The sequence below is a fragment of the Channa argus genome, chromosome 17 (genome assembly GCF_033026475.1).
Source record: "Channa argus isolate prfri chromosome 17, Channa argus male v1.0, whole genome shotgun sequence".
Classification (NCBI taxonomy): domain Eukaryota; kingdom Metazoa; phylum Chordata; class Actinopteri; order Anabantiformes; family Channidae; genus Channa; species Channa argus.
The window spans coordinates 13,022,819-13,094,907 of record NC_090213.1 but is presented as its reverse complement, the minus strand read 5'-3'; the positions used below and the strand labels follow the sequence as shown (position 1 = coordinate 13,094,907).

Here is a 72,089-nt window from a genome sequence, read left to right as displayed (position 1 = left end):
TCATATATATCTGCGATGAAACGATGACAGCAATACTCCTTAGCACCACACGTTGCGGTCACTGTCACTGCCTTTACATTGACATGCTAACTAAGCTAACGTTAGCTCTTTTAACGTGCACTGCAATCAGAGTCTCACCTTGGCGGATCCCTCTGCTCTGAATGCTTAAAGCAGGAAGCTGGGAAACATTTATCCTGTGAAGGGAACTCAAGGCGTTTGTCACACCTAAATTTAAGCCTCTAAATAAGGTCCAAACAGACCTCGATATACCGCGAGCGGCCATGTCTGGTGCTCGACCTTCTCATCAGTGGCTTCCTGTCTGATAATCTCGCGAGAACAATAACCGCGACACCTTTGGGGAAGTGCTCTTATTACGACCCTAAAAACCGCTCACAAAACCTCCGTTGTAAACACCCATAGTCTCGAAAAATCTCAAAGCAGTTTACACAAGAATGCATATCAAATTACACTGCCACCATGTCTATGCAGTCAATGATATTTATGTGTGTTTTATAAAGTGGTTAATAAAAGTTGCATAGCCAAGAGGAAATTCCTTTTTGTGACCACATAAATATATCCATAGAGTTTATGAACTTTGATCAAAACGTTTGCTTGAAAGGACATTATTAGTCAAGATTTGATTGCATTTGAGGTCAAGCAAAATTAAACTCAAGAGGGAAAAACTATGCACAAGAAGGCATGTTGAGAAGGCTTTGAACCTCTTTCACTGACCTACAAGGGAGTGCTTAAGTGAAAATGTTGTACAGATAGAGCAAAATATTTTTTTAAATTTTATTATCTACAGTATATGTCTGCAAGTAAAATGTGCCAATATAGGGAAAATAATTCCTGCAGTGTATCTTTGGCTCTTCAAGACTGTTTCATCTTAGTTTGCTGTTTTTATAGTTTATTTTGAAGCCACTCTTCATACTTCTGCTCAAACCATGTTAATCATATGAAACCAAGAGAGGCACCTAAAGGAACAATGTAGAAACATGCCACACCTTTGTTGCAGATAGCAGAACGTACAGGTAGATTCTTCATGCACAGATAAAGCAGCTCAGAAAACATTGAGATTTGATAGTGTTATCATAGAAAAACTATGCAGTTGCTATGTTTTTTGTTGCTGTTTTACTTTAAGTTTATGTCATGACTTTTTAATTAGATACGTTTATAGAACATTTTGGTGAAAATGTATTCTGTAAAAATGTATAAAAGCTTTATGGTTTTGCAGAATTAACTACAATTAAAGAAATGATTGGTAAACATTAATGCCTCATTGTAACAGTAGTCTAAATTAGAATTTATGTATGTATGAATATACAATTTTAGTTGATTCATGGAGTTACTCTTTCAGGAAAGTCTACATAACACAAGAGGTGACTGATTGATAATAGAAGGTTGCATGGGTGCATATGCATCAGGAACTTATTTCACATGGATACAAACAATGTGTTTTGGTGAGTAGCAATGGATGTAAGCTGAAATGCATGTGTAGGAACATTTATGGAATACTTCATTTTTAGAAGAAGAGGTATTTTGTTCTTGCACATGCAGTTGCCACAAGAATGTACAAAGAAATGGACAGATTCAGACACAAAGCCAGGAATGAATTAACCTATATTTGTTTGCTAGAAAATGCCACATGGCAGCTTTAGATTTGCCACTGTCTTTTGTGCCTGTGTCTTGGTTCAGCATAGGTAATTGGAAATGTAGCATGATAATAACAAGCAGGACATAACAGAATGGTCACAAATAAGGTTCCTCGGGATCATGGTCAAACAATGTAAACAATTTCTTAAACGCCACCTAAACTGTGGAGTCTAAAAGAGACGCACACTATGATGCAAATGGCCTTCTTCTGTGATTGTCTAGTCTACAAACTAGAGAGTAGATAGATGGAGATTACTGTCACCCTGCCGCCACAAAGGAAGCATTGTCTCAGTGATCAGGTCTCTTCGACAAGAACACTTAAGCAGTCACATTCCTCGAGAGAAGCCTAAAAAATGGCATTTAAAGTGTCTCACCACCTCCTCACAGGCTTTTATATTCAAATGAAACATGGCCCTGTACAAACAGTGCCTTAGCTGAGGTAGAGGGGGGGAGTTTAAATCAGATAGGATTTCCCTCAGATGAAAAGAGCTTGTCTGACATTTTCACAGCAAGTGCTTAGGGGCACTGATGCAATGTTGGGTCAGTGTCATGGTGGGAAGTTATTACTGTGTAGAAAAGGTTAGAGTTTTCACCCCTCCTTTCCTGGATAAACTGGTAAAACACAGCATGGAGTGGGCAGCGAAGAGAAGAGCTGAGACTGGAGTGAAGATCAGTGGGTATCATCACATTACACACACAAAAGAGATTTAACTCACCCCACTATTTTCCCATTGTACTGTCACACGGGTCAGTTTGTTGTACCATTAATGTTTTGGTGAGCAATGACAGGCTCCTTGTGTTAGTTGTTGGTAAGTATGAGTCATACTGCAATAGCAAAACTGTGGGGTCTGCTCAGGTAATCAAAATCACACAGTCTGAGCATTGTGACATGTCTCTCGAAACTTTCTCTCTGTGTTTCCTTAGTTGAACCTTTGTATCTGGGAGGAGCTAAAGTTTTCGACAGAATATTTCATTCCCATGCAGATGGAATGTGTGGATTTGCTGCCATCCAAATTGATGGGCACAGTCTGGTATGCAATTAAGGCATAGCTGTCACTAAGAGGCTTTCCTGCGTGATTAACTTGTAAGGGCCGTTGCATCCAAGGAAGTCAACTGAACACAATTAGCCTATTTCAGTGGAATGAGTTTGGTTAAAGGCCCCCACTGCTTGTAAAATGAGGTGAGAAGAAAGAAGCTTTCCAAAGCAGACAACTGGAAACATCTACCAGAGAAGGGAGATCAACATCCAGGGTGGCATTTGGTGCAAATTCATTGCTCTTCTTTTTTGTAGAAGTTGGGTAAAACTTTCATGGAAGTGACATAAATCTTTCTCCATCCAAGTATCAACACTGCCCCAACCCCCAGCTCTTTCACTCACAACCCTACTCTCACTTATTTAGCGGTATACGTGCTAAACAGCACTGCCTTCTCCAACAAACTCACTGCTACTTAAAGAGGCTCTCTCATGCCCTCTTTCCTTCACTTGGCCCTCTGTGACTGCAACCTCTATCCTCTCTGTTACACACATACCCACACATACGCAGCCTGTTCATAAATACAAGTACACATGCACTCACAAGCTCTGCCTTTCTCATATGTGCACCTTATGTAGAATCGTCTACTGAGGCTGCTCACTTTCCATGCAGGTTGCATTGCCTGTGATACAATAGCTGCTTGGCTCCTAAGGGGCCCTCTTCAAATGTTTGAAAACATTTTGTGCTCTCTCTTTGCATTTTTATTCCTGCTGGGTTGTAGTTTTTGTTTTAGTTTGGAACTGGTGCGGCACCTCCTGAAGTCCAGTCTCCTTTTGTTGAGCTGTGTTTGTCTGACCCTTGAAGGGGTCACCCCCAGTGGCTAGCAACAAGGAAGTCAATTAAAGCACGGAGGGAATAGAAGGGTGGGGGGTAAAGAGACAACCAGTGATTTTCCACCAAAATTGTTTCTCTAACATACAATTTTCCTACCATCTGTTTCAAATAAATGAATTGAGTTTCACCTGTAGGAACAACCATCAAACGTGTAACTGGTGACTAATACAAGCACTAAAGGATGTTTTAATGTGATACAGGGCTGTCTCCCGCTGTGCCCATTTGTGCGGTACTGCCTAGATTAGTTTCCCACCACGGTTCCCCCTGCTCTTAACTTCCTCCTTGTGCATGTTGCCATGACGCCTGCAGCGGCATTCTCTCATCGACCACATGGTTCCCAGTCAACCACAATCCAAATTCTGTCAGGTGATCATGTGACTTAAGAGATGACCAATGCTATTAAAGCTGAAACATTGTAAGCTCAACATTTATATATCACTTATATATAATAATATATAAATTACATTACATAAATTACAGTAAAAACTTTAAAAAAAAAACCTTAATAAAAGCAGCTTCAAGACAATCAGTTCCTGCAATCAGAATGTATTTGTATACACATACACTATGTCATGTATTTGTATACACACACTCACTATGTCATGTATTTGTATACACACACACACACACTATGTCATGTTGTCTCCAAAGCTTTCTTCTATATTTAAACCATTTTTATTTGTGAGGTGTGTTGCCCTGGTGCTTTTGAACAAACAGTGGTAGGTGCTGTCACTAACTACTTCTGACCAGGTATCACTTTATTTTTGTCCATTCATCCACACAAAGAATGGATTGTTGTCATGTGCTTTTTCACCACTGTGCATTTCATCACAGTCTTACTTATCTTGACATAGTCTCATAATGGACCATTCTTTCCCTCTTTGTTTAGAGAGCAATTTACGTCAGGCTCCATGGTGAAATATTTCAGTTCATTTTACTGTTACTATCTAGAGCAAAACACATAATGTACCACTTCTGTATTTCAGGAAATGTGAACTGGTTTACTTGCGTTGATTGCAATCATCATAAACCACAATACATATGTAGGGTTTGTAGCACTTTTTTTAAGCGCCATTATTGTGTCCTCTATCTAACTTATATAGTGATTTAAACAAAAGTAAAAAGTAAAAGTATGGAATGGAATGGTATGGAATGAACATGAGCAGGCTGCATTGCAGACAGGTGGGGCCCAGCAGGGGGCAGTGGTGATTATCGGGTGGAGCTTCAGTCAGCTTTAGCTGGTTGACTGTCTCCCGAGGTTGTAGACTGTTGCTTGCAAAAGCTAGACAGTAAGACCTTCAGGATTAAATAATAAAACACAAAAAAATTAAGATTATCATGGACACAAGACCCAGATTTCAACTGTGTGTGTGTGTGTGTGTGTGTGTGTGTGTGTGTGTGTGTGTGTGTGTGTGTGTGTGTGTGCGTGCGTGCGTGTGTGTGCGTGCGTGCGTGTGTGTGCGTGTGTGTGTTATACATATGTGATGGCTTAGTGAATAATTATACCATGTTTCATTTACAACTGTAATAAAAACAGAGAGAGTGATGTGTTTTCAGACCTAAGAAACCCCCTCTTCCACTACCAAGACAAGTTACGTGGGCTCCCTGATGGGGAACATGATCTTTGTCCCTTGTTCTCTTCCTTTCCCAATTGGGGTTCATTCATGGAAACAACTTGAGACCTTCTTTTTTCCCTTATTTTTACTGCCTTCTTTTTTGTTGTATTTTTCACACCATGTCCAATACATCTTATTCCCTGAATAAGAATGTAAAAAACTCTACTTCCTTACTGATGTGTGTCCAGTGTCCCTTGTGTTAGTGAGAAGAAGTTAGAAGTGAACGGCAATCAGTCAAGAGTTTCTCCAGTCTATGCATCAGGCTTAATTAGAAGACATTCACTCGCACAAAGAGACATGATGCAACAAAAGAGTGGACGTTGAAAAGAAGCAAACCTGAAGTCCTTCCATCTCCCATTCACTTGTATACATAATGACTGGGCAGTCAAACACAAGGCAAACTCTCCAGTAAAATTCCATTGCTGGCAAAAACAGGAATAAGAACAGCATTAAAGGAAGAGCTACTTTTTCCAGGAATGGCTTTGTGGGCACTCACTCCCCCGTTTAATTCTTACAGTTTGCTTTGGTTTTACTTCAGTAGTAACCCACTGCATGCATTATGTTACAAGTTACTACAGTTACTGTTAAAGATGACACATTTCAGATCACAACACACACACACACGCACACAAACATACAAAGTGATTGTACATTGAATTTCCCCTAATTCTCTAGAGGAGGATGCTTTAAAAACATTATTCTTCAACCTCAGAGCACTTTTAGAAAATGTCATGAGTTAGCAAAGTCAGTGTTCATGAGTGTCTAACCACACAAGCTACTTTTAAAAAGCTATCAAACACCAGGTAAGGCTGGGTGTAAAATTGATAAAACTTTTTTCTTTTGTAAAAATGTTTCAGTCAGACATTAAAAACAGGTACTTCCTAATGACTATTACATTAAGATTCTCTCTTCATCATCTGATATTTCCCCAGCAGAGATGACGGAAATCAAAGTCACTTATATGAAGGGATCCTTAAATGTGCATTTCAAAGTCAGTTAGCATAAATACTTTCAATACTATTATAAGTCAGAGAGAGTTGCTTACTGTATGTTATCAGTATGTTTCTCTTATTATGTCATTCGTTTAGAGTTTTTTTTCTTTTGGAGTACAAGTAGTACTTCAAATGATAACAGTTAGGGGATGGGGGAACCATCATATGGGAAATGCAGTCAGTCTGCTACAGTAGATAAGCTACCTGCCTACTTTTTGTTTTGCTTGTTTTGGCTCTGCACATCACATCAGCCTACACAACCTGGGTTCTTCTTTTGAAGAACAAATTTAATGCTAATCCATTTGAGAAATAGCAAAGGTGTCAAATATGGTTTTTCATTACATTGTAGTTTTCCATATTTTCTATATAATATCTTGTGATTGTCTGCGTCACAAAAAGTCTGAGTTAAACATCTGGCTGACTTTGATTAATTCCCATAAAGGAAAGACAAACAACAAATCGTGTCCAATCGGATAGCTTTGATAGCAAAGCTCTGATTAATAAATCCCATACAGTTTAGATGGATTGCAGTGATAATAAAATAAATCTTTGGGATCTCACTCAGCGGTCAACTTCTGTAAATAGACACAGTGGACTTGCATCAGACCTGCATTAGAGGAAGATGTTAACTGTGCAAAACATTATTAAAGTCAGATCAAATGTGATTGGATCAGATATTTTAGCTTTAGCCCATGTTGTTGGCTGCAGATATGCAAAGGAGCAGACCTCCTTTCCCTAACTGAAAAGTGTGTTTAAGAGAACTGTCCAACTGGCAGGCCCCCTTTTACAAATGTAGGGTGTTTTCTTTTGGTTGTGGTACTTACAGTGAACCGATGCAATGGAAGCCGACAAGGGACCTTCATGGGTCGTGATGCTGGAAACAAAGAAAAGGATTAAAGAGAAGTGTAAACAGGGAGGAAGCAGAGATACGCAGTAAAGTGCTGCAAAGAACAAACAGAATGTCCTCCCAGCTGATTTAAGACTCTCTATGCGTGATAAACACCCTGTTGTTAAGGAGTCCCCATATGGCCATACAGGAAAAAAAATAATCACAAAAGCTTCAAAGACTCTCGTCCCTCATATCCCTCAGCGCTTCATGTGCTCTTTCAAGCTTTTGACCCTACAGCTGTTGTGAGACCTTTTACCTGGGTTTCTTCTCTCAGAGAGGGTAATCAGGGTAATCTTTCCTTTATCAGCATTACATTATATAGGCAACTGACAGTGTCTGAGCTACAGTACATGACCTCCTATGCAACCAAGAGGACTCTGAGGCAAGACCTCAGACCTCAACCAAGAGGCAAGACCCAAGCAACCCATTCACACAGAGGAGAAAAATACAAGGACAAAGAGTACACACTGGAAAGAGATAAGGAAGTGGCTGAGACTCCTGAGGCCATGTATACAAAGATTCCCAAGTCCTGAGAGCAGCTCCGAGTGACAAATTTGAATAGTGACGTGTCTCTCTCACAGACTAGACTATTATTAAAGGTTATTCAGAAAGCACCTTAGCAATGAAAAGAGCTTCTGAGGTGAAACACTATGAAAAGGTCTTAAGCAGAGTTTTTAAGCAAAAGGGCAAAAACAAACAGGTGAAGAAATATTCTATGAACACTGAATGACCATGAAACGTTATAGATTGTGTTACACAATAAATAGCAAGTAAAGGACCAAGGTTAAGGTAGGATGCCGAAGTTCGGCTGTCTGCTAACACCAGGCTGCCAGTGAGCGTCCATCAGCCTAGTTTTTGCAATGTGTCCCAGCATTAGTGACCCCAGCCAGCGACTTTTCAATCAATTTAACATGTTGAATCTGTGTCTGTCCTGTCAGTGGGAGAGGCCTCTTGGATTTGCTGTTCAGCTTTACTGTATCACTGTATTAGAAGAGACCAACGGGAGTACACCTAAGTTAGGAGCTCTCGGAGAGTATTCTAAGAATGTTTGTGAATATGGCCCATGGATGACGAACAAGCAGATCAAAAACATCTGGAACAAGGCAATGACAGCCAAGGGTGACAGAGAGGTCCCAGGATGGCTGAAGGCCCTGCACAGAGAGCCTGAGTGAAAGGAGTTGACAGAGAGGAGAAAAGAGAGAGAGGCACCCAGACTGGTCACTCATGCACTTCAGGAAACAAACAGGGGCTTAGAGAGATAAAGTGGTTTTCAGAAATTTTAATTAAATTGATCTAGTCTGGACAAGGTGGCTATATTGAATGTACTAGGTTTAATAGTTTCATTAAGACTGAAATCAGCTGACTGTTCATTATTAAACAGGTACAAGGGCAGAAGTATTCAGAGTTTAAGCCAACAACTGAAATTTAAGATGTAAAGGTGAATTTTAAGTTTGGATTTAAAGGCCGCAACACAGTCACACTGCTACATTTGGTGATGTCTTCAGTGAGTGTTGATCATGAGAGAAGATTTTTGCCTGGCTTTAATCAGATCAAACGCGTCTGTTTTACGCCAGGCCAATGACCGGAACCTCAGGCTTATCTTAAGTGTGGTACTGGGAATATTGTAACATTTAGCTGTTAAAAGTAGACCTTAAATTTAATAATTGCAGAAGGGGTATTTACAGGAATATGCAGCTGAGTACTATCAACAAAGCACCGAAAATTATTTCCATAATTGCGTAGGCCAAGAGGTGATCGAGCACCGGGCCAAGAACAGGACCACCGGGCCAAGAACAGAACTCCGTATTTCACAACAAAAAATAATGATGTAGTGTTAAAGAAAAAACATTGTGTTCTTTCAGATAAGTAGCACAGTTCAATGTATCCATTACAGACTCAAGGGTTTCTGTAGAAAATCAATTTCATGGCATCACGAGAGTTACTACATTTGATTCTTTAAAAAAAAAACATTTCATTCAAGGTCCTTATCCTCTAAAGACCTTGAATGACGTGGTCAGCAGTCCAAGTAATTTGTACTTTGCCTTTTGTCCAAGGGCAGCTGGCATCCACCCCAGCCCCCATGATCCTTAGGAGGATAATTAAAGAATAGATGGATATGTGTCTGGGTTTGAATGATGGCCTGCTAGCATCATTTAAATCAGGTTGACATCATGTTATGTGTTTAAGTGGTAAATCCTTTTCTAAAAATGTCTGTTTGGCTGCATCTGGATCATGTCAGTGCTTTCCTCCCTACAGGAACATTGAGAAATGTTCTTTCATATATATATAGATCTTTGTAGCATTACACTCATCTCAAGATAGAATTGTATTATGACAAATTCCTAGATCATAACCAAAAGTGTGTTATATTTTAAAAAAAGTTATTGTTTGCTTTTGTCATTACTGTAAAACCTGTTTTCATCTCCCTGGAGCTAATGACATTGGGTTATCTAACTTACATATATACAGTATAAACAATAAACTCTCCATTACGCTGATAGAAGCAATATTATTTGCACTGTCTACTTCTATTATGTTTTAAAAATATCTAGCTGTTGTTTGTGTTAGTGCTCTGTGGGATTCATTCACTACTGGAGTCCAACTACTACTACTTATCCCCAGGAAATCTCCAGATATTTGATCTGAGGACAATCTCTTTGAGAGTTAAAATAACTTGTGTGTCTGCTCCATGCAGAGCCAAAAATTAAAGAAAAGCTGGGTAAAATCTATGCCACTAATAGCTAAAGGGGGCTGTAACTAGACACTTGTATGTAATTTGGTGGGTCCATGGATTTTTTACGTTTACATCCTTTGTACTACTTGGTCTGTTTCTATAGTTTTCATGAGAACAATATAGTATGTTTAAGTTAATTAAATGTTTGATTAACCTTAACCTTTTCTGGATTAGAAGCTTGATACTACTTGTCTTAGATAGTAAATCTGAAGGTACCGCCAGCTTAAGCAATATGCAGTGCTAAGCAAAACAAAACAAAACAAATAAAATAAAAATAAAAATAAAAATTGAAATTGCTTTTCAGTAAACCTGATATGTGAATTACAGAGCATCAGAACTGTTGGCACCTTCAGAAGAACTGTTTGAACCCTTCATGTTAAGATAGGCTGGCAGGCTACTGGCTCCAACTACATCTATACCATACAAACATAGAAGTGGTGCTGCATTGTTTCATTTTTTTTATCAATTTGTTTTCAGCAAAAGGGAAAATATACATATTTCGCTAAATCACAGGCCCTATTTCCAACAAAAAAACTATAGAGCATTTACATTTATGACCCTATTCTGGACTTACTGCATATGCTTGCTCCTGGAGACTCTTTGATAAGGACAGGATACTGTACTTGTCCACGGCAATTTGACATAAAGAACGCTACCTAGACTTCATATATTGCAGTCCAAAATGTGTCCTCCCCGCACCAGAAATGTGGCTCTGATTACTAGATCTGTGTGCTGAATGAGTTGCAGGGTAAACCTTGGGAGGCACACTATAATGTGAAACAGATATACTATATCTTCAACACAATATGCCACCCTTACAGGGAAGACATGCCTTTGTCATCATCCAGAAAATGATGTTAAAGTCTTGTGCTTTGGGCGTCGAAAGCCACTTTTCATATCCAGATAGGAGATAACAGTCTCTGAGGACAGAGGCTGTATTACCCACTTGAATGAGATTTTTTTCCCTGGAGTAATACCTGCATTGCCTGAGGGGTATATACTGATAGGAAGTTGAGTTTGCATGCCACTAGTAATAGCTTAGTCCACTGGCATTAAACTCATGCAATGTCAAATTAGTTGAATCTCTATTGCAAAGAGGGAAATGCTCTTGTGCACTGCTATTATTTGGGTAGCTTAATTTGCCATCTATAGCTGGTCCTGCTTAAAAAGAAGTTTTAATCTGCATGCTCTACTTTATTCTAAACTTCCCAAGTTAGAAAAGAAAGGGGAATTATACTACTGTAAAAATCAGGACCCCAGCCCTGCATGTTTCTAAATACCTATGCTCTACCCATTGCTGGTTACTTGGATCAGATGTGTTCAATCAATCTGAAGCTGGAAGATGCCATCTCAAATGAGAGTGGAACAGAGGAAGACTATGTGAATTAGTATCTTCCAGCTTCTGACCGACTAAACACACCTTGTCCAGGTAATCAGCAGTGGGTAGAGCAGGGTTAGTTGGAAAACAAGCAGGGCAGAGGTCCTTGAGGATTTAAAACCACTGGCAAATAGTGTTTGTAGAACATACTGTATATTTTGACCTTTCTTTGACATTCAAAACTTTCAGTGTGCATTTCTGTGTTTCTTATCACACTGAAACCATGGTTCATAATTAGCTAACTGAACTGATCTGGGAATATTTGTTTTCCTATTTTATCATTTTAATTAAACACTGATTTGTTTCATATACAGTAGATTGAATTGATTGTAGTTTTTATTGGTGCTGTTTATAGTCTTTGACAAAGAGCGTGCCCTTTAATCTTTTTCATCTTCTGAAACACTTTGAGACAGGAATTGTCATAACAGTGACAAATTAATAACAAGAAAATGGTCTGACTTGTCCTCCTACATCACTCCTACACTGAGCAAAGTTAATGAGTATGAGCCCAGATTTAAAACATCTGCCTTTCATGTGTTTTTTTCAGTCTCGTTTGGTCAAATCTGACAGACAGAAGTGCATGATTCTGCAAAGACTTCATCAGAAACCTGTCTATCCAGACACTAACTCTGTTAAACAAGATACAGACAAGCTCTAACCTGACTATATACAGAATATGAAACTGCTCTCTGACCAGTTCCCTGAGATTTCATCCAGATTGCAATCACCCTCGATGCCAATCAAGCCAAAGACCCCAGAGGTCTGCTTTTTGAAAGGAGTTTATTTCTGTTATCTTCGAATACATATTCTTCAGACACACTGAAACAGAACAGCTTACTTTATCAGTCTGAACTTTTACAGTTGCCAAAAGTCTTGTAATATGTTTACGTAACTCATACAATGACCTGCTGGAAGCACTACAACCACAGTTGTCGTAAATCCCACAAGGGGTATAATTTCTTACCTCATTCACAAGATATGGCCGAATAATGAAAATTCCAATAACCTATATCCCTAATGACTTGTTAAGACATGCACCTAAGAATGTTTATGTTGTATCAATATGAAACCAGAGTGGGACAGAGTTAAAGTTTAGCAGGACCTCAAGGCCGGTGACGACTGGCTCAGCCTTCACATCCATCCTTTCATCATTTAAGTACAATTACCTTTGTCATCCTCTGCAGGTATAATAAAGACATGTATGTCAGCACTATCGACATGTACAAAATGTGAGGGTTATGAGGTGCACCCAGCAGACAGCCTGTGTTGGCCAGTCATCTCTACATCCCGGCAAGGGATCCTGGTGGTTCTGCTCCAGGTGGTAAATCTCTGTGGACTGGGGCCCTGCTAGACATTAAATTATCCCTTTCATCATAGAAGTGTGGTGGTCAAGTTTTTAAAAAAAATCTGAAAGAATAACATTGCTTTTCAGATCACTAAAGATAAAGTTGATGAATAGACACGCGCTCTTTTTGGCTCCTGTAGTTTTTTGTTAAATGTCCGCTCAATGAAACAAACCGTGTGGGATAGAACGGAAAATATATATTTCACGTCTGTTGCTCTAACGTCATGCCTATTGCACAGCAGTCACTGTTTGACCCCTTTAAATTAAAAAACCCATTCTTTTCCCAAAGCACACACATACTGTGTAATATACGTGCAGTCATGCGTCAGGTTTGTATTTGTTATCTTAATTAACATTGTCAAACTTGATTTGCTTTGGTGCTAGTAAAAATCCTATGTAATGTCCTTTTTAATGGTTAGCATGTTTTTAATCACACTAGCAGTGCGACTGGCTCTCAAGAGTCAGTCTGTTGGTCCAATAATACCGTTTATGTTGTGATTGTCATCTTTTTGATAACAACCACATTTAGGATGAAGATTACAATATTTTCATCTTAATCCTGTCTATAAAACTCTGTCAGTGAGTACATCACTGGAATCACATGAACTGGGGAAAAAACGCAGAGATCTGGGCAGAGAAGTCAAGGTTTGGAAGCAGGATAGTCTTTGCATAAACAGTGAAATGTCTTCAAACAAATCATTTAATGGTACAGTTATTTGGATTCGTTTTTCTCAGACCAGCCTTCTAGGAAACTGGCTATTCAAATAAAATAGCAATGCAGATGAATCTAGTTTAATAAATATTTATATATTTTTACAAACATTTGTCTTTTGAGAATCCTCTCCAATTTTCAGTTTTTTTATATTCGTGTTTCACAAGCAGCTCTCAGAAGGGCTTCTGCCTCCTGTGTGTTTAGTAGTGAGCAAGCATTACAAATTGTATGAGCGATATCCTGATCCTGATCTCCAGGAAGCATTAGCTCAGTCATTTGCTTTCATTATGGGAGAGTCATTTGTGGGACGTCAAAACCACATCAAGGAAACAAATCCTGTTACACTGCAGCTACAAAGAGTTTTTTTTATGTTTAGGTCCAGACAGTAAAGCCAGTTAAATTGTTAACACAGTCAGATAATGTTTCAGTTGCAATGTTTGAAGCTATTTGCCTTTTGTCTTTCTGTGTGTGTGATTTTGGTTCATTCTTCTCCCTCCCTTTCTATAACTAAACTGAACCAAGCCAACATGTGACTGATGAAAAGAAGCCACAAAATGAAAAGTATGCCACATAAGTCATGTCTTTAGAAGAATGAGAAAAATGCTTTCTCATTTATTGCCATAAATGTTTTAGAAACAGTGCTAGAGGCTTTCAGTGTGTCATTGGCAATTGTGTGTCTTCGGGGTCCTAGTCTGCTGTGGCTGAACACATTCTTGACAATGACATACGAAGAAGATTCATCAAAGTCACCACTCTCTTATGTTGTGTGCCTTCCTCGCCTTTCATTCTTTTCCTCTCAAATATCCTTGTGCAAATGGAAAAGAGGATGAATGACCTTTAACTAGTGCGGCTGCTGAGACATCCAGAGTGGTTTCTCCTGCTCCTTCTGTTAATCAGCACATGTTACAATAATAAGATGGAACATAAACCACGCAATGACACCCCACCAACCTCAACAAACTAGAACAGGATTAAAAAGTCTTTTTTTGTGTGTCTGCAGACTAAATAAGTAATAATGCCCTGTGGAAGAAATCCTTGATTTACTTTCTGTCTGAGGAGCAAAGGTTGTGAATTCTCTGTTGCCCTATACTGTGAGAAGTTTTCTTAACCCATATATGATACAGTTTATTGTAATTTTAAACAATGTCTGGCTTGTTGCCTCTTGGCGATCTTGCCTACACTGAATTTATTTCCTGTCAGATGCTCGTCCTAATAACTCTTTCATTCCCTGTGGTCCCACCACCCAGACAGCACAGACCCCTAGCTCTCTCACTTTTGGCCCCCTGCCTTACCCCTGGAGGCAGTGACAATCTCTTTACTTCTTGATATATTCTCCCACTGCATGACTCTTCCTTGTTCTCATCACTATTTTCACATTTAGTTGCTGCACCTATTTCGCCCACACCCTCTTCTCTTGATAGTACTCACACATCTGGGAAAGGTCAAACTGTTTTGGGAGTTTTGCTGAGATGCTCTACAATATAAATGCACCTATTTTCAAGAAGGTCTAGGGAGTATGTGTTAATCTGTGAAATACAACTTGTCAGAAATGACACTTCAAGCCCCAGAAGAGCCACTGGTGATCATTTTACCAGATTTCATAGTTGAATCAGTGCATTTACATAGACTTAGTACGTACCAGGTCACCAGGTCACAGTTGGCTTTGTCTGGAAAGCTGATTTCTTACCTGAACTTCCAAGGTATTTTTCTTTGGGGAACACCAATTTCTTTTTGTAACAAGGTTTCTAATCAGCTTTTTCCAATTGCGCATGCGTGCAACAAAAGGCTGCAGACAGGAACACACAGCTGAGGGAAAGGCTGAATGAAAGGAGAGATCGTTAACACGCCTTTTAAAATAAAGCCTGTCTGAACTCTGACAGAAAATGTCACACACACACACATAGTGTCTCATAGAAGTCTAAATAAGTCACTTTCCCCCTCGGATTTTTTGAACTTAGACAGTTCACATTATGGTTTAGCTGTGTGTGGCTCTTTAATTTTGCTGCGATACAAACAAACACAAAAAAAGAAAAGTCTGTGTGCCAGGCTTCTAAAATAAGTCAGAAGTGGAAGAGACAGCAGGTTACTGCTGCATGTGTATGTGGATTTCCAGTAACCAGGTTTTTTAAGTGCATGTAAACTTCGTTCTCCCATTACCCGAGAAACAGACTGCTCTGAGAACCCTGGTTACTTCAAATGTAGTTGATATCCCAACCTATATAATCCCAACCTTTAATCCTTTTAAATTAGAGTATTTGTGAGTCTTTAAATGCCTAATGAAGTGTAACGATTGTGTTAGTAATTTTGGAGGGATTTATCATAGACTGTCAGCCATCATAGACTGTCTATGATGACTCAACAGTGACTCCTGTGGTCTGCCACAATGAATCATATACATGGGATACTGATGCACACGTTCACAGTGATGCACATAAGAAAATGATGGAAAAAGCTGTGTTGAATCATATACATGGGGATACTGATGAACACGTTCACAGTGTTGCACATAAGAAAATGATGGAAAAAGCTGTGTTAAGAATAAAAAAGAGGGCTTGATGGAATTTGAACCTTATGTACATTCTCACATCTACACAACAGGCCAATTGTCCAAATTGTGGTTTCATGAAGATGTTCTTTAAAAGTCCAATCAGGATTTAATTGAAACGTGATGACAGTTTAAGGGTAACCAATTTCATGACACTCAATTAAATATGAAGCTGGCAGGCTGTTAGCTTAAATTGTAGTTAAAACACTAAAAAGACAGTGAAAGAGCCTCTCTGGCTTGGCCAAAGGAAAAAAAAAAATCTACCAACATCTTAGACTCTCTCTATGTAGCATGTTGTATCTCATTTGCTTAATCCGTCCAAAAACCTCCATTAGAGGGAGCTTCATGGATTGTTGTCATCTCCATGTGGTAGCCAGGCAACCAGCACCCAAAAAACCCTAAAACCACAAGTTCTAATGTTTTTACACTCTGGTTTTTGTATTAAATAAATAAGAAGATGTTGTTTCTTTTAACAGAACAAGGGAAGATGTTTCCCTCTGTTTCCAGTCTTTACTAAAGCCTGGCTAACTGTTGCCTTTATGGAACCCAGTTTAGTTCAGACATTAGAGTGGTAACAAGTCTTTCCAACATTTCTCAAAATTTAAATATTTTATTAAAATGTAGTTGCTCCAGTAAAACTGGACAACTGAGGATGGAGGCTGGAAAGTTTATTTTTGCTTAAAATAAAAGGGTGTAAAATGTGATGAAAAGCCTTTGAAAATGTCAAAATCGGGGGTTGTTCTGTTGGGTTGCGTCTCAGTTCTTGTAGAAGTTTTAATGGTGAATGTGTTGTGAAGCGTTTTGAGTGGTTCGGTTAATAGGAGCTTTTCTGGGGAGGGTATATGACGGCAAGGTTAAGACTAATTAGGACCTGTATGGCCCTACCTGGTTGAAAATGAAGGACCACCATAGAAATCTATCCTGAGGCTGCTGACCACATCTGCTATGAGTGAAACCTGTTAAATCCATTATTGTTGCAGGGTAGCTTAAATTACAGCCAGAAAAAACAAATAAAAAAAAAAAAAAACAGCTGTGAGAGTGACAACCTGTGAGAAAACGTCAACTAACACACAGTGACACAGGCCGGCAGGTTTACAGGGTGAGAAATTGAGCCAGCTGTAAAACACAATGAGGGAGGGTGTGTCGCTATGTCAGTCAGAGTGTAACACAATCTGATTGTCACAAGACATACTGTAAGGGGCAGCAGTGGTCATTGTCCTTCTGAAGGCACTTTTTAGTGAAGGGAAACTTTCTGTGTCAGAGTGTAGTAATGGCAGTGAAATTGGCCGATTATGCTAATTTCCATCCAATATGTTTAGGTGTATTTTGTTACTTTGGATGTAAGTCTGCTTGGAAAGGAGTAAATCTCAGAGCTTGAGCTGAGCCCCCCCCCCCAGAGACATGCTTTCCAGGAGAAATCATGGGGCCTGATGCTGAGGCCATAGTCTCTAAGGGGCCCTGTGGTATTTGAGGGATGGAGTGATGACAGTGGGACGTTGTTTGTGTGTAAAAAGGAAACAAAGTGAAACAGCTCTGAACATGTCAACCCCTCTGCCTGTCACCTCAGAAAGAAATGTGCATTGACCCGGCACAACTACAAGCCTGGTAACCCCCCTAAACAACACTGTTGTAGTGTACTAAGGTTTGCGTGCGAACTGCTGGGGTTACACACGGTTAGTTTTCTCTCTTCCGTCTGGGGTTTGTTTGCTTGAATGTGTTTATTTTCATTTTTGGTTGATGAAACACAGATGGGATTTAGCATACTGAAGATTTTTTATTTCACTCAATAAGAATTTGTCATTTTAGTGTATTTTTATTAAAGAGTTTTCCATATTCCCGCATGTTGTTTTGTTCGAAGTTTATTGTTGTTTCATGTAATTCATTTGTGTTAGTAAATTTATGTTTAGAATGTGTTTCTTGTTGTGGCTGGACCACACTGACTTCTTTGTGCTTGGTACTTAAAAAAAAAAAATTCTGATTCTGATTATAGGAAATCTCCTTATTGAGTAGAGAATTTGAAAGTTATGACATCACTTTTACTATCAAGTTGGAATGCTAGCTATTATCTAAAGCTTGCAACTGGTTAGATTGGCTTAGCATAAAGCTTTTGGCTTCAAATGCAAAATATTTCGCGGTTGACATACCGGGGACATACATCACATTCAAATGTTGGGGATGTATTTGTAATTAAAATAAAAATTTTAATAAAATTCTACAGTATCATGGTCAGTTAACAGTTGTATTCCACTTTTATCAGATGAAGCAAATATTTAAATATGGTACCCATCCTGCAGCAGCTGCATGCAATATTATGCACGGTTTTGGGGAGGTGTGCCTTCGAGGTGGTCCGAGCAACAGAAACACAAGTGGAAATAATTTACTGGGAACATTTTTATAATAAATGTTTTCATTTATCTGCATTTTTAAAAGGGTTTATTTAGCTTGTTTTTGAAAGAGCACATTGTATTTACCCGCTGGTCGGGTCTCATGTCATGTTAACTGTAAGGATGGGTGTGGTCGAGAATGTATTTAAAGACACTTGCAGGATGCTAAACTGGAAAGAGTCTAGATAGAGCATATAAATTTCTTCTCACTGTGCAAATGTTTTAACCCCATTATTAGATATAAATTGGTTATTTTTTAAGTACTGGGCATGGCACACATTTTGAACATTGATATTCCATAACAAATGTTAGCGATGCTGCCAGGCAGATTTTTTTGTCTTTTGGCAGAGCCAGGTTGGATGTTTCTGCTAAGCCAAATCAACTGTCTCCCGACTGCAGCTTTACACAGCCAAACGTGTGGTGTCAATTGTCTCATCTAATTCCTGGCAAAAAAAAGCCAAAAGTGTCAAACTATTTTAAGTTTATCACTTAGTAATAGTTTATCACATACCTAATGTCAGCAGTAAAATGACTTTGCCAGTGGAAGTCAGCGTTTACATTGTGTCGCAGTGCTGTACGGTAGTGATCCCTGCTGATGAATTATAATTATGCATTTTTGTTCATCTGTTATCAGGCGGTATGTATATATATATATATATATATATATATATATATATATATATATATATATATATATATATATATATATATATATATATATATATATATACACACACATACTGTGCAGATTCTTGCTTTGATGTGTTTGACCACATGTACTAAACATCTTTTGTCCCAGCCACCTCACAGTGCCATAAATGACAAACATTTAGTCCACTTGGCAGCAATGGGGATAGCACCCGTCGCCTTGCAGGAGGGTCCCATGACACATTTTCTGACCACACACCCACGGTGTTTATTGTAGAGACTGTCAGTCAGATGCTATGTTTCTCATACACTGACAAGCACTGCGTGACCATGCAATGTTTTGGCAGATGCACCGTGTCAAGAGGCACAGGACACGGAAATGTCACGATGGCTGAACAGCACTATTAATGAATCCTGCTTGTGGCATCCATCAGTCATTCCTCGTGTGTCACAGGGACACTTCATGTGCACACATACACAAACGCACACATAGAAGCACTGTATCTGTTCTGGTGTTGATTGCAGAGTCACCTGTGTGATAAAGTTACTGGCCAGGTTGGGCAGAGCTGTGGGACTCTATTTTCGTTTTAAAGCCTAATATAGACTTAAGGATGGCTACTGAATGTGTCTATCTGTATCACTGTTTAGTGTCTGATTTTATCAGACCTATATAAGAAAAGATATTATAGATGTGTAGAAACTTCAAGTGTTGACAATTTCAAATTAACTTCTGTCCAAAGAACCCATTAACTCGAGATACTGCACAAGGGCAGTGCAGAGCACACACAAACACACACACGTACACACACACGCAGGGTGCTCACAGTGTACTTGTTCAACTTCTCAGTGTTTCATCTTGTGCTACTGGTTTATCTCTCTGACAGACAGGAGTTCAGCTTGGCTGAACAGGGGCTTCCCTCGACCTAACAGACCTTCTCAGGACGAAAAGGATGGTTTGTGTGTGAGATTGTGTGTTGGGATATCATGATCCTGTAGGCTACACAGCACTTTCCAAAATACTTTAGCGGATATTTTCCAAATGAGGTGTCATATAAATTCCTCGTGCTTGTAAGCTGCCCAGCTGCACAATAAGAGTGCACCCCTCCTCCGCACTTCAGTAGGGAATGGCTACGTTTGTTTCCTACTAATCCTCCTTATGAGGGAGATAGTTATTATAGTAGGAACCAGCTTTGATCCCCAACAGATGAAGACAAAAAAACATTTAAGCTACTTAGGCAGCCTCCTTTTTCTTTCACTTCCTTCTTCATCTCTTGGCTCATCCTTTGCTTGACTGCCCTGAAGATCTGTTGTGTCAGAGGAGGAGGTCAATGGGGTTGTACAGGGCAGGGGCCCCAAATGTTATTATGAGGCAGATTTAACACACTTAGTCTTTAAATTGGAGGAAGGCATTGGCATTTTCTTTATCATTTTTTGGAATTTATTATTGGTTATGGTACACAAGATGCATAAACATATACAGAGCACCGTGAGCCTAATGCAGTAGTCAGACACTTAATGTGTTTGTGTCTGTATTTTGTGTACCAAATGAAGCCTAAAACTAAATAAAAAACAGCTGTGTTGAAACTAGTGTCAAAACACACATCTGCAGGTTCAGTTTACTGAGTGATGTCAGGCGAATTATTTCAATCAACTGTGTTTACTGCAGTAAATATCAGAAATTGTAGTTTGAAACTGAACTGTGTTAAGCACAGTCTATGTGTCATCTCATTTACCATGTTTGTATGTTGTATCTGCCACAGCACACAGTAATGATAATTAACGCCATCATGTGACCAGTGCCAGAGCCTGCTGGCAAGAAAATGATCGTGTGCATGTGTGTGTGTGTTTGTTTTCCAACTGCATTGGCATGAAGGACCTTTGCAACGACCCTTGAACTGAAAAGTATACGGATACAGACATCCTAAACACTGTTCAAACTCCAGGTGTCCAACACACACTTACAAAAACAGAGAGAGAGGCTAATTTTGCAGACAAACTGGTAGTTTTGCTTGTTCACTGAGGTCTGGGAATACTCCACCCTTTCTTTTTTTAATCATTTGTTATGCACACACTCTCTTTCCAAAACAATTTCATATTCTCTCAAATTTCCCCTTTGCAGTCTCACTTTCTCTCAGAGAAACACATACACAGCGTTAAGGTTAAAGAGTACAGCTGGGAGCTCCTGCCAGATCTCCACACACCCCCCACCCCCCACCCCCATCACTCTCAGCAATCAATCTGTCAGTATGGTAATTAACCTACAGAGTAAAGTAAGCAGGACTACTGAACTGCCCTACTCAATCTAACATTCCTGTCGTCCTCCCTCTGATTCTCGCTCCTACTCCCCCTCATTTGGTGGCAGGCCGAGGTCGCTCATTTGCTGATTGTGGGCTGTGGTGTCTTCAAGTGTGAGGGTAAACCGAGGGCTTCTTCTTGCACATAGAAGTGCCACAGTATAGTTCACTGAGCACTTGTCACAGCTGTCTTCAAAGCACCAGAAATATTTGCAGTTATTGAAGCTTTCATCATATGGTTTAGTTGTGCCCACTATTTCTATGCCCCCGTATGCTGACACTGTACTCTGTAGTAATTGCTGATTGGAAATGTAAATTATGGAAATGTAATGGAAATGGAAATTACTGTATTCATCGGTGCCAGAGTCTGATCCTGAATGTGAAGGGGAAAAATGGGATGGTAGGATCTTGTCTAAGTTCTAAGTCATTTTCTTCAAACTTACTAGAAATATCTAGCTCAGCTTTGGCACAGAGATATTAATTTAGCTACCCAAGTTCCCTACCCACCTTGCACACCCACAGTAGCACTGGGCAGGGGTGCATTATCCTCCAATTTAAAATGAATCTCACGCTTACTAAATATTCCAGGCAAATTATTCAGTCTGATGCTGTGACATCTTTGTCTATATAAATATCAGTTTCTTCAAATAACCAGAAAGGCCTAAAATGCCCCTTCCATTATTTTTTGTGGTTGACCAGCAATGGCTTATAGCCAGTGCCACATGGGCACTTGAGAAGAGGGATGACAAGAAAATGGCTTTTGGTAGTGTTTTTTTTTAGATCCTGCCAGTAACAGTCAAGTATTCAGTCAAGTATTTCCCTCTACAGCTGCTCTGTTTGTGCGTTTACCATGGGAACCGATCAAATATCTCCTAACTGATACCTTCCTTGTTTGATTTTTGGCTTTGCAGCTGCCAGACGCAGAGAGGTGGCGTGAGGAAGAACAGGAAGTTCACATGCAGATCTTAGATGAAGAGTGGAGAGGCTGATTCTTTGATAAACACATTAATTCATTTCTGTGTGTACGTGTGGAGTCTTGAACTTGTGCTGTGTTTAGGTTCATTGGCTGCTCAACCGCCACCTACTGTTTATAAACTATTATCTGTATTGGCTCCTGCAGACGAATGGAACAGGGGGTGTCTTTGAACTGTCTTTAGTGATCCCTGCTGACCTTAGTTTCACAAGTTATACTCCTCAGACCCTCTTATCTAAAAACTCGCAATACACAGTGGTGGGAAAACATTCCTAAATGTCCAACAAGGAAACCTTAAAAGAATGACAGAAAAGTACGTTCAAAAACTACAAGCCTGTGATTGGAGAAAAAAAAATGTTTGAGTGAAACAGGATTCTTTGGATCCAAACATGCCAAAAACTGGGTTTCTACATTAATTTCAGTGAGACATCTGGTGCAGGGCGCAAAGACACATGCAATACATTTACTGCAATCACTGACATCACTATTTTTCATCAGCAGCATAAGTTTACATTTACAAACACATTTGTCCAAAGAGGGGAATATATGACTCTTGTAAATGACAACTTGTAAAACCTGCATTATTATGTTGTATAAATAAATTGTAAATGTTTTCCTTCTGATTAGCATGGAAACTCATAAAGATATTAGTCAAACTAAACTTTCAACCATCTTTTTTTACCACCACTGATGCTTTTAAATTTTTAATTCAGTCACAGTGGTCCCCAGAAGCCTCAGGCTTGGTCTGTAGTTGGTTCTATACAATTTGACTGATTCCTAATTTTTTCAAGATTTCTAATATTTCCAATATTAACGCTATAAGGATGGAGCCAACAATTATTTTGTCAATACATACTACAGTTGTTTTCTTTAATAAGCAGTTAGTTTGGTGTATAAATGTATTTGATGAAAACCTCCATAGTATTTGCCTTTTTTGTCTTACACCTAAATTTGAATATATGATAATTAATATATATGTTCACATTTTTAAAGTCACTAAACTTATCATATAAGCTTTGGACCACTGATTGATTTCTCTGTGCCTGGGAAAATATTGAAATGAATAATGAAAATAATGGGCCCCAAGAACAAGTTTCTGCTTCATAGAAGGATGATCTGGCCATGCTCTTTCCCTGTCAAGTGTACAATCAATTTGTCATGCTTGGTCCTTTACTCATGCTTCTTTAAATGAAGCATTCACAACCTACATCACATTCAGTGAGGCCTCCCTTTTCACTCCCCTAGTGAAAGGCAACATTTTCTTTATTAGCACTGGTTGGACCCACAGCCACTATTTCCTTTTGGTGGGAGCAGCGCAACTTGCTTGGTTCCCTCTAACCAAGTGACTGACCTTGTTGAACACATATTCATGCCAGAGTCAGACTAGTGTGTAAGTAAAGCAAATTCCACATCTACATAGCTGCAGTAACAAGGTGTTGCTACTTTATTTGCTGCTGAACGCTCCTTCCTCTGCGCCTCTCAGTTAGGTATCCTCCCTTTTGGAGACATCACATTCACATGCGTGTTTGTTGATATGGTAGAATACACACAGATACATCTGCACATTCCTCTCCCACCCGGGCTAGACTGCACCTGTGTCATGCTGTAATGGAATCTGAAAGTGATGCCATAGATCGCAGAAGCAGGGGAGCAACAGGAGCTGCAGCCAGGGTAACAGTAATTTTTCTTGTCAATAAAAGCCTACATTTCTTTCTTTTTCTTCCAAAAATTGGTACTTTAAACGATCCAAAAGATAGTGTCACTCACCTCCTCTGACTGCGGGCTGCATTGTCATTGAAAATTATGCACACATTGCTTTTCAATGACATCAGGTCTGTGCTTTGCAGGTAGACAGTAAAACTCAGCTGCTCACATGAGCAAACATGATTACTCAGCATAACAATAAAGAGACAGAGTCAGAAGCTGATGTCTAAAGTTTTCAAAAGCAAACAGACAATAATAAACATGCCACTCCAGATTCTTCCTGTTACGTTACCTCCGCTGTGGCTTCAGCCGAGAACCCCCAGCTCAGATCTCCAACTGTTACCATCGTTCGTCCACCACTGGTGGACTGCCAAACTGTGGTTAGCTGACATCCTCCCTCTGTAAGCCACAACACTGACTCCCATAAATACTGTTCATGTGTGTGCTGCAGAGATCTTACAAAACTGATCTGTGTGTAGGCCTCATATTTAACTGCTGGTCCTGAGTCAGGATAACAATCAATGTGATGTTGATTTACTGAACACTTGTGGCAGGATGTGTTGGTTCTGGACTGGATGCTTGGTAGGCGTTGCTATTGTTTCATTTTACCTATGTTTAAAAAATATTCTTGGCCTGATGTGTGTGGACAGATAAGGAGGTTTTTAGACCAATCATATGAGCATGTCTAGTTCAATGTGTGCATGTTCATATGCTTGGCCTAGAAACATGCTCATCATGCTTGTAGATGTGGGTACTATTAAGTTTCTTAAGCCTTAAGTCAAGATAATGTTATATTACTTGTAATAGTATAGATAAAAATATATATCAGCAATATAGTCTGATGCTTTTTTTAGTGCCTATGCTTTTATAATGTTTTTAATGTAATGAATTTAGTAACATTCAGCATTTTCTGTGCAGGATAAACCACCAAAGAGCTACAATGCTTTATTTTACTAAGTGCAAAATTTGCTTTTTTATTTCCTTGTAAGGGAACCATTTATGACTCTTCTTGCAATACAAAATTCATACTGACTTCTGTTTCGTATGTAACAATAACCAGTGTTTCTTGTGCTTTTCAAAGTTTACATCTCCCTTATTTTAACAGATGTCCTGCTACAGTGCTCTATTATCAGTTCCTTGTTCTTCAAAAAGCTTTTAAACAAATCCTCCAAGGGAGCGGCAAAAGAAATATTTCTTAGGCTTTGGCTTAGAGAAAACTAAAAAGGCTGGTGCTTTGGAATAGAAATCAATCAACTTTACAGAATGCTGTGAAGTAAAAGTTCCACAGGGCAAAAATACCTATTTTTATATACAAAGTGGGGTCTGTATCATTCACATCTGCTGCTCCAAAACCACTGTATACTGACATCAATATAATGAGAGTCTAATATGAGAGGTTACAAGTGGACAAATGCTCAAATCACAGAATGAATATTTATGGATTGTGACACCTTAACAGCTGCAACAGCTGGCCAGTTGTCAGTGCAGTTGCCTTGTTTGGCAGAGGCAGCAAAGATATGACATTATCGCTGGAATGTATATACAGCAACATATGCATAACCACAGCAATTACAGCTGGTTAACATTTCAAGAAAACACTCAACTGTCTCCTGGAATAAAACCTAAAGATTTATTTGCTGCCCAATGATGACAATTTAGTTAATTAAGTGGGGAAAAAGAAAAAAAGAAAGAAAGAAACACAAGTCTGACATCCCTATTGGTCTGTTACTGCAAAAGCAGGAGTTCGAATTACGAGTCTCTCCCAATTTTACTGTACACTATACTGCGTTTTCTTTACAGTAATGGAGTTATTTTTGGAAAGTTTGATACTTGATAGTTGGCGTTCTTTCAGGGAACATCCACTTCCCACTCACCTAGAGTGAACAGGATAGGAGTACATCCAAAATAAACTCACAGATTCGCTACTGTTCTAAAAAACCTCGAGCAGGGCATTTGGGAGTAACACAACCTCTCTGTTTGTGTTTTAAGTGTGTCGTTCCCTTCCAACTGTTTTTGTAGACGACTTGTCATTGCTTTATTAGTTAGGTTTCATATTTAAAACTTATACAAACAGAGAGTGTGTTTTTTTTTTAGTCAGTATGACCACGCAGGGCTGAATATGAAGGTATATTCCTGGGGATATTTCCCACTAAGCAAAGCACTGACAGTTATGAGTAATTGCCTCTAACTTAGCCTTTGAATATGCCTGATTCATTTTTTAATCTTTGGAAACATTAAGTTGACAGCGTGGGCGGCCTGGTTGCCAGTCTAGCCAAGCACATCTGTAATCTGTCACTGATAATACTTCTTAAACCAATCTGAGCGTCTACATCACGGGCTCCACCTTGCTCCAGTCAAGTGTGTCCCACACTGTATCATTACCAGTGCTGTCTCTTTGCCTCTTCAACAGTAGTAAAAGAATGAGAATTTTTATGAACATTATTACAAAGGCAAAAGGCAGAGAGAAATGTGGGGGGAAGGAAAAAGCAAGTCAGGTACAAACACATGTAAAGAAGAGAAACAGCAGCAGAAAGAGCAGGAGAGGGCTTCATCCACTTTACCCAGCTTTGATCTCCTAATGGGGTGCTGGCTCACTCCAGGTGGGATGTGTCTCCAGGGGCAACGGGACAAGAGGAGACTGATAAAGCAAGTTAACTCTGGGCTTTTTGGGCTGCACAGACAAAACACACTCCACACACTGTACTTTGAAAATGACATAAAACATAGAGGGAAGTTGAAAGCCAAGATCAGAACAATTCCAGGTGTTTCTTTGGAACACTAGCAAGATGAGTGCACAGCTGCTGCCGCATACTCCTTCTACCAGAAGCATTCATCATTTAGAAAATGGTAGTCTGGTGATAAAATTATCTGAAAAGCCTTAACAGAGGAATAGGTGATTAAAAGAATCTAGTGGGCAAAGGTTAACTAGTGGCCGGTCCCTGGGCAAGTAGCACATTACAAAGGCTTCTACTTACTTAATTTTACACTTGAATTCTCTTAACTCTCTCCTCGACCCTCCTTCTATCCTTTCCTCTTTCTCTATATCCTCTTTGAACCCCCCTGCCTATTTCCTGACCTCTTTCTCTCTTCTGTCTGTTTCTCTTCCAAGGAAACTCCCCCATCTTCTACAGCTTTCCTTTGAAATATCGATGAATTAGCCCAGAGCACAATCTGTCTATGCGTCTGGGTTTGTCCAATATAGCGGCTGTTCTATTGAAACTCATCACTGCCTGTTATCAGAAGACCCCCACATTCAGTCACGAACAAGTCCCCAGTGGATTCACTATGTGTCATTTATTTTCGTGGGTTCACCCTACTCCCTGTCTGAGGGTGAAATTGTTCATCCCAAATGCAAAGCCTAGATATTGAATTAAAATTGATAAAGATTAACAAATAAATATATACATGCCATATATAAATATGTGGATTAGTACATTTCAATGACAACAGATTGACCTTTAATTATACCAGGATCACAGGGTTTCATCACTTATTCTGTTAATAAGTAACCAACCTTTTAACAAGCAGTTAGTGTTTCTGTTAGACTGTAATGCTTAGTACAAAAAAGACCAAATTGTAAGAGGGAAAAAAGTTTTGTTCCATAAGTTACTTTTCAACAATTCTAGTAGCATGGGTCCATGGTTCACAGATGGTCTGTTGGTCCACCACTTTGGTCCAGACTAAATCAGTTCAACATGGATTGTCACTGTTATAATGTGTTTAGATAATTTGGTTAACGACCAAATATTTACATAGAGAAATTCCCATTAGCCTGGGTGTATTTTGTGTTTAGTGCTACTTAGCAAATGATATATGACTATGAAGTTCAGCGTTTACGTTAAAGCATCCCTCTGACGTGGTGCAACACTCACATCCGTACTACTCACACTGGGGAAAAATAGTAGTGGGTGGTAGTAGACAAAAACTAATGTTCAAAAAATAATATTAAACCATATTTGGCCATGAAGTTCTCCACCCTAAACACCCAAGTCACACCATAGGTCATTTGACCCATAGGCATGTTCCAAATTAGCAAACTACAGCAGCAAGCAACGTACCACAGGTAAACTGAGGCATGTCGCCGTTAGAAAATAAAATAAAGAACTTATGTTGCGACAGTTTTAAGACAAAACGTTTTTTAGACTAAAAGAAGAAAAAAGAAAACAAAAATCATGTTTTGGGTTAAAATAAATATTTTGTTGTACTGTAAGGACCTGTGTTGTTCAGGTTACAGTAATGGTAAACATGGTTTTATATCGGGTCACCTAACGTCCTCATTGGAGACCATCATAATTACAACAGCACATAGAGAGCTTTGCGCCTTGAATTTTTTCTGAAAAGAATAAATATATTCTGCCGCTAGAGGTCGCTTTACAAGTTAAACGCAGGCAGTTTGATTTTAGTAAGGATCGCATCAGGATAGGATTATGAAACTTATAATCACTGGAGGAAAAGAGTCATTCTCTGAATTGTACCAGCAAGTCATGTAAGTCATGTAACCTAAATGGAATTTTACTTGCTCTTAATGTTATCAATTACATTTGAGCTTTTCCTGCTATGACGTAACAAAATGTCTGCTATGAAAAAAATCTGTTCACCCTTAAGATCTATTCTTCCTACCAAATTAGCAGACCATCTGACTGACCAACCAACGCAGCCAGCACAGAAATTACTATGACGCAGAGCGGGGAGACGATGTCAGTGGAAATGGTCGGAATAATCGCTGACCTATAACCAAGCCGTGCTTTAAGGTTTCTACTTATTTTGTAACTCTTTTCCGCTGCCATTGCCTGTTTTATCTTGATGTAGTTGCTAAATTGTCATTCAGGTGTCTGCAAAATATTATTTTATTTTCCATAAAGATTCCAAAGAATACAAAATAATAACAGCATGGAGCGTTACAAAGAAGGGTTAATGGACCGCATGTTAAAGCTCATGGGAAACGTAATGCCGACACGCCAGGAGGCTTTCCTCACATTGATGGAGAGGGGGATGAGAACAGGACGAGCGGGGGGTAGAGCAAGGTTCACTGGTTCCCAAACTCCTGTGGAGCTTCAGTAGCCTTCACTGCCACCCTGAAACTCCTCGCAACCCTCCTATGGCCCCTCTTTCTTCCCCTTTTACTGCTCTCGACCACAACTCTCAAGCTTTTTGCTTTCTTTTATTGTTTTGTCTGTCACTCCACTAAATGCTCTTACCTACTGGCCTTTAACACCTCCTCCAGACCTTTCTAGATGTGTTATCCTGCCTCAGCCTTCTCCTTATGCTGATCTATCCAAAAACTTTTTGTTCATGTCTTGTTCACGGTGCAGGTTTTTTTTTTTTACTTGTAACCTAACATAACCAACATTCACTGCAAACTCACATTACCCCCATTGGTGTCTGATTATTTGTGGGGGACTCGCTCCCTTACATCTCTAGGTTTTACTGCATGTAGTAAAGTACATCAGATCTGAGGCCGTGTTTTATGACTGAAGGTCAATATTGACTTCTGCAAAAGCAGCAAAGTGGGGGAAATACAGGGAGAGAGATCAGTGTGTTCTCTGAGGCTTTTTAGCGCCATTTGTTTATGTACAGAACAAAGAAAAACCAAATCTTTTCCTAAAGACTGAAAAAATGCCCTAGTTATAGTTGATCATCCATTACAAAAAATAAATGTGAAATAGAGATGGCCAGGTGGGCCGGAGAATTGAAGGCAGCAGGTACACAGCTCATCAAAGCATTTCAGCATGCTGCACTGTTATTTTAAAATATTGTTCATTCTGTTTTTTACAGTGAGTAAATGTTCAAATACTTAAAAAAATATGACACAGATGATTGATGGGGAATATAAATTTTAAAGATACAGTAACAGGGGGTGCTACAGCCTGAAAAAGAAAAGTAATCAAATAGAGAAATCTGTCCCTTGGGGCCCACTGTGCCTTGTACATGTAGAAATCACACACAAGCAAATACACACACACACACACACACACACACACACAAACTAAGACCATATGCTTGTGATGTTGTCTGGCTTGTCGTCTGTCTGCATCACATACGAGTTTTGGCATGCAACCTTCTCCCGGGTGACAAAAAGCGCAGTCTTTTGTGTGTCGACAGCTATTTCTCACATCCCCACCTGGCCCCACCAGGCCTTTGTAGAGGTGCAGGCAAGCAAAACCACACACACACCCGTGTACGTTTTCCCAGACAGTTTTTTTTCCTACTTTTTTCTTGCACTTCACCTCCTCATGTTAACTTGATCGTTCCATTTTCTTTCATTTTAATCTCCACGGTATAGGTACTGAGATATATCCAGAATAGAATATACCACCTTTTTACCTTTTTTATTCTAACTAAAGAAGGTAATTTTTATTTTTGTTATTTCTTTTGTAATAAAAATTAAAGTGAGACATAAACAATACAATATAATAGCATAACATATTACAATCATATACCATCTACCCAGGGAAGATTCAGCACACACTGGCCAAAGAGAACCTTGGGATTCCATAGGAGGCCCTTGACAACATTTCCTAGGAGAAGGCAATGTTGTCAATATTGTGACATCTGGACTTGCTGCCACCATGACCCCACTGTTCATAAGTGGAAGAAAATGAAAAGATCAATAAATAGATGGATGGAGGAATAGATTTTTTTTTTCAATCAGTCACTTTGCTCCTCATATAATTTTAAAATATATTATTTCAGTGGAAAACTATTATTAATCTATGTCCTTTGTTTTGCCTTACAAGCTGCAGCCCTATATTTAATAGGGCAGGAGCATGGTCACAGCCATCACCCCTAAATCTTCAGTTGTGGAGTTGCTGGGGAAAGATTGACAGAATGAGTCGGCCAATCAGTGTTTATGTTTCCAATATTCTGCTTCATTTCTGCTTCATAGCTAGTTAATTTAAAAGAATTTACATCGTGTAAACAAAATAATTTTGTACTTGCCAGAATTTAAATGTTATATTGTGTTTCAGCCAAAAAAGTTAGTATAGCAGGTAACTAGTAACATGTTGTTACCTTGAGACGTAAAATACCTTCAGTTACTTGGCATTTATCGCTGTACTTCCATTTTCGTTTCTAGGAGCTGTTGTTTGTATGGAAGGACCTCAATGCCAAAAGAACTTCCTTTAAGATTGTCTTTATTTAAACTACAGCAAAGGCCTATCTAGTAGACTGGCATTGTTTTCACATGGATAATTGACCAAACAGTGACAAACTTGCTGTGGTCGTCATTTTTGGTACAAGCTCCCTGTGATTAGTTTAGTATTTTAAAAGAAACCACGGCCTTAAAAGTCATCCTGGCATTTCGCACACACTCGCGTGGTCTCACGTGGTCAAGAGGAAAAAGAACTTCTGTGGCTTACCTTAAACGTTTACCATTAAGGCACGGAATGATGTGTTTTTCTGGTATATGTGTGTAGTAGGTGGCAGAGTTAACGACCCTGTGTGTTGAACTACTTCAGGAGAGAAAAACAGGCATCTATCAAGCCGCCTGGGCCGCCTGTTGGTTTGGTTGTGTTTGAGTACTTCCTAAACCGCTGGTGGTTGGCTGGAATGTTTGAGGTCTGGGGCTAAGATAACCGCTGTTTCTGTCTGCATTGTTTACCTGCCCAAAACATGTTTTCTATTTCCAAACAGGAAGATCTAATTATGGCACTGAGCAGAACATTTTTCTAACTGAAGTTGTTGGACACAGCTCAGGAAAAAAGGCTTTCTGGAAACACAGACGCTTTTTGATAAAAGAGTAACAGGGAGATTTTTAGAATTGCCATTTCATTGTTAGATGGTGTTTGACGATGGCTCCTAATTAGAAAACATTTCAAAATGTGCGTGTCCTGTATTGGTTTGACACTGCCTTTGTGCATGGATCACCTTTTTATATTGGTAGCACTGACTGACATGTTAATGGTCAGTGTTTTGGTTCTGCAGAGGTCAGCCACAGGTCAGAGTAAGGTTAGAAAGTAGTCCTTTCTCCTGCTGTGTCCTCAGCCATGTGTAGAACGTAGGATTTTTTTAAAGAAGCTGCAGTATTCGAGATGAAGCATCAGCTACTTCCATGCTGAAGTGAAACCTAACTTTAACTGAAAAAGCAACATTGAGGGGGTCAGTGGTTTATAACTAAACTCCAAATTTACAGTCTTAAAATAGGCCAGAAAGAAGCAGGTTTGTGTGGGTGTTTGTTTGTAGTGCACACTTTTGGCTATGTGTTTTATTATAGCTAACACTAATCTCTTGTTTTGACTATAAATTCTATGCGTGGTTCACTCATGTCCCATCATTTAGTTGCTATTCCAGACCAGGATTGAACTAAGATATGTTCATTCTTTCTTTTAGGTGCTTCACATAGATTTTTCCCATCACCCAAATGCATGAATCAATTTAACTGAGCAATAAATAAGTTTCATTGCCATGCAGCACATGATGACCATATGTGAGGGAAGTTGCAGGTGTTTAGAACAATTTTCCAGGTCAAACTTTATACACTTACCTCACCAGTGAAAGAAAGAAACATTCTCTACAACCACTGCAACAACAAGGTACTGTGACTTCTTCTTACTTGTGACTCTGTTAATACAGGTCATAGATGAATTGACTTCTTATTCTCATTTACATGACATTCTCAGCAGTAATACTAACAGTGCTCAGAGTATGAAGTATGAAGTCAGACATCTGGGGGGAGCTCAGAGGAGTATTGAAGGAAGCCCACTGTGGTGGTTCAGGCATGTATGCATGCATTTTGGGCAGCTTCCATTAGAGGTTCTGGGCACAGCCAACTGACAGGGGACCCTGGTTTAGGACCAGAAAAAACTGGAGAGATATTTCTCATCTGGTCATAGATGCAATGGGATCCCTAGAAGGAGCTGAAAAACACAGGTCAGAGGAAAACCTGGACTGGATAGGAGGTAGAAAAATGATGAATGGATTGTTACTTTCCTTTTCAGAAAGGAAACGCAAGGAAAACAACTTTTCAAAAAAATGTTTAAAAAATAATCAGTGTCCACTCTCACTTTACAAAGGAGACATTGTGTTAGATCAAACAACTGGCCAGCTGTTTGGAGGTTTATTGACCATCAACAGTTGGCATGACATGTACTATATGTGGAACCAAGTAACAACAATACATAAGGTGAATGAGTTTTCTTCTCCATTCAAGAGTATTAAAACTAGGCATATTCACATTACAGCAGTAAAACAAAGGGTCCTATGCTTCCCGTCCCACAGCTGTTCCATGCACTAGCCTATTTATTACTTTATAACTCCCAGAACAGCTGGAGTTAGTAGTACCACCTTAGTACCTTAGCAATGTACTTATTAAAAATAGTTTTATTAGACAATATATGAAGCTGTTCCTTTACTTCACTGGCCAAACTGTAATACATAACAATTAAATTGGCTCCCATCCATCCTCATCAATGATGCGAGTCCTGGCTGAAAACAGAGTGTATGTAACTGTTTCAAATGTTTTATTGCCCACACGCAAACAAGCAATTGCAAATATGATTATATATAAATTTCCTGTGGTTAAAAGTCCTTGGTGTTCATTTCTTGGAAGTAACTCCCTGATGGTTGTTGGTCCAATATTTGTTTTGAGTCTTTCATGTTGGACAGTCCAGGTTGCACTTTCAACTTTTTTTCTTTTACGGTTTTTCAACTTTAATATTAAACACTTTCTTTCTTTGCGCTTTACTATACTCCATATCTGTAGGGAGACAGCAGTCAGCACCTTGGTTGTTGTATTTCCTTACATTGCCAAAGGGGGTGTGGGAGTATGCAGACTGCAAATTGGGAGAAGATACTGTCAATTTCAATGATTACTTGGCACGATGGTAAGATCAAAATTTGCTTGCGCACATGTCACGACACTGATTTTGCATGTGTATGTATTTTTTGTGCGGGGAACAACCGGTTTTTGCACATTTTAGTGGATGAGGACCAGTGTGACGTAAATGTGTTATTGTTGGAAACTCTTTAAACCCGTCATTCCAAAGATAACACATGTCCCCAGCATAACATTGCTGAAAGTGGAATTCTGCTCATAAGGACTGAGAAAAACAGAATTCATTAAGTTACCACAACGTGACTTTCACCTTTGCTTTAAATTTTAATCAAATAACAATATTCAAATTATTAATAATTTTTTAGTTTATTTTATTTTATCTTTTATTTTTTGTCCTTTCGGCTTATCCCATGAGTTCAGGGTCGCCACAGGGATTCATTGTCCTCATGTTGATTTAGCAGTTTTTATGCTGGATGCCCTTCCTGACGCAACCCTCCCAATTTCTACCGGGCTTGGACCGGCACTGCAGAGCTGTGGATGGGAATGGGCTTTTAGGGGTTCAGTGTCTTGCCCGATGACACTTCAACATATAGGCGGGACAGGTTATCGAACCACTGACCCTGTGGCCGGTGGATGACTGCCTTACCAACTGCGCTCGCTTACTAATAGTCAATATGCGCATATATAGAATATGTCTGTGTTTAATCCCCAGTTATAAATAGAAGCATGAATGTGCACATTCATTGTGTAGTTTATAATAATGCATAGAATATTGCAGTCGCTTCATTCTAAAAGACACCGACAAAAAATGTACAAACAAGTTTCCCAGCTTGTGGTTTCTAAAGGTGATGCAATTCATAATTATAGTGTTCCATAAAACCACAGTCTGGGTCATACATTTTTCACTTGCTCTGCATGATTACATTTAGAACCGACGTTTCTTACTCTCCATCTCCAAAAATGTCTTCAGCTTGTTGCTTCTGGCCTTTAAATCCAAAGTGGTAGGAAAGGTGCTTACATTAGCTGACAGGCATCTTGTCATATTCTTTGCCACCTACGCTGTCTCAACCAAAATTTCATATTTGTGGAAAAAAGTGAAATGAGTAATGAGTTAACATATTTCCCCTGCTTGTCTGACTCAGTTATGTGCGTCATTATGTTAGCGCAAGCCTGTTAGCATCCACTCCAAAATCTCTCCTGGACATTTGCCGCCATCTGATCATTTGGCCTCCTGAGGTTTATGAAGCGTAGTGTTATATCGTTAAGTCTGTGAGCAGACCACACAGAGCCAAAGAGGGTGTCCTTTTCCTCATTAAAACTCTGCCTGGGCAAACCAGAGACAGCCAATATACACAGCAGATAAGACAGTTAGCAGTTCCCTCAGATTTACAGCCGACGCCTCGGGGGAAGATAGGACCAGGAGCGAAGAGAGAACATGGGTTTATATGTCATTTAATGAACAATACCAAGGACATTCAGTGATTTTAAAAGGATATGGAGTCACAGACATGGTGTAGACTGTGTTTGACTGATAGACAGCATTGATATTGGTTGTTCAGATGGCGAGTGAAAGGAAAAGACCAGAGGTGATACAGAGGGGTTGGCAAACTAGAGGTGTAGAGCAGGAGTGATAAAAGACAAGGAAAATGTGACATGCAGAAATTAAAATATAATCGAAGAATATATTTCACGTCATAAATGTGTTATGCACATCATTAGAATGGCTGCAAGCTGCACCACAATTTGAAATACTAATACTGTCCAGCTCCAAAATCAAGTTTTACAGCTAATGTCAAACTCTCTTGTCGACACCAGAAATCAGCCTCCCCATAACCCTAACTGGATCTCTCACCTTGTTCACATAAATAACCCTCCCTCGAGAGCCGTGGTGAAGTCTTTCAGATACACTCCACTCACTCTTCACTTTCTCTTTTCTCTGCCCTTGACTTACATCCTTTCTATGGTTATGTGTAAAAACATAGTGTCTTAATTTCCTTAAGGCTTGTTTGGTATGTTCAGTGTCAGGTTCTGCAGACTCCCCAGCATGCAGGCCCACCTAGTGTGACACTGCACATCGTAAAGACATCAAGCCAGCTTTTGGGGAAAAGCTTTTCACCCCAAGCCAGTGTTGGGTTTCACTAACAGTCTGTGAATTCAGCCCCACTGCAACAACCAACAAAGACGAGGCAATCTAGGCACCTGAAAGAGGATACACACACACACATGCTGCAGAGTACATTTACTTTTAATCACACAAACTCTATGCCTTTGGTCTCTACCCTATTTAATTTTCTTTCAATCAACACTTTCATGTTTGCTGGAGCAGACTGGGAACTTTATTGGAATGTTTAGTTTTCTTTCTTTCTGCATTCTCTCTTTAAAATTAGCATTTCTTTACTACAACACTATTCACAATAACTTGTCAAAGAAGATTTTTTTCTGCACCAAGAAAATTCCAAACGACACGAACATGAGCACAGACGACATCAGTTCTTGATTGAAAATACAGTTGTGTTTGAAAACCAAAGGGCATGGGTTTTGTATATTGTCTGGTTGAAAGGTTACACTCACAGTTATCACTTATGTAATGGACTGATCGCAAAAGAACAGACATGCACAGCAACACTTTATCATCACCTTGACCTCTTTATTTTTCTTTGGAAAACTAACAACAGTATGTCATCCTATCTTTCTGTCTGTCTTTAGGGTATCACAAGCATTTTGAGTTTCCTCTCAGTTGGCATTTGTTCCACTTTAGTGTCCTTGAGCAATCTCTACCAGTCTGCAGTCATCTGTAGGTCCTCCATATACAGTACGTATGACCCGATGAAGACCAAAACTTTTTATCTTCAAGATTTCATCTTGAATTTTCAGCATCTCACAAATAGGCCAATATATACAATATACAAAAAATGTGTGTATGCTTTATTGTACTTATGCAACTAAACTCCAGTCCCAAATACATTTTGTGGGAAATGTAATTACTGGATGGATGATTTTCAAGTGCAATGTCTCTTTTGAATGATTTCTGGTTTCTGACAGAAACAGTGGGTCTACATGACTGTCACACCACAGGCCTGTGTTTGATTACAATTCGACACCAACAGAACTTTGCTTGGGGAGAAGTTTATCTTTTTAGCCAAACCTTTCTGTAAACTTAACCAATTTTTTTTTATTTGCTGTATTTGTTTACCGTATACTGCTTGTATTTGATGATGACAACAATGTGCTATAGTTGTAGAAAGTCTTTATTTCTTAAAGGGCATCTTCACCAATTTTCAACTTTAATTTATGTGTAAATATACTATAATGCTTTTAAACCTCTCTGACTTCCCTATTAAAATATTTCTCTTCTTCTGGCTAAAAAATGCTTCCAGATGACATCACCCAGAGGAGTTTTACACCATAAGGAGTTCAGATAACATCATCTGGGGAAGAAAAATGATATCTACTTAAATGTACATCTACCATCTAAGACAGACATAACCAAGCAGGCAAGGAACTCTAAATTACTGATTTAACTGAATACTATGCAAGAACAAGCAAAGGTTTTGTCAGTCAGTGAGAGTAAGGACTCATTGGATGAATACAGATAGTTTATATTCTATTTACTTTATCCAGAATTCTTTGAAATCATCTGACTTGAGAAAGTGATATGATGACATGATATGCTACAGTACAGATATTGATTGAATGTATTGATTTTAAATCTTGCAGCACAGTGGTCCAGTGGTCCAGTTTAAGTTCCCCAGTTCAAGTCCCATGGTAAATGGTAAATAGTAGCTCACGCTTTTATCCAAAGCGCTTTACAATGTGGATTCCCAATTAACCATTCACACACACTCACACACACAATTTTATAACATTTTGGAAAATATTATTGAATAGATTGGTGTATTAATTAATAAGTAATACTTAATAGTTTATGAAGTGATCATTGGTATAGATTTAGGACCAATAGCTTCATCACTTTAGCAACAAAAAACTAGAAATTTTAAGGGTTATAGATTTTTAAAAAAAAGTCTTTTGAAGTCTTTATTGACATCTGGAAGGCTTTACTACAACCAATTATGGGTTTTTAATTCATAAACTGCTTAAAAATATACAATTAAATTGAAGATATCAATCTGTACACATACACAATACTTAATAACAATCACTAAAAGTAGTGTGGGGTTGCACAAGGGTCAATGTTAGGATCAAAACTAACTATACGCTGTATGAATTATATCCAATATATGCCAATTTGTCATATTTGCAGATGACACAACTGTGTTTTGCTCAGAACAGGTTTGATGCAACTCAAAATGAAAGTGGAAAGATAATAAATTAATAACAGTTTAATATAAATAAAGTATATTAATTTAATAAAATGTATTAGCAGAGGTGTAGAAATTAACTGTGTGTATGTAAACACATGTCAATGGCTAATTTTATACAACCTAAACAAGCTTTATAAACACAGTCAGTTATTATAATTCAAAAAAACGTCAGAAACAATGCAAGAAATGCACGTGTCTCTAGTTAGAGTTAGATTATGGAACATTATTTAAAATGAGCTAAATAGAAAATGTACAAAAAATGTAGTATTTGCTTTGAGGATGCTGATGGAGAAGTACAGAGAAGGTCATAGGAAGTTGCATTGTGTCTTGTAGATTTATAGAAAGTGTATGACAGGGTGCCGAGAGAGAAGCTGTGGTATTGTATGAGGAAGTCTGCAGTGGCAGAGAAGTATGTTAGAATGGTGCAGGACATGTGTGAGAGCTGTAAGACTGTGGTGAGGTGTGCTGTAGGTGTAACAGAGGAGTTCAAGGTGGAGGTGGGTCTGCATCAAGGATCAGTTCTGAGTCCCTTGTTTGGTCTGGTGATGGACAGGCTGACAGGTTAGACATAAATCTCCGTGGACTATGATGTTTGCAGATGAGATTGTGATCTGTGGCGAGAGCAGGGAGCAGGTGGAGGAAAATGTAGAGAGATGGAGGTCTGCTTTGGAAAAGAATGCAAGAAAGAATACATGTGTGTAAATGAGAGGGACCCAAGTGGAACGGTGAGGTTACAGGGAGAACAGGTAAAGAAGGTCAACGGTTCAGAGCAACAGAGAGTGTGGAAAAGAGGTGAAGAGGCGAGTGCAAGCAGGTTGGAACGGGTGGAGAAAAGTGTCAGGTGTTTTGTGTGATAAAAGAGTATCAGCGAGAATGAAAGGAAAGGTGTTCAAGACGGTGGTGAGACCAGAGATGTTGTTCAGCTTAGAGACAGTGGCACTGAAGAAAAGTCAGGAGGCAGAGCTGGAGGTAGCAGAGCTTAAGATGTTGAGGTTCTCTTTGGGAGTGATGAGGGTGGACAGGATCAGGAATGAGGACATCAGAGGGACAGCTCATGTTAGATGTTTCAGAGATAAAGTCAGAGAGGCCAGATTGAGGTGGTTTGGACATGTTCAGAGGAGAAACGGTGAATATATCGGTACAAGGAGGCTGAGGTTTGAGCTGCCAGACAGGAGGTCTAGAGGAAGACCAAAGAGGAGATTTATGGATGTAGTGAGAGAGGACATGAAGTCAGCCAGTGTGACAGAAGAGGATGCAGAGTACAGGGTTAGATGGAGGCACATGATTCGCTCTTGCAACTCCTGAAAAGGAACAGCTGAAAGGAAAAGAAGAAGAAGATTAACTCATCAGGTTAATTGAAGTGTGTTGCAGATACAATTGTGCTGTTTTAAAAAAACAAAATGTGTTTGCAGGTTAGCAGTTTTGTTGCATAGAAATTTCATTTTAAGCGAGAAGGTTGTCAGTAATCACCCATCAAATGCAGAGATCTGTTTTATGGGTGCCGCCAACTTGTCCAGTTACCATAACTAAACAAACAATGTTTGTTTGCTGGTAAAATGCCAGCAGGGATCATGTTGCTCAATGAAGTTAAAAGATGTTAAAAACACAAATGTCACGTTGCTCAATGAAGTTAAAAGATGTTAAAAACACAAACACTATTGCTCAATCAACTTAAAAGATGTTAAAAACACAACGTCATGTTGCTCAATCAAGTTAAAAGATGTTAAAAACAAAAACATCACGTTTCTCAAGCAAGTTAAAACACAAACAATCTTATGGGGTACAATTTGTATTTAAGGTGCTTCCTTAAGTATACATATATAATCAAGTAAATATGGGTTAATCCCTCTGTTTTAACAAAGTGTACTGAGGTAGCTAAATTCCGCTTTTCTATTATAACTTTAGGTTGGGTCTCATAAGCCCTTCCCTGCAGTTGGCCACTTAATTTTCTTTATCACTGACTCAGATCAGGGAAGTTGTTAGATTAGGTAAATTAGTTTTTAATTAGATCACAGAACATACTATTGCTCAAGTCTGTTATGGAATGATGAACAATAAAGGTCTTTTTAAATATTCCAATCTAGAAAATAGATATTGAACATTATTCTAGTTTCTTAGCTCATCATTTCCCATTACTGACCCACCCATTATTCCCACCAGGGTCAAAAGGTCAGACGAGTCAACCATGTAAAAAAGAAGGATTCTGGAGCAGGAGTGTGGGGTTGTTCATGGAATAGTCTGATGAGTCAGGAGATGTGCGTAGAAATAACGTCCACAATGATACTTGACTCTTGAACTTAGGTTATGCACTTTGTTCAGGTGGGAAAACATGGACAATGGAATGTTTTGAGTTTGCATGTCACAGGAGGGAGCTTCATTGTTGTAAATCTGTTTTTCCTACTGCCTGATTGATAACAACATGTAGCAACAACAAATTCTTTGGCAGCTTTTCGGTTTCTGGAAGATCTCCACTCACACACATGCAGAAAACCATTGACGCACTTGTTACACAGGTCACGAACAAATTATTTCCTTTTGCGCCATCTTTTGTTGTGGTTTTCTTTTCACATCAAATACTTCTTGGTATGTGAGAACTTTTATGTTTCATAAGGTGAGGATTAGTTTTTAATTTGTTAAAAAAACATCTTGAGGTTCCCCTTTACTGAGCCTTGCTGAGACATGGTTGGAGGGAGGACTGGAAACCGAGCGCAGCCTAAGTAACCTTCCTAATAAAGTGACTCCTTGACCAATTAGTTGAAGCCTTTTAAAACAGATTAATTCTTTTAATAGGTGTGTGTGTTTTTGCACATGCGATGTGTGAATCCTCCCATGACCGGCCATGACACCATCCTGTGAATGTTTGTACCTTCCCACATCAATCAGGTTCAAAGCTACTTCACAACACTAATCAACCGAATAAGCAACAAAATCTCACCGGGTGACTCTGTACTTGAATCTCAGACTCAAAAACCCTCGTCAGAGGTTATACAGTCAGGCCCTTATATATTTGGACAGTAAGACAGTTTTGTACATGCCAGTGGGTTTGAAATTGAATAGTAAATATGTGATTAAAGCATAGACATTTAATTAAGTCATTAATATCATATAATATATTATAATATGTAATCGTTAATATAATAATGAATATTATTATATTGATATTTGATAAACAGTCCTAAAACTCCAGCCATTTTATTTACAAACTCCAATATTTGTGACTCGACAATATTTGACCAAAGTTAACATAATCATACATTTAAGATTTTGGGTTCGTTTCCTGATTATGCTTTGCCAGATCTCTAATATAGCTGTCTTCACTTTGTGCTTCCATGCCTTCATGAAGCTTCATGCCTTCATGAAGCCTTATTGCCTTCAGCAAGTGAAATGCAGTTCACCTGAGTTCAGGTGAGATGACTAACATGAAGAGCTCTTTTGCCTTTGAAAAAAGTCTTGGGTTGCTTTCACAGTATGGCTCTTGACTCGGTTCACAGAGTTCATAGAGTCAGATTCATATATATTTAGACGGTGAGACAGTTATGTGCAACTACAGTGCATCTGAAATAAAACAAGACAACTTTAATTTGATAGCTTGGTTAAAAATATTGAGTGAACCATCCTGAAATTACAGCCACTTTATTCACAGACCCCCCGATTTTGTTGATGCATAAATATTTGGATAGTTGGCTGCTTAGTTATTCCATGGCCAGGTGTGTTTTATTCTGCTGTTATTGTTAACCGTCAATATGAAGTCCAAAGCTGTCATCATTAGGCTGAATAACAAAAACACATCCATCGGAGAGATAATAAAAACATTAGGTGTGGCCAAATCCACTACTTGGTACATTCTTCAAATGAAAGAATGGCAAGCTCAGCAACATCAAAAGGTCTGGAAGACCACATAAAACAACTAAAGTCACTGACCGCAGAATTGTGTCCTTAGCGAAGAAAAACTGCTTTACATCTTATAGCCAAGTGGAGGAGACTCTTGAGATGGTAGGCGTGTCATTGTCAAAGTGTACAGTCAAGAGTCAAATACAGAGGCTTTACAACAGGGTGCAAACCACTGGTAATGCTTAACTACAGAAAGGCCAAATTATACTTCACCAGAAAACACCTAAAAAAAGCTTGCCCAGTTCTGAAACAAGATGCTTTGGACTGATGAAAGCAAGATGAAGTTGTACCAGAATGATGGGAAGAGAAAAGTATGGGGAAAGAAAGGGACAAGCATCACCACATCATCTCTCAAACATGGTGGAGGCAGTGTTAGCGGGACATAGGCGTGTTTGGCTTCCAGTGGAACTGGGTTACTGGCGTTTACTTATCAAATGACTGCTATTAAAATTGGGAGTTGAATTCTGACGTGTATTAGGTTATTATTCAGCCAAAGGCTACAATATTGATTAGAGAGTGTGTCAGGGCAGTGAAACTGGATAATGACTCAAAACATGCAGCAAAAGCAACTAAAAACGTTTCTCTGGTACATTCATCAATGGCCAAGTTGGTGGCCTGGTTTCAACCCGATAGAGCAGCTTTTCACTTACTGAAGAACCACAGTAGATTGGTCTTAGCTACCCTAAAGCATTCTTTTCAAACATAAGGTGGTTCTTTACTTTTGTTTTGAGCTCTTTAATTGTGGGACATGATATGAGTAAAATAACATTTTTTCATTTGAGCCAATCAATGACGTAATTGGCTACTGGCTGGCATCTTTGGGAATGATGAGGCAAATGGTTTGGAATAATTTATATTACGTGCCGTGCTAGGCTATGACTTTTATAATGTCTAGAGAAATAGTGCCTATCTCAGTGGGGTGAAGACATCTTTAGCCCTGCTGCTGATGTGTCTGCAGTGTTGCGCATGTCGGATTCTCTGTCAGTTAGTCCACTACTTTGGTTTTTGTTTAAAATGTTTCGGCATTCGTGTTCAAACAGGATGAGTTGTAACAACTTTAGTGATCTTCTGATGTTGGATAATCACAATATTACTCTCTTAATATTGCATTCACTATCTCTACTTGTCCAGATATGTTGTTCTGATATTAAACTTTTACTTCTTTACAAAGTGTTAATCAGTTGCAATGATTTGTATTTAACTGTTATATTTGAATATTTGTGATAGTTATATTGAAATACTTGTTTTTTAAAAAGAAAACGGTCAAACTCTCATTTAATACTACAACTCAGCAAAAAACCATTAGATGATTAAAGGTGCCTCAAAGAATAATTTTTTGCCTGGTTCCTTGTGTTTTTTCTGAGTGTGCTGTACTCACATGACTCTTTTACCTTGCGGGTCAATTTCTGTGCTTTTGATCACCTGGAATTCCAGTGCAAATAGCGAAGCAAAACCACACATCTATTAAATGCAGTATAAACATGTTTCAACAACATACTGTACATAGCAATACTCCTACCGTTAATGCCACAGTTGGTTCACACAAAGCGTTTCAAAGTGCTTTGGGCGGGTCATCAAAACACTCTAAAGTTTACAGAGCCAGTTTATGAATCAAAAGGTTTATGAGGCAATGTTGCATTCTATGAGGACGGCCTTTTAGATGTCATTAGAACACATACTTGTGCAATGAGTTCATCTGGATCGTTCTAGAGTATTTGCAGACAAAATGTTCTGTACGCCTATGAATTCCTTCTGCTGCCACCATCATGACTTAAATCATTAGCGGAACATGAGCAAGTACTTTCTCCTTTCCATCTTTGGCCTTTCAATTATTATGGTAGAGGTTAATATTGGTCTTTGGTGGATCATCTCTGCACTTTTTAGTAAAGTATATACAGCTTGGGTTTCCAATGCTTACTGCTGATGAGGTGTTGCATCATACTGTATGTCCTCTATATTTCTGCTCATGAAGTTCTAGAATTGGTGAAACCTCAACAGAGATCAATCAATCAATCAAAATGTATTTCTATAGCACCTTTATTACAGATTAATGCAATTCAAAGTGCTTTACAGATGATTGAAAGTTGATAAAAGGGTGCACGCAGCAAAGACAATAAAACATAATATTGTCCACTAAACAAAACAATTTAAAATAAAATAAAATGAAACAATAATACTAATACTACACAAACACTAACCCAGATGAAGATGCTGCCCAAGGTCTCAAATATTGCTGCTCTTTTCTTTGACATCTCATATGGACCCCAAAGGCACCCTTTGGTGTTACTATTGGATGCAGTGGAACACTTTTAGGGTTAGGGTTACTCATACAAATAGGGTAAAATGAAGTTTAATGAAAAATACATAAAAACAACACCTTAAATACCTACATACAGTGACAATGTTACGCGCATGTGTTTAACGTTATGCAGTGATCTGGATGCAGTGACACTGGAGTTGAACCCTGGTGTCTTGTGGGAAACTCTGGTGTCTTGTTGTATCCTTAAACCATGCTCTGTTTTTGCTTTCTATAATACATCATTGCTCTAGGCATCAAATATTGAAGTTCTGGGGTTTCTATTGTATTCCACTTACAGCCCATCTATTACTGAGACAAAGGGGTACATTTAGCTCAGCATGGAACACCAATGGACGGGAAAAAGCAGGGAGTTTTGAGACTTTAAAAATGAGAACGAGCCGGATACCTTTCAACGCTGCAACGCTGGGATGATTGTTGGTCATGTCAATGACTGTTTTGTGTTATGTGAATAAATATTGCAGTATACTATCTTTAACAATACAACTTGGGGCTGTACATGGTTACATGTTTTTTTTCACGCACAACTTTTCATGAGGATGGTTTCTTTGGAAGAAAATAAGCACTGTGATCTGTAAATGTGGATAACAACAATGCAGCCCACCAAACTAAATTCCATTTACTTAAATATTGTGTGATTATAGTGTGTTGAAATACAATTATCCTTAGACTAGGACCACTGCAGTAAAAGTAGCACATTAAATAACATATTTATTATTTGATCTACTATCAAGTGCCAGAGCCCAACCATTTTTAGAGGGGTGGCCAGACAGAAGCTGTGACTAAGTTTGGGATAGTCACTCTTCAACCCCCACAAGGCTGTTTAATAATTCAAAAATCATTTAAAAAGGAGGAGGAGCTGCTTCAGCTCTTGCGTCATGATTCTTAGATAAGACTCAAGCTTCAGAGTGGGGCAGACAGACTTTACCCTGTGAAGCTATGGCCCTATATGGCAACTCTTTAGAACTGCTCCTGATACTATCTGCTACTATCTGCTCATCTGCCTTTTTCTACTTCAAACACTGATCAGCGATACGTTAAATACTTGATCTACTGCCCATCACTGCAAATAAGATGTAAGAAGTAAAACTAAAAAAATATCTGTAATTTCTACGACAGAAAGTTAAAATAAATATTGAAACAAAAGGAGCTACATGCTGACTTTGTGTCATCAGAACTCAGACAGCATTGCAATATTAAACACAAATGGTGAACCTAATACTGGATGTCAAAGTCCAGCTACCTGATGCACCCTCACCCTAATCAAAAACAAGCAGTAGGTATGAAAAGTTTTACCCAGACATCAAAGCCATAGGATTAGGTCCAGCACTTACTGAAATCTTTAAACAAATATTACCACATGCCCCCTCTAATGAGACACGGTTCACTAAGCAACTGCTTAGTCCGTAAATGTCTTGGTCTGTCTCTGCTCTGATGGCCACCAAAATCACCAGGATTCATCATGCAGGAACCAGGAATGTCTGCATGAAATGTTTTCATCTTAAATACAGAAGATATTTCAGACTGACCAACAAATCAACAAATACAACCATCCCTGGAGCCCAGCCAGCTGTTACAACATCAGCTGTGGGTCATTTAGTAGAGCAGTTGTCCACAAACCTCAAGGTTGGTGCTGGTTCCATGTGTCAAAGTGACCTTGGACAAAACACTGAAACCCCTGTAGCATTGTCATCAAACATGTGCAGCTGTCCAACACAGTTTCGCATGTGGATCAGCAAAGCAGCCTATATATTCACAAAGCAACATTTCTGTCTTGGTAACAAGGATCCCTTTTATCTGGACACACTGTTTTGGGGGGAAAGTCTCCAGTGACACAGTGTATTGTCTATTCTGCTTAGTTCAGATCTTTAAAGTGGTCCAGGTATATTTAGGTCGCTAAATCAGCTGGCATTTATCTCACAGTGCACTAGTTAGCCAGAGGTCAAAATCTGAACTCACAGGTCAGTGTCTTCGTAAGGAGTAGTGTACTCTGATAAGTAAATGGATGTGTGTTTGTGTTTGTGCTTATGAGGATGCCTGTGTGGTCATCGGCCAGCCCGGATAGGAGGGATGTGACAGGACCACAATGAAAGGTACACAGAGATAAGACCGTGTGTGCATAAGGAAAGTGACTTTAACTGAGAGTGCCCAAACACACCTGGGACATTTTCTCACAGGAGAGATAGACTCTAAAACATCTACAGCAAATATAATTTATTAAATGGCTTGACAATTACACTGAACAGACATGCCTTTGTTTTCCCAATGAGAAATTTCACTGAATACTAAAGACAAAGTCATGGATGCAGTGTAAAAAAACAGTATGTTGAGACAGTGGGATTCTTTTCACTTAGCTTAGAAAGGCTAACAAGGCTTTCTTAATTTGCTTGTGTATTGTCTATCTGGATGTCCCCACAGTATGAAAGAGGAATTACTGGACAAACTATAGGGGTACGTGCATTGGGTGGGCATACAAACAACTGTTAAATGCATTATTATTAGGCAACTGCTAACATGACTAAATCACCTTTATAAAGAGATAAGATGCCAGGATGGTGTTTACAGATTACAGATCAGATAGGCTCAGCTAAGCATTATAGTTAAATGAACTTTAATGATCTGCTTATATATGCTATTATTCAAAGCAATTACAGTTTTTCATTTGCTTAGAAACTGTTTTCCACTCTGAAGTCACATTTTCAAAACAGTTAATACAGAGGCCAAAATAGAAGCTTACTCTCCAGAATTACTTCACCTTTAACATCCTTTCAATCAGTCACTAAAATGTAGACAACATAATAAATCTATAAATCTCTCAATATCCCATGGTGATTTTACAAGACATAACAAACCTTGCTACTCTCTGTACCTGCACTTTTGAGATACCATGTTAAAGAACTGGGGGAAAAAATGATTTCTTAGGAAAGTTTTCTTCATTCTTTCCTGTGTGCGGGTCTTTCTGTACCCAACTCATTGCCATGCAAGACCTACAGTGAGCATCTAGACAGTCAATATGGCTCAATATGGCACAGCATTTGTACTGTAGTGAAAAAAAAATCCCCATACTGTTCAAACACAGGAAAGCTTAACTTACTAAATACTAAAGTGAAAATTCAGAAAACACGTAAACATTAGGCATTTTGCAAGAAAATTCTGTCAGCTGGAAGCATGCTTTAGTTTGACACGGTTATCCACTAAAGTTTTTGGTCACTGAATGACAGGTGTGATAAACCTGTAAAACCTATGTGAAATTAATGTAAAGGTTTCAAATTCACAAGAGAAGACTTCTGCTGTGCTAAGAAGGTGATGATGAAGATCAAGTGGAAAACAGTTTCATTAAACACAATGTAGCAATACTTAGTATTTTTAGCCATTACCAAAAACTATGTCATTTTTACAGCTAACAATTTACTCTTTACCACCCCTACTCACTATACAATATATTAGCCATTTCGTCGGAGTTTCTGAATGTTCAGTGTTTAAATCTATTCACTATACTATAGTGTAACGTACTCTAAAGCAATGGAACAAAGTAGTGAACATTTTAGAATTGATTTCACAATTGAATAAACTTTCCTCATTCATATCATTCCATGTCCTCCATTATGAGATCAAAAGGGAGTTGTCTGATGGCAAAGCTTATTTATAACCTTTCCCATTTGTATTCGCCTACACATATGTCATTCTAATCCTCTTTATATCCAAGATAAATAAGATGATAAATAAAGATATCTAATAGTTCTCAAGCAATAGTCAAATAAACAACAAAGACGAAGACAGCTTTTCACTTAACTATTTGTTGGCCCTAGATACAAAGCCGTGTTTTACTACATTCATGTACTTTCTCAGCGCATTCTGTTGAAATATTTTATGAAAGCAAGTGCGAGTTATATATATGTTTTTATTTCATCCTCAAGTTTGTTAAATGAATTAGCTCCTCTGAAACACATGTGCTTCTCAAATTTGTTCTGGCTCTGATTTTCTTAAAGATAAAAGCTTCTTTACAACTCTCTCTTTCAAAACATATTTAGCAAATTTTCAATTTTTTCACTTGCTTCATGTAATATGCGATCAATTTAAAGCTGAACATATTTGGTATCGATTATCGAAGTAGCTCTGTAGCCATGAGAGGGCAACGGCTCGTATGCCATAACTTCCTAATTTCTGTAACGGTAATTTATCATCCATGACACAAATTGTCAATTGCCCTTTAAGGCCAATATTATATGGGGGTGTTATTGAGAGAATAGGGAGGGATTTTGGACACAGCCACTGTGCATAAACTGTAAACCACAACATCATAGTATTGATTGAAATCCAGTCTGTACAATTTTCCTTAAACTAGAAAATGTCTGATTTGCTTGCTCCAGTTGTGTGACTTGTTGAACACGTGTTCAGTTCTAGTTCCAGTGCACTGGAATATAATCAGTGTTGACAGGACTATCCTGGTTGGGTTATAGTGCTGTATATATTCTCTTGCTCTTTCCTTTCATTTTTCTTCTTCTGGCCGGAGAGACTTATGAACTCTTTGAACTGCTTTAGTGAGCATACACAAAACCCAGCTCACTTACTGGAACTGAGCAAAGCAGATCAACTGAAGAGACAAGTGAAGGAAAAGTGATCGGGGAGTGGAATATACTGCTCTGTTATTAAGAGGATGACAATGTGAGAGAGTAAAAGGGAAGCCATTTTTCTTCCTTGTTAAAAACACTTGAACTTTAGGTCTGACTTCCTCTAAAAGCTTCTGTAGTGATGGTGTGGATGCGTGCTTCCCCTGTTCGGCACGCTCCTCACAGCTGGGCAGGGTCAACAGTATCAACACTGATTGGGTGATGATTTACACAACCACTATCAGGAGTGAGTGAAGTCATCTGTGCTACATCAAGTCCAAAAAGCTGTCAGGCATTTTGTGTGAGTAATGAAGTGACAGAAAGAAATGAAAAGAAAAAGAAAAAAAATTATTGCTTTGTTTCTGAGATTTCATAAAATAAAGACTCCTTCAAGAGTCGTGTTTTTGTCGAATGAAGGAAGTGAATCTTGTTGGGGAACTTTGACAAATAATTTTAATATCAGTAACATTTCTGAGAATCAAAAAATGAAGTAATTTGCCAGTGAAATACACACATCCCTATTCCTGAAAGTTGTAACAATGGATAGTTCAACAAATTAAACCCGAACCGGGGAAACGCAAACGTTCACACGTACATAACAGACTCTCATGCTAGGGTTTAAAGCAATTTGTGCGACTCACTTGAGTTCACACATTTGCACAATTTTGATTCATTAATGTTTCAGGCAAGCATGCACTAAAGTGCTTCCAGGTACGCAGCAGTCACATGTTATCTACAGTAATAGTTTGTGTTATCACAGCACACTGTCGAGGCAAACAGTGAAGGTTAATTCCTAGATAATTTTTATAAGGTTGATGAAGAGGTCAACTCTGAAAAATCATTCCTAAGCACCTTGCAGGGTAAGTCATTCCTCCTAACAGACTTACCAAGTTCTCACGAAAAAAGCTCCTAGAGCTTCTTCACTGCCTTTACAAGAAGGGGAGCGTGCAAGGCGAAAAGAAGGAAAGGAAACAGAATAGAAGAATGTGTAATTTGGTGCCAGGTGATAAAAGTATGTGGCAGTCAGCCACTGGGCTTGAGGTAATAGAATGCCTCTGTTACATTATACATTTAAACAATGAGACTTTCATCCTTGCATGGTCACTAAGACACACACACACATATATACACACACTGTCTTGTCTGTAGAGGAAAATCATTCATTGACAATTTGAACACAGTTTCAGGCTAGAAAATGTTATTTCTGTGCATGTGTATGAGAGTAAACAACAAAGTCAGTCCTGAAGGACATGAATTTGTGTACTTTTTTTTTGCCACCAAAGTTAACACCTTTGGTTAGTGCTTCCAAACACGGTTGGATTAACCTGTGACAGGGCACTGGGGCAAAAAATTACCGGCTGGCCTCCTGCAGACCCTCCCAAATATCTGACATAAACTGTCTGAGCACAATAGGAAGTAATTAGTGGTTAAAAAGTAACTAACAATCTTAAGTGATGCTATAATGATTTTCATGAAATCAGACCCCCATTTTAATACTATTTATATTTGATATTTGAAGAAAAAGCAATTTGATGTTAAATATGTTTCTATATCCATTCATTTTCTCAACCACTTTCTTTTGTAAGGGTGGTGGTGGGGTGGAGCTGATCAAGCAGGGTACATTCTGTGCAGGTGGTTAGACTATCACAGAGCATGTTTCTATATGGAAGCCATTATTAGTAATGGGGTTGGCCATTTCTGCACGGCATTCAGATTGCTTACATATGCACAAGGGATTCAAGGCAAACAATGTGTGCATTTAATCCTCTTTAAATTGTTTTTACAGAGCCTCAGTGATTCCTCTCCTATGGCCATGTCAGAGCTGTACTAAGTTACTGCTGACCACACATTATACTGCTGCTTGTCGACATCGAGGGTCAACTTTTGCTTTTATTGTGAAGTAGTGACAGGAAAACTCAATCCCAGCTTCGAAACAAGACGAGATCATCTGCAGCATGTCTTTGGATGGTTTTAAATGTTGCATGAAACAATGGAACAATGAGGAGGAGCAGCCAAAGTGAGCTGCAGGTAACAGGCCCAACACTGCCTACTTCTCAGCAAGGTAACCGAGTCCTGTTACCATGCTGCCCTGGTGTTGTATATGCACTGCCCCGACATGAAACCAGACTGCGGTTGCTTGTGGCATTATGGAAAAAAGGGCTAATATTGACAGACTTAAAACAACGTGACTTTGGCTTTGCTGTAAATAAATACATCAGTTACTCTTTAGTTGGAGTGTTTGCTGTAGTATTAAAGCACACTTGCTGCCCCCACACTGCAAACAGGAATCACCCTGGTTTGCTGTTACCATGATGACGTCTAACAAATGTGCGTCAATGTGCACATCGATGCAGGGGAGGCTGTTGATTGTACGTTTAGGAAAGGATCTTTTCATTAAATGGTTTGTATATGTCAGCACAAAGGGAGATGCACACACACACACAGACACACACACATACTGTATCCACTGTAAACTTGCCCACTTAGGTACACACATCAATTGGCAAACACACCCGCTCTGAGTCAGCAGAAACTGGAGCCCAGTGACACCTCTAATGAACCCAAGTGTTATTTTTCAATTAAACTATGGAGGTGCCCCAAGCCAAGGAACTCCTCTCAGGCTTGCTTCAGCTCCATGACAGACGACTCCTTCTCTTTCTTAAAGCTCCTTTTCTCCTTATCTATCACTGACTGTGCCTCTCTGCTTTCCTGCTCCATCATGCCTCAGTTCTCTGCTGTAAGGTCTCATTGTCTACCTTGTTTTTTTTCCCCTCCCTCATTCTATTTAGATGCTCTGTAAGGCATGGGTTGTAGCAAGCAAGCCTCAGGCACATAGCTCCCAACTTATGAAATTATATACTTATCAGCTTTTTCCATAGAGTCTATTAATCTGTCAGTGAGCTGGAATCATAAACCATAATTAGCCTGCAGTACCCTTCTGTTCCAGCAGAGGGCATCAACACTGTGCAGAGCTGTCACAAGAATACATTTGATTATTTAGACATGTTACAGACACTAACATAAAGATAATTTGAATCAAAAGGCTTGAAAATAAAGACATTAATCTTCAGAATGTTTAGATCTCTTCAACATGACTGATTTGAAACAATGACCCTGTAGCTTTGACGGTGCCTTATGGTTCACTTTTGGTTTATTGTTTTAGTTGTAGGCTATAATTTAATGGGATGAAGAATGTAAGCAACTTATTGCATTGAATGTCTTTCACATTTGAGAAAGTTTTTGCCTTTAGAAAAGAAACTGAATTTAACTTAAAGCAGAGAGAAAAGCAATAAAACACTCATTAAATCAAATTAATAACAAAAAAATAAAATAAAACAGTGGTAGAAAGTATCCAAGTGAATTCATTCAAGTAATGTATTGTATGTTTGTCATCTTGTGCTACATTTGTTTTAAATGTGATACATTTTTGATTATGAAAAAGCAGTAGATAAAGCAGTTACATTCTGTATCACATCCAACCAGCTTAAGCATTAAAGTTACTGTTAATGCGTCAACAAAAGTGAAACAGTAATATAATTGTCTAACACTCACAGGGGGATAAAACGTTGATTTACATTTGGGATTTTTACTTGTAATAGATGCTAACTGATGCTTGCTTTTACTTAAGTAAACTATACGAATACTTCACCACTGACATATACAAGTCACCCAATGCTGGAGAGGAGAGGCTGCGTGCATATCAATTAATAATAATAACATTATTATCATCATCGTCATCATCAACAACGACGTCACTACAGTTATTTCCTTTATTAATCAGCATGTCTGCATCAATGACAATCCCCCTTTTCTCTCTGATCTGCTTTCCCTCCGTATTCCCTTCTCTTCCTCGCCAGGATGTCACAGCTCTCAGCTGTTGCTCGGTGAAAAGAAATGTCTGACCGGTGGTCTGACTCAACCGGTCAGGTTGAGATTTCCGTTGCGCGGGACGTGAAGACCCCCGTCTCCAAACCTGAAGCCACAGGGGAAGGATGGCACCAGGCTCAAACTCCCCTTCCTGACGAATGAGTGCGTGGCGCACACTGACCGGCGCGATACCTCATGACTCGCAGTGCATCATCAACGGAAACGTTGCACGGAGCACGCACACATATGCTCAATTCTGGCGTAGTCCATAAGCTACGTGTCCGGGCACATCCGTCAGAATTCCATATTCAAAGTCAGATTTAGGGAGGATGATCTTTCCAAAGTCATGTGTCGATAGTATCTTCGCGCTTAAAATGTGTTCACAAGCCACAAGGTGTCATATAATCTTATTCTTATTATTTCTATTATTATGATTATATCCATCTAAAGTGCAGTCAGTGACCCTTATTACAGGTGCTGTATGCAAGAATTCAGCCTGTCCAGGTACTGAAATGCATTAAAGACATGGGCACAGTGGATGGTGTTTCAGTCTGGGACACTAATATAACAATATAACAAACACACATTTGAGAGGTTATTGTTGCTTTTTACAAAATTAAAATTAAAATAGACCATCTGAACTCAGCTTTTCATTAGCTTTATGGTGATCACGAGTCACCAAAGCCTATATAAAATTATGAGACAGAGGGACAGAGGCATTAAGACACACCTACTAACGGCCGACCAATCCTACAACCTCAGCGGCAGTAGAAGGAACAGTTACAGAGTCGCAGTATGGAGAGCGAGATAGAGCTGGACGTGTTCTGTCTCAACGGAGGGAGCTGACCTGCTTAGTGCGTAGTGACAGAAGAATTAAACAGCCAGAGCAAAGTTTTCTGGGACAAGTAGCCTGTCTCTCACAGCGTGGGCTCAAGTTGCACATAGGAGTAGGCTACACGTTTCCAATGGACAGACGCTTGCAGACGACTGGCGCAACAAGCATGGGATATTTGTAATGTGGATTGCTACACCCCTGCAAGCAAGTCTGCTGCGGAACAATGTGAGACGTTGTGCGTCTTGGATTCTCGTGTTTTTGGATATCTTGAAAATCGTTGGCAACAGTTGAGAAGGAAGAAGTTATGCGCAAAGGATTGTATTCTGCAAAGCCGGGACCAACATGGATTTGCCATTACAACCCCCAAACCCTAATTTAGAGAAGTTTTAGCCGGTCCCCCTTGTGTTGTGGTTGTAAACTTAATTATTGAGAAGAAATCGCCATATTAAACTCTTTGGATTTTAAAACGCATCTTTGGATTGGATTTTCAACACCATGAACTTTATTGACAGTTTGACACTATTATTTTTGACACTGTCAGCTGTCAAGGTGAGTTGTGCGTTCCAGGGACAATAGTGGGCCAAAAGAAATAAACCATAAAACGACCTCTATTTTGCGACATGTTACTGGTCATTAATGTGTGGCACGTCCTTGCCTTTGCTTTGGCTAGGTCACAGCACATGTTTTTAACACGCCGAAATATATAGTGGCTTTGGGCAGATTTAAGCAGGCATTACGCAAAGCCGACGCTCCACAAACCTTAACCCTGCCACTCGCGGGCGATGCGTTTTGCGTTGAAAAGGCGGCTCATGTTATGATTTAAAAATAATGTTGTGAAGTTTGACGCTGGGTGATTTCAGGCCTGCTCTGAAACCACCTTGAAGATATTATTACGCTTTAAAGGCGCAGTGGCTCCATTCTGAATTAGGACATGTGAGCAGGTTCACTCTTGGTGCTGAGACTACACTCACACGCTTCCTCAAAAGGTACTACTTTCCCCCCAGAAATATAACACACTTTCGGGCACAAAACAAGCATGACCTCACAGATTATACAGACCGAGCGGAGAATTTTAATGACAGTTTGACAGCGCACTGTAAAACGTTTCCGTGTAATCATTAATGAAGTGCAGTGTGTCCAGGCAGGGACGCTTTGGGCAAAGGTTTGAAGGTAAAAAAAAACAAAACAAAAAAAAAAAAATTTGCAACACACATCAGCTGGAGGCAGCACATTTTCCAGTAACATTGGGCTTTGAAAATTATTTCTAGTAGCAGTAGCAGCCATTTCGAGGGAAATATAGATGGTTTAGGTTGCAACTCACCGCGCATCTTTTCCAAAACCCAATGAAATATAAATCTGTCCTGAGATCATTGAAGTGTTTTTTTAAATAACTAGTTGATTTACTGACAGCTAATCCGCCCAATCACAGTAAGACAGTATCCCGATGCTACTATCATCACTTGGTTTGAGGCCGGTCTTCGCAACTTGACACCCATCCATAAATACAGTATATAGCGTTTTAGAGAGCTGGGTCCCCCAACCCACAATGTTGGACCCCATCACGCCACCAGAAGGGGGCGGAGACTGCAAACAATCATTTTCTTTTCCATTCAAGAATGAAAAAGAGTTTCTTTACTCTTTCCTCGAAATGCCGACTTAGGGAATATGAGCACATGTGCGCGAAGTGGAAAATTGCCAAAAACCCTTTGTGGCCGACTGGTGCGGTGACAGCTATTTTCTTTGAAGGAAAGTGCCAGGTTAAAATTCTTACCGATTTTATTGGCAACTGTTATTAATCTGTGTTGCCTAGAAGCGGTGAGGTCATACATTAAAGGTTTCAGCGATTTTAATGACACCAACAGAGTAATTGAAACAGTTCATGAAGTTTGCCACGTAGCATGATGCAGCATAAGTTAAGTCAGCTTCTTTGGCACACTGGATCTTAATCATTTGGACATAATTTATTATTCCTAACACATGCGGAATATAATAATGATAATAATGAAAACGTAATTTTTGCAATCTTAGCTAGGATAAGTTGTTAATAAACATATTTTAATTGTTTGACTCAAGAACACATTCCCAAATGAGCTGTAAGATGGATGAGAGTTATGAACTCAGAACATTTCACTAGAAGAACATTTTACTTTTTGAGACCAGTCCAAAAATTTTTTTTTAAAGATTCTGGCAGCGGCCAACAGAAATGTCAAAATGCAAATATATGTTTTGCGCAACTGTGGATAATAGCATGGGCAGCGTTTTTCTGAGCTCTTGCACAATTTAGTGCAACTAACAGCCCCTTTTTTTTTCTCCTTGCAGAGTGCCCACATACCGGAGAAAACAGAAAGAGGTCCAAATGACGGTAGGTGTCCCACAGGGCACCGTGGGAATATAGCCTGTTCTGGGGCTTTCTGGCTGGCAATAAAAAGTGCTGGTTTGAGGTTCACCTTGACATTAAAGGGGAATGGTGGCCTCCTGGTGGACAACTTTGGAGCTTGACCCTGTCCAGATGTATTCCCCCCACCCCACCCCCTCCCAAAATAACTTTCCCTGTTTAGCAAATGAGAGCAGTTTAAGTCTCATCTGTGGAAGACTTTCAAATTGTACAGCATTCCCTTTAGTTTGAGGTTAAGCAGGGGAAATGTTACAATGATCCATCTCTCTTTTATAGAATGGAATTTCGCCCTCTTGGCCCACGATTTCACTTTGCACAATCTCAGCATTGCCCAATCTAATTTGAACAATCAGAAGCTGAACTTTATGATATTCTTCAGGACCAATATGTTTGGTTTGGGCTCCCAGAGGGCTGTCATGCTGGGGGTTGTTTTAGGCTCACTAACGCTCTTAGTGATATTTGGAGGTGTTGTCTGTCTGTGTCCTAATATCTTACTCAAGAGCAGATCTCCTGCAATCGCTGACGGGGGTGGGGGTAGAGTGAAGGTGAAAAAGCAGGCTAGAGGCTATTATTGCTCAGCTGTAGTGAAGTTCAGCTACAATGAAGCTATAAAAATATGGGTGACACTAAAGTCCAGCGATTATAACTCTACAGATCTATAGATTCCTAGATATAATTCTTTTACTGCTTCTCGAATGTGTGCATGTGTGTGTTTCATCTTGTTCACTGCGACTCCATCCTTAGCCTGTCAGTTTTTTTATTCAAGTCTCCTTTTAGCGGTTTGTTATTGTTACCGCACAGTAGTACTCAGGAGTCAGTGGTTTAGTCTAGAGCTTCTCTGCCGTCTTCTAACCACACACACTGTGATTTTGTCTCTCAGTGATCCCGTTACTGGAGGTGTACAACAAAAGCTGGTGTCAGCCCCGGGAGCTGCTGGTGGAGATTCTCCAAGAGTATCCAGATGAGGTGGAGCATATCTTCATCCCGTCCTGCGTGGTGCTCAGGCGGTGTGCTGGCTGTTGCATGGATGAAATGCTTCAGTGCACGCCAACTTCCAGCTATAACATCACTATGGAGGTCAGCGGCGGGGGGGGGGGGTGCTTTTTTTCTTCTCTTCTAAACTTTTAAAGTTACCTATTTTTAACATAAAAATGGAAATATTAGCACTTTAATTTGGGATGTCCCAAAAGACATGCACGTAGACTGCTCAATTGTCCCTTTGTTCATTACAGAACTTTCTAAGTGCCCTTCTAGTTGGCACAAGTGCCTCATTAGTCAGTCCAAGTGCAGTTAGCTCAAACCTTGCTCAGGTGTGACATTTAGGCAAAAATGAGTCCTGCTCCTGCGTGGAAAAAGCTTCCACCTCTGGTCCAGTAAGAGTCTGATGACGCCTCTCATAATGTCTGTGTGAGGGGTCTGTGTGGATCACTGAGGTGGAAAAAATGTTGAGAAAGCAATAAGAAAACCTACATACGACTGAAGCCTCTGCCCTTGGTTTGAATAAACATTTCTAGTGAGGTGTGTAGATTTTGGTCTTTAAATCAACAGTTCCTGCTTACTGTTGCTGTGATTCTCTGTGACATTACACCAGCATGTTCACTATATCATTTTTTACATCTTCAGACTCAAAGTTCTGCTTAATTTCAGTCTCCTTCTGCTATGTTCACCACTAAAATAGATGCATTCAGCTGATCAAGAGTTGGTGCCTTTCAGCACAACAACTCTTTTCTTTATTTTCTTTCTTGAACACCCCTGAACCCCCATTGAATCAGCTGGGGAGCCAGGTTGGAAAATGAAGAGCTTTTCCAAAACTCCCATTATACCTGTCTGTAATCTGCGAGCTGGAGAGTTTAGGACTTTTAAAGTTAAAAGATGAACCATTAACTCTGAACTTTATACATGAGTACTGTACTTTTCATCTACTTTGTCAATTCTTGAAATATTGTTCTTTTAACTCCCAGCATATAAAACCTGCACAATCAATGCTATAGGTCAGTATGTGTTCTATTCAGCACTGTGACATTTTGTTTCTTCTTGTTTTACAGATTAAAAGAATAAAACTACACAAACAACAAAATGATATTTTCATGAGTTTTACAGAACACAGCGCATGTGAGTGTAGGTAAGAAACCCTCAATACACACTCATACATACATAAACGCACACAACACCACTAATGACACATGAACCAGTGTGCTACTGAGTGGCAGCGCAGAGGTCAAACAAGCACATCATATAAAGTTTTTTTGTTAAGTCTACCTGTGACACATTTAACAAAGCCATATCAGGTAGGTTCACATCTTCTTTCACCTCACTAATCCTAAGGAGAGCTGAGCAGGTTCAAGCATAACTCAGCAGACGCCCTGTATATTGCTTCAGTTTATCCTCATTCAATCACATTGCACAAGAATAGGAGATACACTTGTGTGAGTGAAGTGGCATCATATCTTTGGCATGTAGAGGTCATTCCTGGAACTACATAGGTGTGATAGCTTAGTTATTGATCTCCTAGATAAGTGCTGCATGTTCTCTTCGTGGCCTCTGGTCACAATCAGGTGACTTTCTCTATTAAGCTCTAGAGACCACAGATTTGTATCGTTCTTTCATTTTGCTCGACATCTAAAATGTTTTTAACTCAATCTACTAAGTCCTGTTGGGGTACAAGTGTAACATGTTGTTTAAAAATTAGATGGTAAATGGTAAATGGCCACTCATATATTCCTTTTATTCTAAAAGCGAAACGAAGAGAGACCTACAAATAACAATATTCATGTCTGGACCAATTATTAATAAATATGTCACCCTGTCTTGCTTTGGAGTCTCAATTGTATGGTGTAGTAGGTGTTTAGATGTTCTTCTGATGTTTTGTCAAAATTTCATTATTTATCGGCTGAGATTTGAGCAGTTTGACATAAAGGAGTAAACTGTGACAAAGCAGCACAAAAGAGTACATGGATCGTCCTCCCACATTTAGGGAAATCCACCAAAGAAACAAAAAGGAGGGCAAGTTTTATACAACATTAGACTATTAAGAAAGGTCACCATGAACTTAATTGTTATTCTGTTTTACAAATGTTTGTGATTCCACAATACTCACTGAACAACCATATAGACATGGCTGTAAATCTTTAGGACACCTTATAAAAATAGAAGCTGTAATAAATCTATTTAGTGCTGTTTTAAATTAGTGACATCATTATTGTGTTGTTATAGAACCTTACCCTAAAGCAATGTTTGATTACTGGCTTATTGTTAAAATGTTACATTTGCCAAATAGTTGAAAAAGAAAAAGCAAATATGTGTCTTGCCATAAACCAACACTATAAAGTACAATAATTAAGAACATTAGACATTTACATTTTGATTTATTTGCAATTTCTGTGCTACTACGCTTAGTGGTAAAGTACAGTATTACAGCTTAATACATAATACATAGGGAGTTTTAATTGAATGGTGGACTCTGCCACTAAAAATAAAACTTATATATACTTTGATCAAATTGTTGAATAGAAAATGTTTGTTTGATGAATGTCTTAAGGATTATTCATTTACAAACATTTACATTTAAGTGCTGCCTGTTGTGCATCAGAAACCATAATTCCCTTTAGCATCCTTTAAAGGCCCAGTCTGTCTTTTATTTTCATTGCTTGAGCACATTGTGCCATTACAACTACTCCGCTTTTACTTTGAATATGATTCCACATAGCTTAATTGCTTTTAAATGAGTTATTTGTCGTATTACTACGTCGTTTCATCACTTTCAGTGCATGCAATCTACTGTGGTTGCAAACAATGGGTGAGCCTCAAAGAATATGCAAACATTTATACATACATACACATATACAGTAATATCATGCTGTATTAAGGGTAGAATTATTTTACTCATCATTATTGCACCACACTGTTTCTTAACACTTTTGGCTAACTGCTGCCCCTGGAGTGTGCCAGCGGATTTATTGCTCCACACTTTAATCAGCAGGAGTCGTCACAATAACAAGAAGTGAAACAAACTGATCACTTGCAATAGTAGTTATGTTTATTTGTGTGTATCCATCAGAGAGCAGACCCCTTTGTGTGCCCTTGTACGACTGTAGACACTTATTATTTCCCAACAAATCTGGTTAATTTGCTGCAGAAAGCATTTGAAAAGTGAAAAGAAATTTTGTTACAGTTTCTGGATGATGATGATGCTGTAACATGATTTGAAAAGATTGATGTGAGCCCACCTATGGTGAAAATGATCCTTCTGGTCTCTGAATATCTCAATATGTATCTGTTTACCAGCAAACAAAAGCAGGCTATGATCTAATGCTATGTTGTTTTGTTCCCGCCTTTCAGGTTAAAGAAAGAAGTGAAAGAAAAGTGAGTACAGCAGTCTTTCTGTAATAGATTTTTCAAGGGAATCAATGGGGATGTGAGATTTGATCTTTTTTGTTTTCGGTTTTGTTGCAAACACAGTTTCACACTCACACATTTAGTCGGTAGATCCTTCCTACATTATCACATATGCTGATATGGGATAATACATGCTATATGCTTATGATCATTTTCTCTTTACCTCTTCTTCAGTCTCTCCACTTTCTTTCATACACAAAACTTGCCCCAAAAACATTCCACAATGATAATATTGCATTGAAACTGCACATAAAATGTTGTTATGCTGAGATTAGCATGCAGCTGAACACTGGGAAACTATATTCACTCAGGTGAATTAGTGACATATTAGTTGAGGTCAGTGCCCTCTCTTTCCCATTGCTTTACACCTTTACTCTCTTTTCTGTCTCATCGTTATATTCTTCTCCTCTCTTCTTTAGTGTTTACTTCTGTTCATGGCTTCACTGATATAGATAACAGTGTTTTTTAAGACCTGTTAAACGTTTGTGTTTATGAGCCTTTCTTGAATGAACCTCCTTTCCTATGCGACAGAAGTCAATGTGCTAAGGGTCATCAAAACCCTTTAATCTTCTTTCAATGCCAGTTGTTAATATTTCTGTTTGAAGGTGGTTGTGTTTTATGTTATTTTATGTAAAGTTATCCTTCATATAGATAAGGGACTTTGAGACCTCCTCTAACTTTGTCTTACTTGGTACTGAGTCCAACTATAGTGATGTGCTATTACAAAGTGATGATCTGAGGGTCATTCACCTCATGTTTCGGATGTTTTCATATTATAATTTTTTTTGTAATGAAGACATTTAAACTCTCAGTACAATGAGGTCTGTGTGGCTGTAGGGGTAAGTCGTCCTGCTGAGGTTGTGAAACTAGTCAACTTCCACATTAAAACGGAATTTTGAACAAATAAAAGAGGAAACCTCACATTTACAACATGGTGGTTACATCCAGTTTCTTAATGAATAATTTCTTTGATTCAGTGCTAGCAGGGCTTAGCCCCATTTGACCTCAGCTAAAGGATGACTAAAAATTGGTATTCATGTACATGCTCTGCACATGATATTAACTTGACCTTTCATTAAGCAAGTCAAAGGTTCTTTAGTTTGTGCCCCCAAACCTGCAAAATGAATAACATTTGTATCATTTTCGACTGTACTTTTAGATGATTAGCTAAAGTTAGCATGCAAACACTGATATAAGATGAGGATGGTAGACATTACACCTGCTAAACATCAACCTGCAAGCATTGCGACTGTACGTGCGTTAGCATGGCGATAAGCTCAAAGCAGCAGTGTTTCTAAGTGCAACCTCACAGAGTTGGGGACTATTAATCTAGGTGCTTAAAAATGACTGAGACATTTGTTTGAGCTGTGAGCACGGCTGTTCACTCTTAGTTTGCTATCTAATGGCATGAAAAACTAACCTTTAAATGCAATATTTCCCTAGACTAAGATTTACCAACTGAGAGTAGGCTAACAAATGTATGGTGTGTCTACACATATACTTGCATTCTTATGCATTGGCTTCTCATAGCCTGGTGAAGTTATTATTTATTTGTACCTTTGATTTACAAAATCAGCATTGGTGTGTTATGTCCATAAATATGTATATTACATCCATATGTGTCAACAGCATTGTTTTGCATTTCTGTGTATGTATAAAAATGACCTTTTGCTTACAGTAGTTGTATACCTCAGAGACAGCAGATGTTGTGAAACATAACTCATATTAGGACACGGACAGATATTTTAATTCAGACTGCACCTGTGAAGTTCCAGGTGTGTGCTTCATAAGCATTCAGTGGTTCGTTCTCATTGTGCTGTGCCTGAATCAGCCATAAAGAGCTGACCCAGATAGGCTGTAAGATACAGTTTTTGGGAAGACTGGGTTTATTGTCCTTAATCCTCATATGGGACATTTCAGAACAACCACATGAACCAAACATCAGACTATTACTCTCACAGTGTCATTGTAATGTTCTACAAAAGTTTTTTTTTTTCATCACATTCACAAGCTATGGGACAGAGACCACATAGTTTGAGGTGCATAATTGTAGGTGTGTCTTTAAAAGTTTTTTTTTCAAGACACTCAAATCATGTCTATTTAGATATTTAATATATATTATTAGTTATTTGGAAATGTTCCACAGATACTAGTGTTAACGCTCCGTGATACATTTCTCCTGTTATTATCCTAAACAAATCAGTCAGTAACAATAATTAAACAATAACGTGTGTGAATGACTGATTTTTTGGCTGTTTGACTTACAAAAAATCAAAAACAGATTATTAATCGATCAGATTTTCATCTAACCTATCAGTCCTCTCTGCTCAATCTCTCAGGCATCTCTCTGCGTTGTTGTCCTCTTTCTCTTGCAGAAAATCCCGGAAAGGCAAGGGCAAAGGCCTAAAGAGAAAACGAAAGAAAAACCGTGACAAAACAATTCATGATGCGTATGTCAGCTCCGCCTTCTCCACCTACCTGCACCTGAGTGTTGCACTTCTCATAATTAAGCTTATTTGGGAGGAGCTCTTTTGCCCTTTTTAATTTGTCCGTTAGCCGCATCAAATAGCATGTTGCTTCAATGCATTGTTCTAACGTTGTCTCTCCAGTCATGTTTTACATACTGAGAATATTCGTGTCTAAACTGCCCTGTTTGCTAACGTGTTTTGCTAATCTAGCTTTAGCAAAACTTAATTCAGCAGCGTTACAGCAGACTTACTAGCCATATCCCACAAGAAATGAGCCATAACCCAACTCCATCCTCAAAATCCTAATCTAATCTCCTCCCAACCTTACCAGCACAATGTTCGTAAGAATGTCACTTCTTGTAGTTGACTCTGGAATGATGGTTGGGATGAGATACAGCAGTGTATCATGAAAAAACACTTTTACTCTAAGTACACCTAACATCTTGTTAGATAGCTAGTTAGATGATTAATAATATACACTTTTAAATAGGATGGAATAAACCGATCTTAGATCAGCTATTAGCTGTAGGTTCAACCTTCTACTGAAACAGATCACAGCTCCACCAGCATGGCTTTGCAAGCCGGCTCATACTCTTCTTCTATCTGGGCTGGGATCGCCAGGATTGTAATCATGGTCCTGTGTTCAGTGTTGAGTCTGTACTGCTTTGCTGTGTCTCATCCCTGTCTCCTTTCCACTCTTCTTCTTTTCATCTTTACAAACAGGTTTTGCTGTCTTTTGCATAATGCTGGTACTTTTTATGTAATGTGAAGATATGAGTGATGGCTATCTATTGCTTTGTTTTCTCTTGCTAGGGGGGATTTGTAAACCAGAAAATTGTTAAGTATTTCTTTTTCTGTCTTTGTTTACCTTTGTCTCTGAAACCTCACAAGAGCACCCGTATTTTATTTAGAAATAATATAAAGATGATCTCATGTTTGTGCAGTACTCGTATTGTGAAAGAATACATGTCTCTGTGTTCATGTGTAATTTTTATCTACAAGATGTCACTAGAGTATTTGAGCCTTCATCTTCTCCTTATAACAAATGACATTTAAACCTCTTTAAACTTTTGTTCTGAATCTGTTGGCTCTCTGTCAGAAACATAGTCTTTATTCAATAAAATGAAATCTTTCTTAATAGCACACCAAGCAGACCCTTGAGTTTTCTTTATCAAGAGCTGTAAAAGTGAGAGCGTGGCGTGTGCTGTCATTAACTCCCAGTTCAAAGCTGAAGTGTCATTTTGTGTTGCATGAACTGCCCAGGAGCTTTGCTTACTGCATGTCTAACACATACAAGGAATCTGTGAGTGGCCCAATCAATGATAGAGGGTTTGGGGGTGTGCAGGAGGGTCATTTTACACCTTAAATGTTTGCCAACTCTCTGGGAACTTGTGTGCAATGCTGTCCAACTGTCACATGCAATACAACTTGTCAGGCAGTGGCTCGGAAGAGCAAACTGGACCATATGAAAGGGATGACCTAAGGTTAACCTTTCTCTACGAACAATCATAGTACACAATGATAATCAGCTTCTCTCCCTCTCCCTCCCCATCTCTCTTTGTCTCTCTGTGTCCAGTCCGTGTGACCCATGTTGTGATCACTGTCCGGATAGAAGAAAGCGTTTGTTTGTTCAGGATCCCCTAACCTGCCGATGCTCCTGCAAACACACCGATGAATACTGTAAAGAACGTCAGCTAGAGCTCAACGAGAGGACCTGCAAGTAAGTGCTATCATTTTAGAGAGCTGAGAATCATATTGATATCTGTAATTATTCAATTTACTTAAAATCCAAGCCCCCGATTTCTATTTGGCTTAGACCAGCACTGCACAGCTGGGGATGGGAAAGGGCTGTTAGGGGTTTAGTATCTTGCCCAGAGACACTTCAACACACTTCGCTGGGTTGAACTATTGACCTTGTGTTCCGTGGACAACTGCCTTACCAACTGATCTACAGCCTCCCCATAATAATAAGTGTTACTCTCACTTGTGTGTCTGTGTTTTTCAATTAGCACTGTGTTGTTATCAATAGTGTCACTATTCATCTATAGTGGAATACACCCCCAGTTTACCAGGAGTGGGGTTCGAACCCACGTGGGCAATTACCCATTGGATCTTAAGTCCAACGCCACTCGGCCATCCTGGTCTACTGAGCAAAGGAAAAAAGTGACTGGGCAAAATAAAAGGCAAGACAAAGGAGCTAAGAGAGCTGTGACAGTATTAAATTAGATATATCTGTTTTTAGCAGCCTTTAAAGGAATAAAACAACATTGTGTGAAATATGCTCATTTGATCTTGAGAGTTAGTTGAGAAAAATGTTGCAATTCATGTTTGTATAATAAAAACTAAAGTCAGCAGCAGGAAAGGAAGAAACAGCTTACGTGGCTTTGTCTGTGACTAATGTTGGTATGGCTTGAAACGGAAATGCTGTGGTGCAAACAGTGGGAGCTGTCTCTGGCATGGCATGGACTGGGGGTGTCTCGAATGCTGGTATAGTGTGAACTAGTGGTGAAGGATTTGGGTTGGAGAGGGTGACACCTGTACAGCTGAGACCTGGGTTGGGCCACTGGGAGTCCTTTAAGTATTGATGGAAGCAGGGCCCTTGGGTGTTGACTTGGAGGTGTTAAGGGGGAGGAGGCAAGAAAAGGCGTCAACAGGGAGAGCAAACTCTAGGCTGACGTCAAATGTGGTAGTTGGCTGAAACTGAAAGGGATGTGGAGTGGCATGAGCTGGCTCTTGAAGGGGCATGGTGTGAACAGGCCCTAGGACCTGAATGTAAATGGCATGAACCATTTGGCAGCAGGAGCATGGGCTCACAGGCATGATGGGAAAGGCCATACAGAAAGGCCTTGCCTTGCCTGCGGTGCATCAGGAAGCTTCGGCTGGGTATGGTAGTGCCTATGGCAGCACCGCTTCTTTTGTTTTTAGCTTGAGCCTTAGCAGGTTGAGAGCACGAGCAAATAAGTGGCATTACCTTTGCTTATTAATAAACTGGCTAGGTGAGCACTGAACTGAGGTGACCAGCAACTGAGCTTTGGTGGAAAAAACACCACAGCTGGTCCGAACGAAGAGTTAGATGAGAAAATTGATGGAAACCCCTTGTTTGTGTAGTAAATGCATAACACTGCATAAAATGAGCTTTGTACAAGCACATGGGCAGTCGGTACCCAAACCCTATGCACACTCTATTCATGCACAGATTTTGGGTCTGCCCAGACTGTTGCAGATTTGGGCAGGTGATAAATCGGGCTTAAGTCAGAAATTAATAAAATAACATATAATCTGCCTCTCTCTGAAGTTTTTCTTTGGAGCCAACCACCCGTATAATGGCATATTGTTTTCAGACTTCAGTTGGGCTTCAGCACTGCTGCTGCCTACTACCAGGCAGCAGCCACTACTACTAAAATATTAAATATATCAATATATAATATTATAATGTGTTTGAATTAGAATGATAAATAAAGGCAGATAAAATGAACGATGATGATTGATGCAGAGGACCATAAAGTAGTAGATATGCAGTCAGCCCAGCTGCTGATGCTGTTATTTAGGCTATTTATGTGTTTATGTGAACTGGTATATAAGAAAATGACTTAAATCTCTGACTTATCTTTTATTTGTTATCTTTTTAGATGTGACAAGCCAAGGAGATGAGAGATATTGTCGCATCAGATGTGGAATAACAACAAGATGAAGGAATATTTTAGTGATATTTCGCAGCACAGCACTTTGACCTTTGAACCGTAAGCTCAAATTTTATGGAGAGTGTCAGAGGAATTCTCTATGACGGAAAACATTCCCCTTGGACTAACTAAGAGAGAACAAAGAACTGAAGTTTCCTCCCACTGTATATCTGTGTGTATATAGACTATTATAAAAAGAAAAGAGAGAACTGAATTGTAATGCTGCTACAGAAACAAAATAAGCAAACCCATCATTTGACAAAAAGCAAATAGTCGCCATCTGGTTTCGCATCTCTAACTGGCTTCCAGTGCAGGTGTAGTCTTGTCAGTTCATTATATGCAATTACTTCACTGGATTTGAGTCTACTGTGGTTGTGGTTCATAAAACTCTCAATCTAAGATATATTTAACCGCTAAAACAGCGGGTGAGGCTAAAGAGGACATGGGAGTGCTCTCCTTTCACAAATGACAGATGGATTATCGTGTATCTACTTCTGCCTTTGGAGTAAAACGGGAGGTCAATTGGGACGGCTGATGAAAACTCATATTCCTATTGCTTTCTTTTCCCTATGGACACTGCAGGACTGACGTGGACACTTTTCAATGTTATTGTCGGCTTACATGAGAAGAGAAGAGGCTCCGGAGTGCCATATATACTTATACAGGGATAATGGTCATTAATAATAGCAGTTATGTTTGCTATGTGATAAATGAATACCAGAGGTGGGGGACTCAAGTCCAACCTGAGTCAAAATTTTAGGACTTTATTTGACACAGATAAAAGACTCAACTCCACTTATTCATGACTTGAAACTTGACTTAAATATGTCATTTTATTTGATTAACACATAATTTAATGTGCAGTGTACAGTTTTGGAAGTTTTAACAAAGTAATAGATAATTATTACTTTTTATAGTAACGCAGTAATGTCAGCTGAGCAAGCTACTCAGTAGCAGGTAGTTTGTGTATAAATGAAGCCAGTTTAATTTCTGGCTTATGAGTAGGTTACATGAATGTTTGGGTAGTCTGTATGAGAGTGCTGCAGTATATATATTGTTGAACAGTCTCTAAGGGATGAGAAACGTCTCATAGATGTGTAAAAGATATTTAGCAGTTACTTCGGTAATTGGGGCTTAGTTGTTACTTTCTCTTTAATATTTCTCAAACATGACTGATAGCTGTTCAGGTTTTCCTACCACTAAATTTGACTAAGATTTAAAAGGCGTAAGCAACTTGCTCGACCTACACAGTGTCTTGGAATTTGCTTGAGACTTGCACATTTGTGACTTGTGACCCCCATCTCTGTGGAATACCACTGAAATCATCTTATACTGTAGTTTGATTCCATTTATAAATGTGCCACACAAGATGTTCTAAGAAATCTTTTGAGTGCTTTTTAAATTATTATTTTTTCTTTTTACAGAAGAGATATTGTCAGAGTACTTTTGTTAGGTCTAGTTCAATACAGAATCCATTTATTACGTATCTTCTTCTCTGAACTTGTACATACTTAAGATGGCATAATCCATTCTAGATAATTTATAATGTTATTTTTCAGTATTCAGTCTTCAACCCATATTTAATTTGGTCTATTTATATGTGCAGTGTTATGTATCTGTGGCGTTATCACACCCCCTTATAAGGTCACTGATCATTACTCTCAGCAAAGAGATCCTTTTGTATCAAACAAAAAAAAAAAACAGCAAAAAATCCAAACTGATTTGTTAACATTCCCTGAATGGATCATTTGTATTGTTGTCCTGATGATATCTCCTCCTGTAGTTTTCATCCCCATTTATTGACGAGTGTGGGTGCTGTGTTTTAACTGTGTGTTCGTGTACATGTGTGTATGAATGTGTGTTCATTTGCAGATACATGTGTAGGTTGTAGTCAGTTGTATTTAAGTATTTATGTACCAAACAGACCTGTGTTTTGTCCATCCCATGCGATATAAATACAAATAAACTACTGTTAGCAGCTCAGCATACACTACCACACCAACACCACTGTTTGAAATTGGGATCTGCCATCAGTCTTCATTATTAGTTCTCTTGTCTCTTCTTCACTATTAACATGTTTTCTCTTTCAATGTAAAACAGTAAAGCATATTTATTTTCAAATTATATTGTTTTTATATAAAATAAGGAAAAGGTTGCTGTGTTGTGAATGCTGTTTTCAAGAGATTTAATTTGGCGGCATGTTTAAGTCCACACATTTAGTAAGAACCCTTGCAAAATGTAATCTGAACAAAAATAGACCAAAGTAATGAATTCCCGCACGCTTTTCATTACAGACAGACATTCATCCATATGAATAAAATGGCACTTTGAAGACGTGTACCGTAATTTTATCTGTTAACTCTGACTGCAGACAGTCCTTTAAGAGAGCATGTGATGAGATTTAGAAATGCTGTAAGCATTAATAAGTAAATGAGAGAAATGGTGCTAATGGATCTCATAAAAACAGCTATCCGTCAAGGGAATGAAATGAGCCAGTAGCAATTTGATTGCGAAGGAAGATTTTTGTCATGGTTCACTAGGAAAACATACATAAAATAAAATGTTTAAAATGTCCCCATGGCTAATGAAACCAGTTATGAACAGAAGCCTCTTCGATTGACCAGTGCTGAAATGGAACTAATAAATGTTTTGTTTAGAGATAGTTGGCTTCAAAAGTGGTTGTGTAAGAACACATTAAAAGCTCATCCACTTTAGGGTAAAATCAGCATTACATAACCCACATTTGTGCTGTCAGTAAAAATGCAACCCCCCTAAAAAACACAATGTACCACAGCCAGAAAAGAAAACAAATGGGGTTCTACATTTACCAAAACATCTTCTTTGCTAATCACATTTATGTAAGCAAACATTTTTAGTAGATTGCTTTTTGACACGAACAGGCTGATTCAACTCGTGATCTCAGATAAAAGATCAAATGAATGTCGCCATAATGACTGTATAGACTGTCAAAGTGTGAAATCCTTCATCTTAGTGTTATATAATACTGTGCTGTGCTTTGGCGTCTGATAAGCCCTCACGCTCATGGATCTATTACCAGCCTTAATGGATCGTATTTCATCGACTCACCTGATGCAACACAGCATCCCTCCCACTCTGCTCTTTGCATTGGTTAAGAATCACACAAAGAAATCCTCAATGACAACAGCAGCTCAATCTCACCATGTCTTTTAAATTGATGAGTGGGTTTGGCGGTGAACCTTCAGCAAGACCAACTTCAAACAAGTGAAGCCTTTGGTCCCCACCTCTACTGGCTCGTTTCCATCTCAAGACGTTTTCCAGGAACCTAAGAACCTTCTTTAGAATTCTGCAACATTACCTGGAACAAAAGTCTCTAGGCCATGTTTCCAATTTCTGCCACCTCATTAGACCTTTCTTTTCTCTCCAACCTCTTTTCTTGACAACAAAATCTCACTTTTTGAGTATGTTGCTGGAATTCAAATACATATTTTACAACCATCTTGACCCCAGTGGACCCCTAATGAACATGGGCTGCTTTTCTGCTCGACTTTAATAGATTATCCTGTCACTTGTCCCCTTTTAATCCACCAGTGAGGACAAAGAGCAGTGTTAGCAAAAGCATGAGATTAGTGACTTGTTCAGTGACGCTAGCTGATCTCTATGACCCCTCGAACAAATCTAACCTTATGAATGTAGATTATGTGGACATTCTAGGATCTTTGTCCATGTTTGTTTTGAAACTAGCTCCCTCTTAGCCCCATTCCTTGCCACTTCCCGCTGGATTAGCTCCTGCATGGCGCTAATGCTCTGCTCTGCACTCCTTCACTCATGCTCATTATGTGCATACCTAAATATAAGCACACAGTGTAATCCCTGTAAATTGTGGGGCCCCCTTCACTGAGTAAAACACCCCAAAGAATGTCATAAACTGTCTAATCTGTGATTTACCAGGAGCCCAGTGGGAAGAGAGTTAGCTAGCTGCTTGTCTAGCTTTTCCGTTATTGATTTATCATCTGTTGGAACAGTTCAGGTCATACTTTAAATTCACTTAATTTTCAATTGCATTTTAAAAAATTAATTATTTGGTAACATCCCCGTCTATGTCTGATTATAAAAAATAGAAAAATTGGTTTGGGATTCGTCACAACTCACATTATTCTGCAAAAACTTAATTGAAAAGAGTTGAATGTAATTGGTTAGGAATTTGCCTATATATTTTTTGCTAATGATGCAGCTTATAATTTTCCCCTTAAAGCATCTCAATTGACAAAAATTGATTTGTTTGCATTAACTCTTATTAACCCAGTGCAAATACGTACATTTTTTGATTACGAGCTAATTCTATTTAACATTTCAACATTTTCAAACCCTCTACTTCAGTAATTCAGCATATGCTTTCATCCAAACTTCAATCTTATGAATTGTTCTAACTTACAATCTTTACAAAAAATAAGAAGAATAAGTAATTAAGTAGCAGAATTCCCACCATCTTAGTCAGTCACTAAGACTCTTAGTGTGTGTATGTGTGTGTAATTGTTTTATGAAGAAATCTATACATTTACTGGTGGAGGCAACAAGTAAGGCTAGCGGGCTCATCAGCAGTTGTAGCTAACAAATTTACAAACTTTATGCACAATAATTTATAACACCAGCTAAGGAATACATAGCTTTAACAGGAATCTATAAAGACAGACAAATCAAGCAAATACGGAATATAACAAAAGCGAACAAAAAGGATCCAATGGGCTCAAAACTGCTCAAAGAAAGCAGACGTGGTAAAACCACAACAAATACACATAAATATGCATATATTTATTTATTATTTTTAAAATACATTTCTATATTCTTTTTTCTTGTTTGTTTATATTTTTGGTTATTCTATATGTGTATCTGTGCTGGAAAAAACGATTTTTCAAAAGACGTAGTGCTTATTTCCACCTATATGTGCACACACATATAGGTGAAATGAAATCCGTATTTGGTAGGTGCTTGACATTTGACCCCACCACATACCACAGAGAGGGGTACTAGGCTAATTTTACATTTTTAAACCAAATTACGGTGTAACTTTAATTTGAGTTCAGTTAAGTGCAATGTTTAGGGCAGCAGGGGAAATACATTTATAAGCTGAACAAACTTAAGATGATTTACATTTATTTAAAAGAACATGTTTAGCTTCTTCACATTTTGGACACAAATTCTCCTAATGACACTGAGAAAACAAATATTTGTTTTAGTTTTGTTTTTAAGTACTTGAATGCATTATTGGGACTATCACTTCTCCGGCAGGATTCAATTACGAAACATAAGTAGGATATCAGGTCAGTTGGAAAGTTGAACCCTTTATATAGTGCAACTCAATTTGAAAGTCAGTCATACTTTAGTTCAGAGTTCGATTTAGATCACACAAATACCAGCTTTTTATATTTATTTCAATTAATGTTGACACTGTCTGAGGCTCATATTTATGTGCCCCCACTGGTTCATTTTAAAATTGTTTCCTGCAGCAACAGTAGTTATGGTACACTGAGATACAGTATGAAGTGTACAAAGTAGCCTAAAAGACGGTTCAAGCTGTGAAACCAAAACAGAGCTGAAAGATACTAAATGGCTCCACAGGAAACTGTAGTGGTGATCTAAAACTCTGTGTGGGTTTGTTTGTACAAGAGACATATTTCATGTAATTGATTGTTAACATAATAAATATTAATTCTAGTAGCTACAAGTAATAGGAAACTTATGAAAATTCACTATAAATTCACAGGTGTTTTTGCCATAACACATAATACTTAATTTGCTCATTACACATATCTGTTAAAATGT

The 72,089-nt window shown here is 38.8% G+C and overlaps 2 protein-coding genes across 4 annotated transcripts in view; one reads left to right on the top strand and one right to left on the bottom strand.

The window, feature by feature from the left end:
- Positions 1-325, bottom strand: part of mrps18a (mitochondrial ribosomal protein S18A) — a 5,463-nt gene extending 5,138 nt beyond the window's left edge. The window contains exon 1 of the mRNA XM_067481806.1: positions 139-325. Within this exon, the coding sequence (XP_067337907.1) occupies positions 139-283 (145 nt within the window). The 5' untranslated portion in view covers positions 284-325. The remainder of the gene's footprint in view (positions 1-138) is intronic.
- Positions 326-53,263: 52,938 nt separating this feature from the next.
- vegfab (vascular endothelial growth factor Ab) lies at positions 53,264-68,442 on the top strand. 3 transcript variants are annotated; one of them, XR_010911216.1, is made up of 9 exons: positions 53,264-53,898; positions 55,669-55,711; positions 56,625-56,821; positions 57,790-57,866; positions 60,083-60,106; positions 62,515-62,589; positions 64,184-64,327; positions 66,237-66,347; positions 66,870-68,442. XR_010911216.1 is itself a non-coding variant. In XM_067481598.1 (8 exons), exons 1-8 carry the CDS (start codon positions 53,845-53,847, stop codon positions 66,256-66,258), a joined length of 636 nt encoding a protein of 211 aa, XP_067337699.1. In that variant the 5' UTR covers positions 53,264-53,844; the 3' UTR covers positions 66,259-68,442. The 3 variants fall into 3 exon arrangements, 2 of the variants coding, with proteins under 2 accessions (XP_067337699.1, XP_067337700.1); XM_067481598.1 differs by having other exon boundaries at positions 66,237-68,442; XM_067481599.1 differs by lacking the exon at positions 62,515-62,589 and having other exon boundaries at positions 53,268-53,898; positions 66,237-68,442.
- The last annotated feature ends 3,647 nt before the right edge of the window (positions 68,443-72,089 follow it).

Excerpts from the sequence above, each read along its gene's own strand:
- vegfab (XM_067481598.1), top strand. The coding sequence starts at position 53,845 with ATGAACTTTATTGACAGTTTGACACTATTATTTTTGACACTGTCAGCT. Across the intron at positions 53,899-55,668 it reads TGACACTGTCAGCTGTCAAG|AGTGCCCACATACCGGAGAA; the intron begins GTGAGTTGTGCG and ends TTCTCCTTGCAG. Across the intron at positions 60,107-62,514 it reads AAGAAAGAAGTGAAAGAAAA|AAAATCCCGGAAAGGCAAGG; the intron begins GTGAGTACAGCA and ends TTTCTCTTGCAG.